Genomic DNA, 68,541 nt, shown 5'->3' with positions numbered 1-68,541 from the left:
GCGCTGAATGTAAACATGACACTGAACCAAACAATTGCATATTTCGCTGATTACTGCTGCTGAAAATGGTCAAATATTGTCATGTTTTGGGCTGTACGAATCTGTCAGACCGGGAAAAACATTTGAAATAGACTCCCAAAAGTTACAACAAATCAAGGAGAAGAGTGCAAAAAACTGTCTAAGTAACAAAAGGCCCAAACTGAACCAGGATTTCCAGGATTTCCAGGATTGAACCAGGATTTCCAGGGCAAGAATTTTGACAACATTCATGTTTGTTCTTATTATTTCCGGGCAAGTAGGTGAAATATTAGGCTAATATGTTAAATATTACTGCTTGTATGTATCTTCACCAACTATTAACTTTAGTTTGTCAAAATATTGCACCCTTTCCTGCTTACTAAGTCCTTCTCTATATGATTTAGCAGCTTTGTCATGTTTCTTCTGTGGTTTAGACAGCATTAATTAGCAGAACAACGTATTCAGTAGTACATTAGCCATGCAATAGATGCTGTTGTTTGCATCCGAGTATCACCAATATGGTCGCACATCTGGGTAACTGACCAAATCGTGACATAAGTGCAAACCCTCGATAGCGGCTACTGAACCGGAAGTCTCACCCATAGGCTTACTTCTGCATTAAAGAATAAGGTGGATAAGTCCCTGTTGAAAAAAACAGCATATGCTGGTTTGGTAGGTTTTGATGCTGGGATGCTGGTTTAACCTGGTCCTTGGCTGGTTTATTAAACCAGTTAAAACCAGCATCAAAACCTTCCTAACCAACATTGGCTGTTTTTTTCAACAGGGCTAGTTTTTTCAGTGGCCACTGTGATTAACAAGAGAAACCAGATCATGAGAGTCAGGGGTGTTTCAAGCCTTTTACTGGAGCACCCCCATTAAAATATGTTCCCATATTTGGTACTATGGAGATTTAGATATAGATTGTCTTTACCTGTAGTATATAATCATTCACAAGCTGTATGCGCAAATAAAGAGCTATTTCGATGTGAGAAACCGCAAACCAGTCAGTGCGTTAAGTGCGTAAATAAATCAAATCGAATGAATCGCTAACAGTTTCATAACTTTTGACAAGACCGTTTGACCGATTAGATCAAAAGAGCGATTCTCATCTTGGTTCTATTCGTATTAGCTACACTTCTACAGCGGACAGAAAACATCTAATGTCGATATATTGTCGACATTAGATCAACTACACTGTTGGCGCGGTGTGTTTTGACTCACTAAAAATAATCTGCTCATAAGTCTTTGGTTCGGGATTCGAACTATAGGCTACTGCTGGCTAAATCAAGAAGCCTTTACTAGTGTATTTCACAGATTTCCGCGAATGTAAATGAAAACATTTCCGAACAAGTACCAGTTCTACTATAAAATGCTGTTTATTTATTACTTTATTTATTCGAATAGCCATGACACTATCATTTGCTCATGAAAACGTACTCGGTTACTAACGTAACCTCTGTTCTCTCTAGAGAGGGAACGAGTACTGCGTAAGTATCTTACGCTAGGGGAAAATCCTTTTCTGCGAGATATTGAAGCCAAAAATTATCCTTAATTTTGAAATAATGTAAAGCGCGTTGCAGCAGCATACAGACATAGGCGAAACAGCTTGCGCGCCTATTGGCTGCTCTGCGGCAACTGCAGCAGCCTATTAGAGCGAGGCCTGACGCGACGCCAGATCCAATGGGGGCATTTCGCACCCTTTGCGTCGCTTCGCGCCCTTTTCGTAGCTTCCCGCCTAAAAGGGCGTGGTCTAGACCTATAAAGATCGCTCGTAGGCAGCTATTATCTGGTTTTTCATCATCGAAGCAACCAGAGCGTGCGCATGCACGGCAAGATACGCAGTACTCGTTCCCTCTCTAGAGAGAACAGAGGTTACGTTAGTAACCAAGTACGTTCTCTTACGAGAAGTCTCTCGTACTGCGTAAGTATCTTACGCTAGGGGACCCAGTGTAAAACGCCGTGCATGCTGAGATCTGACACCAAAGACCCAAGGGCGAAAGCCCGGGGTTCATACAGTTCATAATCACCTATAGAACTCACAGGGAGTCCGGGGAAGAGGGAGGGGCAACGCCGCACTCTTCCACATAGTGCAGCGTCACTCAGACGCTAAGTAAACGTACATACAGGGCGGGGTTACGGCCTGAGCTGGCGTAAGAATAAGGGTCTTCACACAGTTTGCCCAGACACATCTCGTGCTATTACTTTCACTGTCGACCCTAGAGCTGTGCTCAGTAGACGCAGCATTCCGAGCTGATAACATCAGGTCAGACAACACTGAACATCTAGACTGACAGCAATCTGGCCTGTTAAGGCGGGAACCTCCAGGTTGTAAAACCTTATAAATGTAGACGGAGAGGCCCAGCCCGCTGCCGTACAAATATCTTGCAAGGCAATCCCACTCGACCAAGCCACGATGAGGCCACGCCCCTTGTGGAATGTGCTCTGACACCCAGCGGGCACTGCATGCCCTTGGAAGCATATGCCAACGCAATAGCATCAACTATCCATCTGGATAAGCTCTGTTTCGACGCGGCCAGTCCCTTGGGACGCCCGTAAAACGAAACAAAAAGCTGCTCTGTCTGTCTAAAAGCAGACGAGCGAGACACGTAAGCTCGTAATGCCCTGACTGGGCATAGGAGGCTCGCGTCCGTTTCCTCATCATTGACTGGTAGGGCTGACAGCGCGATGACCTGTGCCCTAAACGGTGTGTTGAGTGATTTTGGAACGTAACCATGTTTGGGTTTGAGTATGACTTTAGAGTCATTAGGTCCAAATTCCATGCACGTCGCGCTCACAGAGAGTGCGTGCAAATCCCCTATGCGCTTCACTGAAGCGAGAGCCAGCAGAAACACAGTCTTAAGAGACAGGTATTTCAAATCAATCGTCTGCAGAGGCTCGAATGGTCCACCTTTCATGGCCTCTAGTACCACAGAAAGGTCCCATACGGGGACTGAGGGAGGTCTGGGGGGATTTAGTCTTCTAGCTCCCCTCAGGAAGCGAATAACTAAATCGTTCCTTCCTATTGACTGACCTAGCGTTGTGCTCGAGAACGCTGTTATGGCCGCCACATAGACTTTGAGCGTGGACGGGGTTCTGCCCTTGTCCAGCAGCTCTTGTAGAAAGGAAAGCACCTCCATCACACCACAGTTAGTGGGTGACGAGCCGTGGACTGCGCACCAGCCCGAAAACACTGACCATTTTGAGGAATAGAGCCGTCTCGTAGAAGGGGCTCTAGCCTGCGTGATCGTGTTTAATAGTCCTTTAGGGAGTTCATCATATATTCGCTGGTGGCCCAGACATGAAGGGACCACAGCTCTGGGTGAGGATGCCAAATCGAGCCGCTGGCCTGAGAGAGAAGGTCTCTCCTCACTGGTATCGGCCACGGGGCAGTGCTCGTCAGCTGCATCAGCGCTGGGAACCAGGGCTGGTTTTCCCAAAACGGCGCTATCAGCAGTATTGAACATCCTTTTTCCCTGACCCTCTCTATCACCTGAGGTAGGAGAGAGACGGGGGGAAAAGCATAGAGATGACGGCGGGGCCATTCGTGGGCCAGCGCGTCTCTGGTTTTTGAGTAAAATTCCAGACAGTGAGCGTTGTTCGGAGACGCAAACAGGTCTACTTCCGCTCTGCCGAATTTTTTCCACAGTAGTTGTACTGTCTGTGGGTGTAGAGACCATTCGCCTGCTGGAACATTGTTCCTGGACAGTCTGTCTGGCCCTATGTTTAGAAGCCCCGGCACATGCGCTGCTTTCAGCGAGCGCAGGTTGCGCTGAGCCCATACCAGGAGGCGTTCTGCAAGTCTGTATAGGTTTTTGGATCTGAGACCGCCCTGGCGATTTATATAGGAAACCACTGACATGTTGTCCGAGCGGACTAGTACATGGTTTCCTTTTATTTGGGGACAGAAGCGCATCAGCGCGTTCTGTATACTGCCAGCATTTCGAGGCAGTTGATATGCAGGAGCTTTTCCCGTTCTGACCACTGGCCAAAAGATGGTCTGCCCTCGAGCAGAGCCCCCCATCCCGAGGTGGACGCGTCCGTAGACACCACTTTTATTCTCGAGGAAGTCCCCAGGCTTACACCTAACTGGTACCAGTCGATTGCTCTCCACGGTCTCAGGGCTGTGACACATTTCTGATTGACCGTGATACGAAGCCGACCGGACGCCCACGCTTGACGCGGGACGCACGCTTTCAGCCAGAACTGCAGTGGGCGCATACATAGCAGACCCAGCTGCAGAACTGAGGCCATGAGACCCAGCATTTTCTGAAATTTTTTGAGCGGGACAGACGCGCCGCAGCGGAACGAGCCCGCTGTGCGCTGAATGTCTGCTGTGCGCTGTGGTGACAGCCGCGCTATCATTGACAGCGAGTCCAATTCTGTGCCCAGGAAGGTAGTTTTCTGACTGGGGGACAGGGAGCTCTTCGCCCAATTGACTCTGAGACCCAAATTCTCGAGGTGATCGAGTAACATGGTCGTATGCTGTACAAGCACTGAGCGAGACTGCGCTAGAATCAGCCAATCGTCCAAATAGTTCAGAATGCGCACGCCTTTCAGTCTGAGAGGAACGAGCGCTGCGTCCATGCACTTCGTAAATGTACGGGGTGCCTGGGACAAACCGAACGGCAGGACTGTGTACTGATATGCCTGGCCCTCGAAGGCGAATCTCAAAAATCGCCTGTGACGTGACGCTATCTGTATTTGAAAATACGCGTCTTTCAGATCCACTGACACGAACCAGTCTCCTTGGCGAACTTGCGCGAGGATTTTTCTGGTCGTGAGCATCCTGAACCGACGCTTCACCAGCGCTTTGTTCAGTTGCCTTAGATCTAATATGGGTCTGTGACCACCGTCTTTTTTCGGTACCAGGAAATATCTGCTGTACAGCCCCCCTTCGCTTTGAGCTTGAGAAAGGGGCTCTATGACCCCTTTGCTCAATAGTTTCGCCACTTCGGCTCGAAGCAGGTGTGCTGCTTCTGTCTGCATTGTGGTCTCGACGCGCGCTGTATAGCGGCGCGGGCGTCGGTGAAACTGTAGCGAATAGCCTCCTTTTATAATGTCCAGCACCCATTTCGAGACCCCTGGAAGCTTTTCCATGCGTTTGCATGAATAGCTAGAGGTTGAATACGAAGCGCGCTCCGTTCTATCCGTATAACGGAGTGGTTTCGGTATGCTGTGGCACCAGAGACGTGCTCGTGACATTCGGGGCGTGGGGCACGCTGATAGCGGGAACTATTATGTCTGTGTGTGGATGTGGTTGTGTGGCAACAGGCACATTTAACACACTGCAAACACCGTTCGCCTGCATACACGTTAGTTTCGTTTTTACAGAAACCTTTTGACGTGCATAATGTGATGTCTGTGGGCACTGTGAAGTGGGCACGTTTACCACATGTGAAGCGCAATCGATCTGAGCCGATTTTATGTGCGCAGGGTCTGTATGACAGGTTGTGCTTGTGTGTAGAAATGGGCACTGGGGAGTGGGCATTTTGACTACACGTGAAACACCATCGGCCGTGGCCGGGACTCCAGAAAATACACTCTATTGGGGGTTTATCTGGGTAGCCGTGAAAACAACCTTTGTGTGCAGGCAAGCGGGCGACAGAACCGGCTTGTTGGCTGCAGCAAACACTGGAACAGTCACATTTAACACACTCCAAACATCGTTCGCTTGCATGGAGCAAATGCACGCTGATTTCATGCAAAACGTGCTCGTGACATTTGAGGCATGGGGCACGCTGATAGCGGGAACTATTATGTCTGTGTGTGGATGTGGCTGTGGGGCAGCGGGCACATTTAACACACTCCAAACAACGTTCGCCTGCGTAGAGCGAATGCACTTTTGGTTTCGTTTTCACAGAAACCGTTTGACGTGCATAATGTGGTGTCTGTGGCCACTGTGAAGCGGGCACATTTACCACGTGTGAAGCGCAATCGATCTGAGTCGATTTTATGTGCGCTGTGCTTGTGTGTAGAGATGAGCACTGGTTAGTGGGCATTCTTACGACACGTGAAACACCATCGGCCGTGGCCGGTTGTGAAGCGCAATCGGTCTGTGTCGATTTTATGTGCGCTGTGCTTGTGTGTAGAGATGAGCACTGGTTAGTGGGCATTCTTACGACACGTGAAACACCATCGGCCGTGGCCGGTTGTGAAGCGCAATCGATCTGTGTCGATTTTATGTGCGCTGTGCTTGTTTGTAGAGATGAGCACTGGTTAGTGGGCATTCTTACGACACGTGAAACACCATCGGCCGTGGCCGGTTGTGAAGCGCAATCGATCTGTGTCGATTTTATGTGCGCTGTGCTTGTGTGTAGATATGAGCACTGGTTAGTGGGCATTCTTACGACACGTGAAACACCATCGGCCGTGGCCGGGACACCAGACAATACACTTTATTGGGGGTTTATCTGTGTAGCCGTGGGAACGACTTTTGTGTGCAGGCAATCGGGCGACGGAGCCGGTTTGTTGGCTGCAGAAAACACTGGAACAGTCACATTTCCTGGAACTGGACGAGCGAATAACTTTGGTGGGGGTCCGGCAACAGCGGGACTCGTACACCGTCGTTTTCCTAGTTGTGCTAGGACGATTTCGGAGGCTCAGGTTTCAACTCAATCCTGGGCCGCGGGCCGCGTCTGGCGGGGCGGCGGCCAGACGAGAAAAACGTCAGAAAGCGTTAACCACGGGTGCCTCTCAGCAACGGTGAGAGACCATGTTACGCAGCGCTGACGCGGCTAGGCGGCGGCGAAAGCGCGGCGGAGCAGGTTTGACGTCTGACGGCAAGCTTTAGAGGGGAGGGCCGACTTAGCACGCCGTCCAGCGGAGGGCAGACATAAGTGGGCTGCTATCGCCTCTTCTGAGCAGCATGCGCGTTCCCGCTTTGGCGGGAAACGGAAATCCTCTTCCTCCTTCATGGCCCCCCTCGTCAGCGGCGTCGATGGAAGCGGTGGCATACAGCGGCCGCTTTACGTCCGGAACAGAGGCTGACGAGGTCGATGAAGCAGGCGGGCGAACCGGCGAGCTTTGTCGGCTGGGGGAAGTGTCCGGGGCCCGCTGGGCACGGCGCTTTTTACGGCGCTACACCGCGGCGGGCGGGGGAGCAGTCTCAGTGAAGAAGGCAAGGCAAGTCCTCAGAGTCACCATTGGCATCTGCACGAGCCGTATGAAGGCATCTTTAAAAAGACGCTTTGCTCTTTTTAGAGAAACAGTGTGTATCGCAGCGGCGACACACACTGTAGATTATAAAGGATATAGGTGCCGGAAAGCGCAGCAGGAAGGCACGGAAGGCGGCGTGGCCAGCAGCTTCAGTGGCTCGTCCCGCTGAGATGCTTGCAGTCAAACGGCGGCTTCTTATCCGGCTCCAGCGATGCGTGTGCTTCGCTTGAAGGATGAAAAATCAGATAATAGCTGCCTACGAGCGATCCTTATAGGTCTAGACCACGCCCTTTTAGGCGGGAAGCTACGAAAAGGGCACGAAGCAACGCAAAGGGCGCGAAATGCCCCCATTGGATCTGGCGTCGCGTCAGGCCTCGCTCTAATAGGCTGCTGCAGTTGCCGCAGAGCAGCCAATAGGAGCGCAAGCTGTTTCGCCTATGTCTGTATGCTGCTGCAACGCGCTTTACATTATTTCAAAATTAAGGATAATTTTTGGCTTCAATATCTCGCAGAAAAGGTTTTTTCCCTAGCGTAAGATACTTACGTAGTACGAGAGACCTCTCGTAAGAGAACAAATTCTTCTCATATCTGCTCTGCAACCTCTCCTGACAGGTCCACATGACAGGAACAGACAGTTAAATTGTTCCTGCGCAGTGACTTGTGCCTCTTACATCTGGAGGTCTGATATCAGAGTAAGAAATGTGAACCTACTACAGACAGAAAGAGGGTTCATTCCTGGGGCAAAGAGGCACAGTATGAAGAGCTTCCTGTCTTCGCAGAATGCCTTACATTTTCCCCTGACATTATCCTCAACCCTTGCACTACACCGAACTACAACATGGGTACATTCCAGAGGGACAGCCCCAATGGTCTGGCTTTTTGGGTGGTCACATACAAGCCTAACTTGAGACTAAAAATGCAATAATTCAGGCTGGCTTCATCTAATAGTATCAGTATCATGACAGACCATGGCTGGATGTGGTGCATATTTATGGGTATTTCTGATACTGAAGTGTGAATCTAAAGATCTGGGTGATGCTATGCCCTGTGGTGGACCACCATCTGGCTCTGGTAAACTGCCATAAAGATAAGCATCATGATAGGAGGTGCTGAAAGCCTAGACTAGGTATGACCTTGAGTTTGTTAAACGCCAGTTGTCAGCGCACACTGCAATATAGAGTGTGATTGTTTGTGAATATTAAAAGTTTTACTCTCACAAACTGTAAGACAAATATTAAAAGGTCAATACTGTGCATTTGTTGCAGTCAGTAAGCATTTTATTGTAATTCAGTTACACACATAAAATAAATACAAATTACACAGACATTTTTTATCACAGTACATTTCCATTGTCAACAATCACCACCATTTCTATTCTAAAAACATGCATAAGCAAAATACACATACAAGCATACACACACACACACACACACACACACACACACACACACACACACTCTCCTCATTATTCTTTCCCAAACTCATGCTCAAGAAGCGAAATATGAATCTTGCATTGAATACAATCGATCAATGGGTGTTAAAATGGAGGTTTCACTGGACGTCATACAGTCTCCAAAATGACACAGAGGACCACTGTCTGTATCGTCATAGAGTGTGTCACAACCTATAAAGAGAGATAGTAATTGGGATGGGCAAAGAGTATTTGTCACTGCATTTGTATTTTGTGAGGCTTAGTGTGTGTTTACCATAGGGATGCATGTGGTCTCCAGGCATCTGAGGAGGGGTGAGGCCCTGTCTGAAGGGGTCCAGCTTGAAGCTCTGTGAGTCCAGACTGATATTCTGCTGGGTAAGTGAATATGAACCTGCACACTCCAGCTCAGGAGGCAGACCTCCACAAGAGGGCGCTGTGGTCATAAAAATGACAAGAAACGAACTTCTCAAGACAGTGTAGATGTTTAGAATTGCATCATATCTTGGGCAAAAAAATAAATTGAGGCCACATAAAGTGTTTTCACATAGAAAATTGTTAATCCCAAGTAACTCTAATCCCTGGTTATACCCTGCCCTGCTGAAAAAACCAGCATATGCTGGTTAGGTATGTTTTGGTGCTGGGATGCTGGTTTTAGCTGGTTTATGCTGGTCCCTTGCTGGTTTATGCTGGTCCCTTGCTGGTTAATGCTGGTCCTTTGCTGGTTTATGCTGGTCATGTTGCTGGTCAAGGACCAGCATAAACCAGCAAAGGGCCAGCATTAACCAGCAACATGACCAGCATAAACCAGCAAAAACCAGCAAGGGACCAGCATAAACCAGCAAAGGACCAGCATAAACCAGCTAAAACCAGCATCCCAGCACCAAAACATACCTAACCAGCATATGCTGTTTTTTTCAGCAGGGTGGGTTATATATTTTTCCATATTTCACATTGTACGTTCGTAAACCCAAGTTAACGTACTAATTTTAATATTTGCGCGTCAGCATCAATAGAGTGTTTTCAGGTGCGTCATAATTTGGCTATAATGGCGGCACAGAACGTAAACAATGCCACTGAACCAAAGGATACTGGCATATTTTGCTGATTATAGCTGCTAAAAATGGTCAATTATTGTCATGTTTTTACATAATTTGTCAGACCTGGAAAAAAACATTTGGAGTACAAGAAGAGTGGCAAAAACTGAAGGAACAAAAGGTGTTTGTGGTTGGCCAAACTGAACCAAGATTTGATCATTTCCGGTCAGGTAGATGAAATATCAGGCTTATATCTTAATTAATATTGCTTGTGCATATCTTAACCCCCTATTAAGTTTGTCAAAATATTAGGCTACACCTGCTTACTAAGTCCTACTGATGATTTAGCAGATTCCACATGTTTTTTCCCCTGGTTTAGACAGCATAAATTAGCAGAACAACTTATTCAGTAGTACATTTACCGCGCAGTCGATGCTGTTGTTTACATCTGAGTATCGCCAATATGGCCACGCATTTGGGTAAGTGCAAATCCTCCATAACTCCTGCATTTGCACATCATTTGCTAATCTGTTCCTTAATATACCTACAACTTTGTCCAAAATAAAGTTTTTGGACCTGAGTTTTTTTTTCATCATCCCAATTAACACGTTTCGCCACGGTTTGACTTTTTTTCCCCCGGCGGAATGTGTGCAGAACATTCTGTCAAGGTTCTTTCAAAGTTATGAATGTTCTCCTAGTAACATTGAACATTTGTTTTAGTTGGACATTAGTCTCACATTCTAAATATTATTTACTACTTATTTCAGAATGTTTAGAAAACATTCAAATGTAATGTAATACTGATTTTCCAGCATTTTTTGTGTATTTCAACCCTTTCCAAAAATCACTCTGATTTTGTGATTTTGTGTGCAACTATTACAGAAGGCTCAAACGCTCACTGATGCTCCAGAAGGAAACACGATGCATTAAGAGCTGGGGGTTAAAACTTTTTTAATTTGAAGATTAGGGGGAAAACTTATTTTGTCCTCTAGGAAACATGTAACTATCTTCTGTAGTCTCTGATGAGCAGTGCTAAAAAAAAAATCTATCTATATATATCTATCTATATATATATATGTATATATATATATAGGCAAATTAATAAAAATGCACACATCTCCATTCTGTTGAAAAGTTTTCACCCCCTGGCTCTTAATGCATCGTGTTTTCTTCTGGAGCATCTGTAATAGTTGCTCCCTCAGTCCCTCAGTTGTCCTCAGTGTTAAAAGATGGATCTCAAAATCATACAGTCATTGTTGGAAAGGGTTAAAATACACAAAAATGCTGGACAACCAAAGAATTTGTGGGATCTGAAGGATTTTTCTAAAGCACAACGGGCAGCTAAACTGTTCAGGACAAGCAAGGGACTCATGAACAACTATCACTAAACAATAACAACAACAACAACAACAACAAAACAGCTGTGGATCATTCAGGTAAGAACACAGTATTAAGAATCAAGGGGATGTAAACTTATGAACTGGGTCATTTTTATGAATTCAACTATTATGTGGACTATATGTAAACATCTTTTATGTGAAATATTTTATTCAGGTCAGTACTAAATAAACAATAACAAGCATTTTGTATGAACCCTCTTACTGTGGTAAAATAAATTAACATTTTTAATGATTCTAAAAGGGGTATGTAAACTTTTGACCTCAACTGGAACACAGGGTTAAAAGCAGTGCTAATTAAGAGCATTAAACATTTCTTTATAAGTTGTGTTTATAAAAAAAGATAACCAAAGCAAAGCATGAAGCTTTTGTGAAGTGTGTATACCAGTGTGTTGTGATTGGCTATCCCGTTTCTCCTGAGGAGACACACTTTGCTTCTGCTGCTGTTGTCTTCTTGCCAGTTTTTTCATCTATGGAGAAAATATGCATGAAAGAGATTCTCATAATAAAAACATGTCCATGTTCACATATAGTAATGAGAAAACTAATAAGAGAAAATATCCCTTTATAAAGCGAAGGAAGGCCGAAAACACACACAGCGCTACCCTGAAAGGAAATCCAAGTCTAATCTAAGGGGATCTATACATAATATGTCATCAGTTTCCTACATGAGGCAATAACACAGCTTGTTTCCTTATTGGCAAGCTCATATACTGTAGAAAGAGGTCTGTTATCAATTGCATAAGTTGATGCTCTTTCAATGAGTGTGTTTGTCTGTGTCGGTGGGCATCACATTACCTTGGCTCTTTGGTTCTGGAACCAGACCTGAACGACTCGTACGCTCAATCCTGTCTCTGCTGCCAGCGTCTCCCTTACCTTACAAAAGAGAGACAGACAGAGAGAGAGCCATAGTGTGACCTTCATGGTCTATGGGTCATGTAGGCTAACTGATGTACTGACCCACGCTAGAGTATCAGATCAACAAAGATAGATACAGCAATGCGGTCCAGACCAGCTGCGGCTGCACAAAAACCTCCTTCACAAATGTTACAGTAAAAGATAAAGTACAGAGCGGTATAACAAAGCTTGATGCTTTAATGAGATTCCTAAACTATTAAACAAGACAAAAATTTAAACTGGAGTATGTTTTATATTCAGTTTTTATTGTTGTCAATTTAAATGGCTGACCTTTCGACATGGTTTGGACGAGACCTCAAAAGAAGCTTTGAAAGCACGTCTCTGTTGTGTTGTCAGGATGGTACGAGGCCTTTTAGGTCTCTTGTGTTCCACGTCTCCTATTGTGTTAGAGTCCTCTGTGGTCTTAATGTTGTCTTCATCATCGTCCTCCTCCTCACCATCTTCACTTTTACCTGTAGTAAAGGAAACAGAGGTATGTAATCCTTAACAACAGATAGATAATAACTAGAAATAATAATAACACTATAACAAAGCTAAATAAGTGACCAGCATCTATTGGTTTGAACAGTAAAAATGAGTTTAACCACTCTGAAGTTCCGATCTAAATCAAATGATTCATGAAAACGGCTCTGAAGTCAAGATCTAGATCAAATGATTCGCAAACCCACTCTGATGTTCCGATCTGAATCAAATGATTCGCGAAATGATTCATGAACCCACTCCAAAGTCTCGATCTAAATCAAATGATTTGCAATATGTGAAGTTCTGATCTAACTCAACTGATTCGAAAACCAGCTTTGAAGTCCTGATCTAAATCAAATGATTCATGAACCCACTCTGAAGTCCCGATCTAAATTAAATGATTCGCGAACCTGCTCTGAAGTTCTGATCTGAATCAAATGATTTGCAAACCTGCTCTGAAGTTCTGATCTAGATCAAATGATTCGCGAAATGATTCATGAACCCACTTTGAAGTCCCGATCTAAATTAAATGATTCGCAAACCTGCTCTGAAGTTCATATCTGAATCAAATGATTCAGTCAAATGATTCACGAACCCACTCCGAAGTCCTGATCTAAATCAAATGATTTGTGAACCTGATCTGAATTTCTGATCTGAATCAAATGATTCACGAAATGATTCATGAACCCATTTCAGAGTCCCAATCTATATCAAATGATTTGCAAACCTGATCTGAATCAAATTATTTGCAATATGTTTCATGAACCCACTCTGAAGTCCCAATCTAAATCAAATGATTTGCAATATGTGAAGTTCTGATCTAACTCAACTGAATCGCCAACCTGCTATGAAGTCCTGATCTAAATCAAATGATTTATGAACCCACTCCGAAGTACCGATCTAAATCAAATGATTCGTGAACCTGCTCTGAAGTTCTGATCTGAATTAAATGATTGAGTCAAATAATTCACGAACCTGCTCCGAAGTTCTGATCTAGATCAAATGATTCGCGAAATGATTCATGAACCCACTTTGAAGTCCCGATCTAAATTAAATGATTCGCAAACCTGCTCTAAAGTTCTGATCTGAATCAAATGATTCAGTCAAATGATTCACGAACCTGCTCTGAAGTTTTGATCTGAATCAAATGATTCGCGAAATGATTCATGAACCCACTCCGAAGTCCCGATCTAAATCAAATGATTTGCGAACCTGCTCTGAAGTTCTGATCTGAATCAAATGATTTGCGAAATGATTCATGAGCCCAGTCCAAAGTCACAATCTAAATCAAATGATTTGCAATATGTGAAGTTCTGATCTAACTCAGCTGATTCGCCAACCTGCTTTGAAGTCCCGATCTAAATCCAATGATTCGCAAACCTGCTATGAAGTCCTGATCTAAATCAAATGATTTATGAACCCACTCCGAAGTCCCGATCTAAATCCAATGATTCGCAAACCTGCTCTGAAGTTCTGATCTAGATCAAATGATTTGCGAAATGATTCATGAACCCACTTTGAAGTCCCGATCTAAATTAAATGATTCGCAAACCTGCTCTGAAGTTCATATCTGAATCAAATGATTCAGTCAAATGATTCACGAACCCACTCCGAAGTCCTGATCTAAATAAAATGATTTGATGAACCTGATCTGAATTTCTGATCTGAATCAAATGATTCACGAAATGATTCATGAACCCATTTCAGAGTCCCAATCTATATCAAATGATTTGCAAACCTGATCTGAATCAAATTATTTGCAATATGTTTCATGAACCCACTCTGAAGTCCCAATCTAAATCAAATGATTTGCAATATGTGAAGTTCTGATCTAACTCAACTGAATCGCCAACCTGCTTTGAAGTCCTGATCTAAATCAAATGATTTATGAACCCACTCCGAAGTACCGATCTAAATCAAATGATTTGCGAACCTGCTCTGAAGTTCTGATCTGAATTAAATGATTGAGTCAAATAATTCACGAACCTGCTCCGAAGTTCTGATCTAGATCAAATGATTCGCGAAATGATTCATGAACCCACTTTGAAGTCCCGATCTAAATTAAATGATTCGCTAACCTGCTCTGAAGTTCTGATCTGAATCAAATGATTCAGTCAAATGATTCACGAACCTGCTCTGAAATTTTGATCTGAATCAAATGATTCGCGAAATGATTCATGAACCCACTCCGAAGTCCCGATCTAAATCAAATGATTTGCGAACCTGCTCTGAAGTTCTGATCTGAATCAAATGATTTGCGAAATGATTCATGAGCCCAGTCCAAAGTCCGATCTAAATCAAATGATTTGCAATATGTGAAGTTCTGATCTAACTCAGCTGATTCGCCAACCTGCTTTGAAGTCCCGATCTAAATCCAATGATTCGCAAACCTGCTATGAAGTCCTGATCTAAATCAAATGATTTATGAACCCACTCCGAAGTCCCGATCTAAATCCAATGATTCGCAAACCTGCTCTGAAGTTCTGATCTAGATCAAATGATTCGCGAAATGATTCATGAACCCACTTTGAAGTCCCGATCTAAATTAAATGATTCGCGAACCTGCTCTGAAGTTCTGATCTGAATCAAATGATTCAGTCAAATGATTCACGAACCTGCTCTGAAGTTTTGATCTGAATCAAATGATTTCCGAAATGATTCATGAACCCACTCTGAAGTCGCGATCTAAATCAAATGATTTGCGAACCTGCTCTGAAGTTCTGATCTAGATCAAATGATTCGCGAAATGATTCATGAACCCACTCCGAAGTCCCGATCTAAATCAAATGATTTGCGAACCTGCTCTGAAGTTCTGATCTGAATCAAATGATTCGCGAAATGATTCACTAACCCACTCAGAAGTTCCGATCTAAGTCAAATGATTTGCGAAACCCGTTGCGAAAAGTGATGAATGGGCATCTGTACTATTCAAAACTTTGGGGTCAATCTGATTTTTTAAAAGAAATTAATTAATTAAATTAAAACTGTTATTTTAAATAGTGAAAATATTTATCATATTAATATATAATATTTAGAATATATTGTTTTTGCTGTACTTTGGATCACTTTCTTAAAAAACATTACAAATCTTACTGTTCAAAAACCTTTGACTGGTAGTGTACAGTGCTACTAAAGTACTGAAGGACTCTAGCACTGCACATTTTGGATGTCTCCTTTTTTTAACACATCTGATTTATATCATCAGATCATTAGCAGAGGCACTATGACCTTACTGAGTGTTTTAGATGAGGAAGTCACAGTGCTGTGGTGCTCCAGGACCAGGATTGTTTTAAAACAATACCTGAGTCGGAGGTGGTCGGGCTGGCTAGTTGGTTGTGATAGTCTCTGGCACAGAAAAGCCTTTCCCCTGTGAGCACACAGCAGTCTCCCTTCTGCAGCCTGCAGCCGCACACACAGCAGCAGAAACACCGCAGGTGGAAAACCGCAGTGCCTGCGTGCATCACCAGCTCGGCCGGAGAGATGACCTCTGCGCAGCCCTTGCACCTTACCAAAAACAACCTGACAGGAAAGAGGGAAAGAATAAATTAATATGCATTTCTTACAGCAACTATACATTTCATATACGTGCTTTAAAATCTTTTGATGAAGAGTAGATTTTGTTCTTTCTGAATGTTTTCGTTGATGTTGATCAGAGATCCTAGGAATGTTGCTGAGTCGTCCCGTCCATCAAGGAGTGAGACGTGAGACAAGAACTTGCCATGTCCCCTCCACCCAAAAAATAAAAAAAAGCCGTGCAGACGCATACCCCCAGCATGGTGAGTGTGCATCTTAGCGCCTGGCAACCAGAGCTGGGTTTCAGCGGGTTAGACAGAGGCGGCCGGCTCCACGACTGTGTCCGGGGCAGGACTCCCGGGGAGGGGGGAAAAAGGAGCTCGGCAGGCTGTGGCTCCAGACGGAGGGAAAGAATCATGCCTCCCGGTGGGCGAGGCCGGTCCAGGGAATGATCTTAACTCGACTTAACCAAACCCAGACAAAGGAGGGAGCTGGCCCAGAGCCTCGCTGCCATTGTCCTGCCCTGGCAGACACCACATTTTCTGTTTGTCAAACTGGCCTGAGATTTCCGCGCCCGGAGGGGGGGACGGAGAGCAGAACTGTAGTTTAAGGTTTGGGGTGAGGGTGACAGGGACGCTTAGAGAGAATCATCCATAGAGGTGTGACAGCTTCAGACTTGGGTTGACAGGTTACTCCTTATTACAAGACACTACAGGCAAAATCGTTTTTTCACTAGTCAATTTTGAGATTAAGATTTATTTGGCTTCCGTAACAGTGGAAAGAAAACATCCAAAATGCACATTTAAGTAATTATTTTATTATATTTTCAATTGCAGATTTCAATTACAATCCATACACTACCAGTCAAAAGTTTTTGTGCAGTAAGTCTCTTTTGCTCACCCAAATCAGGCAAATCAGTAATATTGTAAAATATTTTTACTATTTAACTTTTCTATTAGAATATATTTTTAAATGTATTTTTTTTTTCTGTGATCAATATTTAAAACAGTTAAGTACATTTTTTCAGGATTCTTTGATGAATAGAAATGTATCTAAAATAAAAAGCTTTTGTAACATTACACACTATACCATTTAAAAGGATTTTGGGAAAGGAATTATAGAAATTAATACTGTAGCAAGAATGCTTTAAATTGATCAAAAGATGATAAAGACATTTAGAAAGATTTCTATTTCAGATAAATGCTGTTCTTTTGAACATTCTATACAAGAAACCTGAAAAATTCTACCCAGCTGTTTTCAACATAATAATAATAAAAAATGTTTTTTTTTGAGCAGCAAATCAGTTTCGGAAGGATCGTGTGACTGGAGTAATGATGCTAAAAATTCAGCTTTAAAATCACAAAAATAAATCACATTTTAAAATATATTCAAATAGAAAACAGTTATTTTAAATTGTAAAAAATATTTCAAATTTCATTGTTTTTGCTGTACTTTGGATCAAATAAATGCAGGCTTGGTGTCTTTAAAAACATTAAAAATCTTACTGTTCAAAAACTTTTGACTGGTAGTGTATCTTTAAAGGATGATTTTTTAAAAATGAGCCAGAAAGTACATACACTAGAATTTCCAGTATTCTGAAGGTTTTTACAGATTGTATTTCTAAAAATGTTGTGAAAAGTCTTTTTTTCTCAGTAATTTCTAATTTATGGAGTCCTGTGCTCAGATTTCTGTTCTGAAAATGTTTGCAAATTAGTGCATACCTTTAACAATTCAGAAAACTTGCAATCCAAAACTTAACTGGGGAAATTTTTAATTTCTGATTAAAAATGTTACCCTATTTACGTGTTGCCTTGCCTTAAATAGATAGTTCACCCAAAAATTTAAATTAACCCATGATTTTCTCACCCTTAAGCCATCCTACGTGTACATGACTTCTTTCAGACGAATGCAACTGGAGTTATATTTAAAACAGTCTTGGCTCTTCCAAGCTTTATAATTGCAGTGAATGGCTGTTGAGATTTTAAAGTCCAATAAAGTGCATCTATCTATCATAAAAAAAAGTACTCCACACAACTCTGGGGGGTTTATAATGGCCTTTTAAAGTGAATTGATGCATTTGTGTAAGAAAAATATCCATATTTAAAAGTTTAGAAATCATAATCTTTTGCTAAAAGCTAAAAAGTCAAGTCCCCTATATTTATATAGGATAAGATGTTTTAGTTTCAAGCACAGACAGTATTGAAATACTGAATTTGATTCATCAAATACTGCTTTTTAAATTATAGTGCTGTGATTACTGTATGTTGACGCATTAAGATAAGTTTTCCGCTGTTTCTTCTTACAATTTGTAGCAATTATAAGCTTTTGGCTATAGATCAATGGGTGTTATTGTTGGTATGCGTATCTCAGCTAGGTGCATGGGAGCACTGCAGTGTGTTCACGTACAGACAGCAAAAATTCCTCCTCTGATAAGTATGAATTGAAACATCCCAAAGCCTTGCATTGTTGAGAACTATTAGTGTTGCTCTGGGGTTGCTGGGGAAACCGTTGCGAGTTCTTTAGGGTTCAGGAGGAGGGACAGAGAGACGTGACTGCTGCTCATTATACACAGGAGCATCTGTGGTATGTGAACGCAGATAGCAGAATATGCCAATGGCATGTTTGTGCATTTTAGTGGCAGTGGGGGCAATATGACACAAGATGTACGTGTCTTTCTTTCCTCAGTTAAGAAATTAAGGTTATTGAGGAAAACATCCCAGGATTATTCTCCATATAGTGGACTTCCATAGGGATCAATGGGTTGAAGGTCCAAGTTGCAGTTTCAATGCAGCTTCAAAGCGTTCTACATGATCCCAGCTGAGGAATAAAGGTCATATCTAGCAAAACGATCGATTATTTTCTTAAAAAATAAAAATGTATATACTTTTTAACCACAAATGCACACGTGTGACGTAAGCGGATGTACCGACCCAGTGTTTACAAAGTGAATGTGCCAAAAAAAAGTCAAATGCCATTTACAAAAAAAGTTAAAACAACCATGTAGAACGATTTTGATGTTTTTTTTACAATTTGTAAATTGTAATTTGGAACTTCAACCAACCAACTGTCCACTATATGGAGAAAAATCCTGGAATGTTTTCCTCAAAAACCTTAATTTCTTTTTGACTGAAGAAAGAAAGACATGAACATCTTGGATGACAAGGGGGTGAGTAAATCATCAGGTAATTTTCATTCTGGAAGTGAACAAATTCGTAATATATTGTAATTTATATAATATCACATTATTGTTAACAGAATTAAAATGCACACCATTACAAATGATTTATTTTTAAACTAAAAAACAGACGTTTCTCTATAGTGAATTTATAAAATGAAAAACTCAAAGGGTTTAATGTTAGATTTTAATTATCTTAAAAATGTGACATTAACTAATTAAATCACTGGATTATTTAATTATTTTAATACTTCACAATATTACTGATTTACTTTATTTTTGATCAAATAACTGCAGCCCTGTTGACAATAAGAGACTTCTTTCAAAAACATTAAAAAAAAACTTTACCGACCTCAAACTTTTGAACAGTATAAAGGCAAAATTTTCGTATTCGTCAAAATTCATCACACAGGCTCAGAATGGTCAAAACACCACTCAAAATACTTTTTACAGATGTGAAAAAATGCTGAAAATTGAACCTGATCCAAATCCAAACAAAAGTTTTGGAGGAAGTGTGTATGTGATTGACACAATGTGTTTTTTATGTGCAAAATTTTGGACGATAATTTCAAAATCAGTGTGCAAGGACCTTAAACGTTTACCAAAGTAAACTTAGATGGGAATTAGGAAAAAATGGGAACTGTGAATCACTGAAGAAATGCACTCCTATGTCAGAAGTCTGGAGATTACTACTGTCACTTTTGTTTTTTCTATTATTAGTCCTATAAGTCTAAGCATCACTTTAAATATAAAACAATTATAAAACAAAAAAGTGTCAGTGTTAATAGAACTGCCTGCTGACCCATTTATAGTAAAGCCGCTCCCTAACCTGGTCAGCAAGTGCTGGGTCAGCGCGCTCTCCACCCCTGAGCCCACAGTTAAGCACTGGGCTACTGGGTAGGAGTGCCAGCCAAGCACTGCGTATGTGGCTAATTGGTCAGGTCAGATATCTCACGGTCGGACGGGCATCAAGCAGGGGCACCACTGGGCACCAACCTATCCAGATGCCTTGACATACTTCACACGCAGAGATCCCCTCTACATACACCCCCTCCTCAACACAAACACACTCATATTCTACCCAGAACATATGGCCTAATATTCCACTCAGCCTCAGCTTTCTTATTAAGAGCACAGTGGTCACTTCTCCATTATTATTAACTTTGGGCGATGGACTCCTAATGTCAATATGCATTGTGGGATTTGACCAAATGAGAGTTTTTTTGTTAAAAATGTCAACTGGAGTAGATACATCAGCTATTGAGGAAGATTTAATCAGTTTTCGATAGTGTCCATTACTCGTCCATATTTTCCAGGTCATTGCTCACTATCGTTTCGCACACTGTTTTTTATACGGAGGTGAGAATGTGCATATGAGTGTGTGAATGAGAATCAGAGTGAGTTTTGGGGGTAGTAGGGGGTCCGCGCACCGTGTCGATGTGGCCATATGCTGTCCCCAGCTTGCCGTTGCCACGCCGATGGGTCCTGCTAATTTAACACATCTTGACAGCGTGTCAGTAGTGCTGTCCTCCTGATCTAACGGTGTGTGTTTGTGTGTGAAAGCCTCCTCGCATTCCATGGCCCACCGCGACCCTTCCTCCTGCAGTCACCTTGTCTTTCAGGAGTTCTGTGCCAAGTTCCCCAATCCACACAGTCTTTTTCTTTCTCACACACACACAAAACATCAACACTCATCATGAGACAGACTATTAAATTTTGTTTGTGTAAATGTGACCCTGGACCACAAAACATAGTAGCATGGGTATATTTGTAGCAATAGCCAAAAATACATTGATTGGGTCAAAATTATCAGTTTTTCTTTTATGCCAAAAATCATTAGGATATTAAGATGTTCCTTGAAGATATTTGTACATTTCTACCATAAATATATTAAAACTTAATTTTTGATTAGTAATATGCATTGCTAATAACTTAATCTGGACAACTTTAAAAACAGTTTTCTGAATATTTAGATTTTTTGCACCCTCAGATTCTAGATTTTTAAATAGTTGTATCTCAGCCAAATATTGTTCTATCCTAACAAACCATACATCAATGGAAAGCTTTTGGATGAATTTCAATTTCAAAATTGACCCTTATGACTGGTTTTGTGGTCCAGGGTCACAAATTGAAATTATCTTTAGCCACAAAAGTTGCCTTGTTAAAATTAACATCAAGTAAACGGATCAGTCTGATTTATAGTTATTTACTGCATCATTACTAGAGGATGTTTAGATATGTGTACTGAAACCTTATAACATTTTACTGGCTTTATGTTTAAAGTATCTACTGAGATATTTACATATTGATTATTTCTGTGCATTAATCTTTAAAATGTACTTTGCAGAATAATATAAGTGATTGCTGCAGTGCTTAAATGAAGTATAATAAAATTAATTTGTCTGTCACCCTCAATTTCCACCTTATTTTTCCTGTAAGAGCTAGCGTGGCCATTTATAAATTTGATGGGTCTGGCTTCCAGGCTCATCTGCGTCCAGTTATTTTTTAACTGTACAAAACAGCTCTTTTTACTTCTTGATATTGCAATTGGTGTGTTTTAACATATTATTTTAATGTAGGCTATTATATTAATTATGAACACATTGGTTTGTAGTGCAAACAGTTTCACCTTTTACCATTGTTATTCTTCTCGTTATTTCCTTATAGGGTCTAATGAATCGGAAGTCTCACCCATAGGCTTACATCCGCATTATAAAAGGTGGATAGGTTAATTATTTGTAAGGCCTAAATGTTTACATGTTTACTCTCAAATACATTTCTAGAAAACTACGAGCAGTCAATTTGTAGTTTTCTATATACAGAGAAAGGTAAACATTTGAATATTTCGAATATTCATTTGTTTTTTTCCCCCCTAAACATTCGATTTCAAGAATAAGTAAATGGCGAAGACAGGAACAAATATTTGAAATTAGTAAAGACCTTTCTGCTAAAATTAAGTTAATATGAACACCTAGCCATGTTTAGGTTATAAGTGTACTTTATCTGACTGGAAAAAAAACCTCTGAACACCGTCAAACTTTTCCCGCGCTGAACTTAAAATTTGATTCTAATTGAATCATAAAACGAAATCTTTGTTTACGCAAAAAGCAGCAATTAGAGTCTTACTTCTGGTAGTCTCGTTTGCAGTAGAGTGTCTTATTGCGGAGGAAGCAGGTGTCTTTTAGAGGTTCGCGACATGATGCGCAGTGCAGGCAGCGTTCGTGCCACAGTCCGTCCTGCACGCGGAGCAGGTACCTGTCCCGGATGAGCTCATTACACCCTTCACACACGCTCTTTCTCCACATGTCTGGAAAAAAAAAGACACGCTTATAATCCATAGCCTAACATCTTTAGGGTGTAATTTCATGTGCTTGTATTAGACAAAAACAACAAAGAAAGTTAACAATGGTCTGTCTTGTTTGCCTAATTTACAGAATTGTACCTATATTGTTATAGCTAAAATGTCAAATGCCATTCTATTAAAATTGTAGTTATCCCAAGAAGATGTTAAAGTAAGTAGGACTAACATAAAAGTACGTTTAATTTTTAAAAAATGAAAACATACATAAAGAATTTAATGAAAATGTAGCCTAATTTAACCACGAGCATTACAAAAATAACCAAAACGATAAATACCAGCATAAATACATGATGTTTGATTGTGAGTTTCATTAACATATTAAGTTTTAACAAGATTAACAATCTTCCATAAAAACCACTTTTAATAGTGCGACATCAAAATAACAGTGAGTTAATGCGCATAGCATCAATTACTGTCACATGTTTCAGCATGTTTTATCAACACCAGGAACTATAGGTTTCTAATGTATCTACTGTACATGACAAAACTTCACCAAAACTTTAAAAGATGCTATGGAATTAGACATACATCCACCTACCATTTAAGAGAAAATATCCTTTGGCGTCCCGTGAAACTTTCGACAGATGCTCAGATAGTTGTAAACGCGGACAAAAGCTCCGTATGAAAATAAACCTGAGTCAGTTAGGCTACTCTCTCTCTTACTCTCTCTCTCACTCTCTCTCTCTCACACACACACACGCACGCACAAATCTCTCTCCTCCCATCAGGTAGAGAGTAAGAACAGCCATTACTTTACAGTTTGTGAGGAACAAATTATATGAAAAACATGAATGTATGGAGAGGGTAATTTCAAGCATGAATTTTGAACAATAATGCCTTAGTTTGGGTTTGAGAGATGCCAAGGCCATCAATTGCTTTGAAAAATAATCTGGGCCTACATAAAAAAGTGTAATTGAGCATAACTTCATTTTGATACCAGATTAAACATTGATTACAATTATTGTTGTTATTTTTCACTTTATTATTACCTTGACGGTTCAAACATGCCCTGAAAAATGTTACATTAATTCATAGAAATGCGCATTAAAAATCATTAATGCATTTCACACAGATTCACAATGGAGTGTCTATTTATATTTATTGCATTTTTTACGATTTGTTCTGCATACTGGCTAACAGTAACTGTTCAGAAACGTTTTGTTACTACTGTTAACTACAGTTTAGGTCAAATAATCGTATAAAAAAAATCTGAAAAAGAGGTTAATTTTACATGCGCATCATTGTAGTAAATCAAGTAAATCTTAAACATTTGTTTGGAGTTCATGACCGATTATGTAGGCTACCTAAAATTAGTTTATATGTATTTTGAATAAATAGCCTAAATTACATGAAAGAAAAACAAATGTGACTCTGGACCACAAAACCAGTCATTTTTTATATTTTTATATAATTATAAATTGAGATTTATACATAATTTGAAAGCCATTGATGTATGGTTTATTAGGATAGGACAATATTTAGCCGAAATACAACTATTTGAAAGTCAGGAATCTGAGGGTGCAAAAAAAAAAAAATAATCAAAATAATGTGAAAATTGCCTTTAAAGTTGTCCAAAAGAAGTTCTTAGCAATGCATATTACTAATCAAAAATTAAGTTTTGATATATTTACGGTAGAAAATTTACAAAATATCTTAATGGAACATGATATTTACTTAATTTTTGGCATAAAAGAGAAATTGATCATTTTGACCCATACAATGTATTTTTGGCTATTGCTACAAATACCTATGCAGTAAATGGTAAAACTGTTTTCACTACAAATCAGTGTGCTCATAATTAGATAATACATTAAATAATATAGTAAGACACACCAATTTGCAATATCAATCAGCAAAACGAGCTGTTTTATACAGCTAAATGTAGCTGGATGCGGATGAGACCCGAAGCCAAACCCATAAAATGTACAAATGGCCGCGCCCACGTTTACGGGAAGAAAAGGGTGAATAACGAACACAGATTACATAAAAATATTTCATGATTTAAAACGAGCTTTTTATTTTTACATAAATAGGCCTATATTTCAGAAATACTTTTATGAAAAATTATTTTAACACATCAAATGTTTTGGGCAAAAACTTTTCATTCTGACAGTTCAAACTTGTTTACCTTTAGAGGAATCACAGCCTTTCCCGACGGAAAATGAGAAAGCCATTGCGGACACACGTTGGAGTGGAAGTTTAATGATGGCTTGCATCGTTAAATGGTGCCATCTAGCGGGCGGAATACACTGCACCAGATAAAACATAGACTATGATACAAGTGTTTTGCAGAAATGTATGATTAGCTCTTTAAAGGCTTTTGATTCTACAGGGGAAAAGGTTAGATGCTTCAGTAAAATGAAGACAGAAAATAACAACTTGCACATTCATTATTTTTTATTCCAAAAAAAGAAAGAAAGAAAAACAGACATAGTATTTAAATATTTAAATATTTATTTGAACAGAAATCTAAACTTCATTTTAGAAATTTTTGTTTGGGTTTGATAACATTCCTTGAATAAAATATAATTTCTTTATTGCATTGTCTTGCCACAATGAATACCTGATATTAGCTATTTACAAAGACATTTCTTTTCAAAACCATACCAGTAAAATTAATTTCATCTGTATATTTTGAAACTCTTTTCTTTCCCCTGCCAATATCTTTTTTTAAAAATAATAATAATTTGTGCTTGGTATAAAATCTGCAGAGTACTGCAATATCTTCAATCAAGTTCGTTATTATATTAGTTACATAATAATATGTACAAAAAATGGTCCGTTGGAACTCGTGTCACGTGATCTGATGGGGTGCCTCGAGCATCTCCATTAGGAAAGTGTCTATGGGTGTGTCTCCAATCAGCTTGAAGAAAAACAGGTGCTCTAAACACTTGAGTCCGATGGATCGGAGGGCAGGAAGACGCAACAAAAGTTTAGCAAACCTGTAAAGCAGGCAGGGAGGAAGACAGTAGATGAGTATTAGCAACAGATATGATCTGTATTTACTGAAAAAACATATGCATGACTGTACCTGCCAGGCTGGTCAGGGTATTTCTGTTTAGTGTAGGTCTCCAGTGAGGCGTAAACCTTCTCCCTCAGTGCCTCTACCTCGGATGGGTTGGACAAGCCTTTGGCGTCTACGAGAAGAGATGATATGCACGATTAAATATATATACCTCTTACAGGGTTTCACATCTAATCAGTTGGAAAGTTCCAATTTAAGGTAATTACATTTTGCAATACATAAAGGCATTTAAAAAAACATACCAGTATTTTTTGTTTCATGAAAGATGTAAATAAGGACAGAATTTTACAGTATGTATCTCTTTAACTACCACATATTATATATGATATTATATTATATTGTTGTGGAGTAAACTCTCTTTAACTTTGAGTTAATATAATATAATATAATATAATATTAAATGTGCTTTAAAAGCTAAACACAGTCAAGGTCTTCACAATTTATCGGCATAATCCGTGTCAATTGCCAAGGTGTTCCAAAGACGTGCTTTATACGATAAAAACAGTAAAGATTTATCAGCATAATCTGTCAATTCCCAGGTGTTTGGGTGAACTATTCCTTTAATAATATAATTAATATAATATAATATAAGACGAGCTTTATAAGATAAAAATCAATCTAAATCTTCGAAATTTATCAGCATAATCTGTCAATTCCCAGGCATTATAATAAATAAAATAAATAAATAATTCAAATTAATAAATAAAAACAAATTTTAATTAAATTAAATAATGGCAGAATTTGGGTGAACTATTCCTAATAGTTCCTAATAAAATATAATGTATTATAAAATTAAATAATATAATATAATATAATACAATACAATATAATATAATTTAATATAAGACATGCTTTATTAGAAAAAAAAAGTCAAAATCTGCAAAATTGATCAGCATCATCTGTGTCAATTCCCAGATGTTCATAAAAAGAAAAAAAAATTATGGCAAAACTTCTGTGAACTATTGATTTTATAATACAATGTAATACAATACAATATAATATAATATAAAATGTGCTTTATAAAATAAAAACAGTCAAAATCTTCAAAATGTATCAGCATAACCCCCCCACCAAAAAGTACATTATGGCAGAATCTGGGTAATCTATTACTTTAATAATATAATATAACATAACATAGCATAACATAATATAATATAATATTATGTAATATAATATAATATAATACAACATAATATGTGCTTCACAATTTTTCAGCATAATCTGTATCATCCCCCCACCCCGAATTTAGGTAAAATATTTATTTAATAATATAATATAATATAATATAATATAATATAATATAATATAATATAATATAATATAATATAATATAATATAATAATAATATAATATAATATAATATAATATAATATAATAATAGAAAATAATAGAATAGAATAGAATAGAAAAACAGTCCAAATTTTGCACAATTTATCATCATAATCTGTGTCAATTCACAGGTGTTCACAAAACAATAATAAAAAAAAATAATAATAAATTATGGCAAAATTTGGGTGAACTATTTTGTTAATAATATAATATAATACAATATAATATAATATAATATAATATGTGCTTTATAAGGTAAAAACAGCCAAAATCTTCACAATTTATCAGTATAATCTGTGGCAATTCCCAAGGCTTTCCCAAAAAATATATTATTATTATATATTTTTTAAATATTATATTATATTATATATTTAAAATTAAATGAAATAACGTAATCTTTGCTGCAGATAAGTGTATATAAATGGAAATGAGCAACACACCAGGGTTGAAGAGGACGATGGCTCTAAGGCAGCCTAGTTCTGTCTTATCCATCTGCATATCCTTCATTTTCGACACCAGCTCAGTCAATACCCTGCCACACACACACAAAGCTTTCATTTGAATACAATAGTTGTAATATAAAACAAACAAACAAGAGATGTTTATTAATCCAGAGGTGTTAAAGGTGCTTTAACGCTTACCTGTTAAAGATGGACCCTACGCCTGCACTGTGAGCACTGCTCCTGTGGACATGGAGGCCTGTGCCTAGCAAGATGCCATCTTTAACTGTGATTGAACGATGAGAAAATGAAGCAATGAGAAGCTCGTTCCATCCTGAAAGAAAAAAAATTACATGAATAGCAGGAAAAACTCATTTGTATCTCTCCCTCTGTCGTAATTCAACACAGAGTTCTTCATTAGCAAGGCTTTGTGATGTTCTGTAGTGGCTACTTCATGAGTGCATATCAAATGTTTGACCAGCAGAGGTCAGCATTCCCATTTCACAACACAGTTCTACTTGACCTTTTGACCTGGAGTGACTATGGACAAAACTATATTAAAAAAAGTTTTTGAAATTTAATTGAAATAAAGTTAAATCAAATAAAATATCAATATTCAATGAAAAACCTAAACTTAAAAAACTTTAATACCTTTCAGCTAATAAATGTTGCCTTTGGGATCAGTAAGATTCTTAATGTTTTTTAATGTCTCTTATGTTTACCAAGGCTGTATTTATTTGATAAAAAATACAGTAAAAAACAGTAATATTGTGAAATATTATTACAATTTCTAATATTTGTTTCCTATTTTAATATACTTTAAAATATAATTTATTTCTGTGACGCAGCGCTGAATTTTCAGCATCCATTATACAGTCTTCAGTGTCACATTATCCTTCAGAAATCAGTGTTGAAACTGTTATGCTGCTAAAACTTTTTTAGGAAGCTGTGATACTTTTTTCTTTGATGAATAAAAAGTCCAAAAAGACCAGCATTTATTCAAAATAGAAATCTTTTCTATCAATATAAGTCTTTACCATCACTTTTTATCAATTTAACACATCCTTGCTGAATAAAATTATTTATTTATTTTTTAAAAATAGAGAAAAAATTACTGACTCCAAACTTTTGAATAAAAGTGTAACACAACATTTCTGTTTTGAAAAGATAAGCCTTGATGAGCACAAGAAACTTTAAAAAACTTAAAAAATCTTATTGATCCCAAACTTTTGAATGGCAGTGTACATCTACATATTATACATGTGTAAGAGTGTCACATACCTGCTCGAAGCAAAATGACCTGATCGTCCAGAGGCAGATCGGAGAAATGAGGTATTCTCTTTGCCCACTCCACCAGAGTAAATAGTTGCTTGTCAGCTGCATGGCAGATATTAGTGACTGGGTCATTTGTCTGGAGAAGGAGACCAGATGAAAAAAGGGAAGTCAACATGTTTGTGCTGTGTAAATTGTATTTGAATAAATCTAAATGTCTTACTGAGTTGCCTGGACTGTTTTCTGTGTATATCTCAGTCTTAGGTTCGACTGCAAGTTCTGCATCTAGAATCTTATCCACAGGCATGTCTTCATTAAAACTGCTTGTTGATTCCACCTCATTATCGCCTTTCTCCTTCCCACGCTGCCTCTCTTCCTGGACCGCTGTGGGGAGTAAATGAGTACATTATAAATCATTGTAATTAATGATTTATGACACATTTAAAAAATATTTCGAAAATCTCACATTTTTAATATAACCTTTATCTGTTATGATATATTTGAAACATGTTGAGATAAAAAAATCTCTTCTGGCCAAAACAAATAAACAACAACAACAAAAAACATCAGCAATTAAAATAAATAAATAAATACAATCACTGAATTATGAATAGAAAACATAAAATATTTATGTTATTTAGCAAAATATTAAAGCATGAAAAAAAAAAAATCATCAGCAATTCAAAAATCATTGAATTATGAATATAAAATATATAATATAATATAATATAATTTAATTTATAACATTATATTTATGTTATTTAGCAGAATGATAAAGCATAATAAAAAAACCAAAACGAAACACAAAACAAAAACAAAACCCATCAGCAATAAAAAAAAAATCATTGAATTATTAATAGAAAATATATAATTTAATATAATATAATATTTATGTTATTTAGCAGAATATTAAAGCATAATAAAAAAACAAAACAAAAAAACATCAGCGATTCAAAAATCATTGAATTATGGATAGAAAATATATAATTTAATATTTAAATTATAAAGTTTAATAAAAAACAAAACAAACAAAAAACCCATCAGCAATGAAAAAAAAAATTGAATTATGGATAGAAAATATATAATATAATATAATAATAATATGGTATGATATGATATAATATAATGTTATATAATATAATACAATATTTATGTTAATTACCAGAATATTAAAGCATAAAATTAAAACATGTTGAGGTAAAAATATATTTAAACAAAACTAAAAAGTAAAAAAATAATAATCAGCAATTTAAAAAAATCACTTAATTATGGATAGAAAACGTAATATAATAAAAAAAATATATAATAAAATAGCATATTTATGGCATTTAGCAGAATATTAAAACATAAAAAATCTATTAAAAAATCTATTTCTATAAAAATCTATAATAAAAAAAACAAATAAGAAAAAACCTGAAACAAAACAGAACAAAATGAAACAAAACCAAAACCCATATTATTTAGCAGAATATTAAAGCATAATATTAAAATGTGTTGAGATAAAAAATTTAAGCAAAACAAAACAATAAACAAAATGAAATGAAACGAAAAACCAAACCAAAAAACCCCCCCGAACTCATCAGCAATTCAAAAGCGATTCAAAAATCAGTTGATTATGTATAGAAAACACACAAACCTTCCCGCTTCATGCCCATAGCTAGGCACTTCTGGTAGCGGCAGTATTGACAACGGTTGCGCTGGCGTTTGTCAATCAGGCACTCTTTGCTGTCTCGACACGTGTAGGTCAGGTCTTTTCGGATGGTCCTCTTGAAGAAGCCTTTGCAACCTTCACAACTGTAAACACCATAGTGCTTCCCTGCAAACACAACCACATTGAAACTCAGAAGAGTTGCAGATGTGTCTTACATTAACACCTAACATCTCTGTGTGTTGTACCTGAAGATCGGTCCCCACAAATGGCACAGATGTGTTTGGAGAGGTATCCAGGGCTGGTGCACTGATAGCTGCTCATGTTGCTCAGCGGAGCCAATCCTGGTGGAGGCTTGATGTCTTCTGAGCTATTCACATTTAAAGAGTTCATCTGTGAGACAGGAAGAGAGGTGTGAGGAGAGATGGAAACAGCTTATCAGGAGAAGAGTTTATGTCACAGTGCAGCACACTGTCTGTGTCCTTCCAGACACACACAAATCCAAGAAAACACTCACAAACGCACAAAAACAGACTCCACCCTTGCAAGGCCATTACACAAGTAGCTGTGAGAGCGCTGACAAAACATTTCAAAGGGGAGAGGATATTTGTGTCTATCCAGTGGCGGTTCTACACGGAGGCCAAGGGAGGCCCGTGCCCCTGTAGACATGTCCTTGGCCACCCCTGTGGCCCCCCCGTACTGACCAAATAAAAAAATTAATTAATTATGGTTTTACACACGAGCGCCAAAAGCGGAACTAATGCGACGCATCGTTCTACTTAAATGGGTAAATTAGAGCGGCGCACACAAACACTGCAGCAACAATTAGAACTATAGGCTACTCTTGGATAGAGGAGCTACGATTTATTTCTCCTGTTGCAAGAGTCGAAGGTAAGCAAAACAATTTCATTTCGTGAGTGACTTGTTGTTCTTGCACATAACCGTGTTACTTTTGTATTTCACACTGATAATTAAATCAAGTTTGTAAATGGCTTTGTAAAATCTTTGTTAACGTTAGTTAATAAAAATATACAGCTGTTCATTGTTCATGATCAAGTGCCGGTTTAGTTCTGCTGAAATTCTACACCTCTGAGAACTCTCTCATTAAAACAAAGAAAGTGTAGACATGATGTAAATAAGAGATTAATTGTACTGTGTAAATGTGATTTTATTACCTTTTATTAACTTTGAGAGATTGCGATGAACTACAGTAATGTATGAGTGACAGCTTTCCAGTGATTGTAAGGGGAGCGCGCACTTTTAAGACTATAATTAATTCAGAATTTGAATTCATTTATTCATGGATTCACTCTCTGATAACGCAACATCGCCATTGCTATCGTGCAGCACATAGGCTACTACATCAGTTACACAAACTAAGAGAAGGTAAAGCAGGTGCTTACTCATCAAAATATGTCTAAACAGCCGCACTGCACGTGTCGACACGCGCCCGTGAGTAAACATTATTTTTTTCTTTCACCATGCAGCAAACGTAAAAAAAATTAAACCGTTTAACTTATAGTACTTCTTACTGTCGATTAACAGTGAACGGTCAATATGAGCATCCCTAAAATGTTTGTATGATTTTAAAGTAAAATAAAGTTTATAATCTTTAAATATCACTTGTTGTCATTTTTTAATGTGCCCCTCTGGTTAAACACTGGCCCCTTCTTGGCCCCCCTAGTAAAATTTGTCTAGAACCGCCACTGTGTCTATCCCTCTCAAGAGAATTCACCATTTTTTCCGTCAAATGTTGTTTTCGGCACTACTGCATTCAGCCTGCCGATGGCGGTATATGGCCATACCTCAGGCATAATGAAAGCCTGTCAAATCAGAATATGATACAGCGAGCTTTATTTTCAGTGAATTACTTAAATATGTACGGAGCCCTACGGAGCCCCTTACGTCACCTGTAGAAGAAAAATAATTAATCCGTGGGGACGGTTTTGCAATTCGTTCCCTCAGTTTATAAACCGTACCCACGAATTCTTAAACTGTTCCCTCGGTTTAATAAATCGTGCCCACGGATTAACAAACCGTACCCACGAATTTCCAATCCGTGCGCTCAGATTTTGTAAACCGTACCCTCGGATTTTGAATCCGTACCGACAAATTCATAATCCGTGCGCACGCTTTAGCAATCCGTTCCCACGGGTTTTAAACTGTACTCACGGATTTGTGGCCCCGATCAGTAGAAACAGTATAAGCTGTTTACGTCATAATACTTAAAATAGTAATTATTATTTTAATTTATAGGCTAAATAAATGAGTGCACAAATGTGTTTGTTCATTCTTAACATGCAGACTCATTTTGGTGATTTTATGATAATCTTTTCACTCAGAGTTAGATGCATGCTTCACTGTTAATGTAATTATTAAATATGAAATATATTAGGCTACATTACTTTTTACCTTCTCCTCTCCAAAACTCGTTTTTTTTTTAATTCAGGTAATTTTATATTTTGAAAAATATTATATAAAACAAAGCCGTTTGAACAGCGCTCTTCACTTATTATTTTATTTTGGTACCATGACCGCACTTACAAAACAGGCTTCTTTTTATCGTACATTATAACCAATAGGTTAAAACACATGATGTTTTGGCAGCTAATCTATTGGTGATTAATATAAAATAAAGCTAAAAACTCTGTTTTGTCAGTGTTGCATAGTCTCATATAGCCTACTGAGAAATAAAGTTTAATAAATGCAAAACAATGCATCCAGCATATAAACAGGTGTCCTGGTTGAATTTGGGGGGCGGGGCCACAAATCCGTGAGAGCAGTTTACAAACTGTGGGAACGGATTGCGAAAGCGTGCGCACGGATTATGAATTTGTGGGTACGGATTCAAAATCCGAGGGTACGGTTTACAAAATCTGAGCGCAATTCGTGCCCACGGATTAACAAACCGTACCCACGAATTTCCAATCCGTGCGCTCAGATTTTGTAAACCGTACCCTCGGATTTTGAATCCGTGCCCACAAATTCATAATCCGTGCGCACGCTTTCGCAATCCGTTCCCACGGGTTTGTAAACTGTACTCATGGATTTGTGGCCCCGCCCCCAAATTCAACCAGGCCACCTGTTTATAGGTGCTGGATGCATTGTATTGCATTTATTAAACTTTATTTTCTCATAGTAGGCTATATGAGACCATGGAACACTGACAAAACACAGTTTTTAGCGTTTATTTTATATTAATCACTAACAGATTAGCTGCTAAAACACCACACCTGTGTTTTATCCTATTGGTTATTGTTATCCTATTATCTATTGGTTATTAATGTAAAATAAACACTAAAAAGATGAAGTTTTGTAAGTGCGAATCATGGTAAATTAACGAAACAAATAATGTACAGGTTATGTGTCATTACTTTGCTCTCAAACTAAATGCAATGTAATATATTACATATTTAATAATTACATTAACAGTGAATCTAACTCTGGGTGAAAAGATTATCATAAAATCGCCAAAATGAGTCTACATGTTAAGAATAAACAAACACATTTGTGCACTCATTTATTTAGCCTATAAATTTAAATAATAATTACTAATTACTAATAATACTAATTACTAAATAATAAGTACTGTATTATGACGTAAACAGCTTATACTACTGTTTCTACTGATCGGGGCCACAAATCCGTGAGTACAATTTAAAACCCGTGGGAACGGATTGCTAAAGTGTGCGCACGGATTATGAATTTGTGGGCACGGATTCAAAATCCGAGGGTACGGTTTACAAAATCTGAGCGCACGGATTGGAAATCCGTGGGCACGATTTATTAAACAGAGGGAACAGTTTAAGAATTCGTGGGTACGGTTTATAAACTGAGGGAACGAATTGCAAAACCGTCCCCACGGATTAATTATTTTTCTTCTACAGGTGACGTAAGGGGCTCCGTAAATATGTGTTTGTATATGGCTGCTTCTTTTGTGGAGTAAAAATAAATTCTCTTGAAGAACTTTTAACACTAATTTCCATCATATCTCAAATTATTGATACAGTGTTATTCCGTGTAAAGGCAATTGCTAGACACATTGTGAATGTTAGAAATATATTGCTGAAAACAAGTTACAAATACTGTGAACTATGTAATACTGTACTTTAGATCGTTAAACAGTTTTTCACAATTTCTCTGTTCAGTTGTTTTTTTTTTCTTCGTTTTTTGGCGGGCCTGAAATCATGTCATGTCAATCACGATTTACTGTCATTAATCCGTTAGTTTCTACAGCCCACAGTTTGCTAGCTAGCTATTTCTTTGTGCATTTTACATATTACCTGGTTGCGATAATTTATAAAACCGCTCGGTCGGTCTTCTTATTTAAATGTATTTGTATTTGACGGATGAGAGAGGCGGTATCGTTCCGACGAGTGGGCGTGGTTTCATAGCGGACACGCCCCCAGCGTTTGAGAAAAGAGAATATTGCTTATTTGTTTAAGATTTTGATTTCGCTTTACACAGATTTTAATTAAAACTAAAACTATTATAAAATGTTTTCGGTAATTTAAATAATGTTGAAGTATATAAATATTAGATGAAAAACTTAAATGGAGATAAGAACTGTTGCTTTGGCAATTACCTGAAATAAGTACTAAAATGACTAAACTTAATTAAAACTAAAGTTATATAGAAATATATAAATATCAGAAAAATGACAAAAGCACTTAAAATAACTTTAAAATAAATGAAAATATAAATACATACACTACCAGTCAAAAGTTTTTGAACAGTAACATTTTTAAAGTTTTTAAAAGCAGTCTCTTCTGCTCCCCAAGCCTGCATTTATTTGATCCGAAGTACAGCTAAAACACTAAAATTTTGAAATATTTTTACTATTCAAAATAACTTTTTTCTATTTGAATATGTTCAAATATGTTTGAATGTTTTAAAATGTAATGCATTCCTGTGATTTCAAAGCTGAATTTTTAGCATCATTACTCCAGTCACGTGATCCTTCAGAAATCATTCTATTATTCTGATTTGCTGCTCAGAAAACATTTATTATCATTTCTTATTATTGTTGAAAACAGCCTAGACTAGAATTTTTTCAGGTTTCTTTGATGATTAGAAGAACAGCATTTATCTAAAACAGAAATCTTTTGTAACTTTATGTCTGTATATAAACACGCAATTCTAAAAAAAAAAAGTCTTTTTCCCTCAGAATTGGACTTTATAACTCACAATTCTGAGAAAGTAAAAATTGCAGGTTTATATCATGTAATTCTGAGTTAATTTCTAAACTTGCAAATCTGACTTTATAACTTGCAATTGCAAGTTTATATCTTACAATTCTGAGAAAAAAGTTATAGAAATATTTATAGTTATAGAATTGTGAGTTTATATCTTGCAATTCTGAATTCATTTCTATAAACATCCAATTCTGACTTTATAACTGGCAATTACGAGTTTATATCTCACAATTCTGAGAAAAACAGTCAGAATTGTGAGTTTATATCTCGCAGTTGTGACTTCATTTCTATAAACTTGCAATTCTGACTCTATAACTTACAATTACTAATTTATATCTCACAATTCTGAGAAAAACAGTCAGAATTGTGAGTTTATATCTCACAGTTGTGACTTCATTTCCATAAACTCGCAATTTTGACTCTATAACTCACAATTACGAGTTTATATCTCACAATTCTGAGAAAAACAGTCAGAATTGTGAGATTATATCTCGCAATTCTGACTTCATATCTATAAACTTGCAATTCTGACTCTATAACTTACAATTACTAATTTATATCTCACAATTCTGAGAAAAACAGTCAGAATTGTGAGATTATATCTCGCAATTCTGACTTCATTTCCATAAACTCGCAATTTTGACTCTATAACTCACAATTACGAGTTTATATCTCACAATTCTGAGAAAAACAGTCAGAATTGTGAGTTTATATCTCGCAATTCTGACTTCATTTCCATAAACTCGCAATTTTGACTCTATAACTCACAATTACGAGTTTATATCTCACAATTCTGAGAAAAACAGTCAGAATTGTGAGATTATATCTTGCAATTCTGACTTCATTTCTATAAACTTGCAATTCTGACTCTATAACTTACAATTACTAATTTATATCTCACAATTCCGAGAAAAACAGTCAGAATTGTGAGTTTACATCTCGCAATTCTGACTTCATTTCCATAAACTCGCAATTTTGACTCTATAACTCACAATTACGAGTTTATATCTCACAATTCTGAGAAAAACAGTCAGAATTGTGAGTTTATCTTGCAATTCTGACTTCATTTCTATAAACTTGCAATTGTGAGTTTATTGTTAATTGTTATACAGTAGTAAACATTTATGTCTACTAATTTAGCAGATGCTTTTATCCAAAGTGACTAACAAATGAGTAACACAACAGGTATATAAATGATACTAAAATAACACTGGTTTGGTTCTTTGACATTATAGTAATGGAAATTACATTTTAAACACTGAACTCAGTTGTCTCAGTTAACTCTCTACAGTTAAATCTCTTTTCTCACTCTTTTCATAACTTGACAAAATTACAGCTTGTTTGGAAAAACACAACAAAACCGTCTGATATTTACTAACCCATTTTTACACAATAAATATGATAATATCACTCTTTGGAAGTGTTTAAAAAAGTCTAATACATTTTAATATGTGTTTTTTTTAGGTTTTTTTGCCTTTATTTCAGTAAGACTAAAATCCACCCGGGACAAAAAAAGAGGCCATAGTTGAAGAAACACCCATGTAGAGGATTTCAAAAGAAGAAACACCAGGCATGCTACAACTTTTAACACATTTTCTTTTAATTTGAATGTAATTTCAAGTACATTTAGACCCTGTGTATCATTACACACACACTTACTTGCCCCACATACCCATATACAGTAAGTTCACAGTTATTGATGTCCTTTCATTGGACTAAAAGCCTGAAACAATTATCTGAGTCAATGGCTTTCTCTGGCCTCCAGGGAGAGATGAGACACACATAAAGACACACATAAGCTGACCTCTTTAATCACCAGGGCATCCATACACTCTCAGAAGATAAAGGTACAAGGTACATATTAGTACTTAAAGTCTACATATTAGTACCCCTTGAAAGGGTACTGCCAAGAGGCTGATTTTAATTTATGAGAGAGAGTGACATTTGGTTTGCAGGACAAATCTTATTGCTTTAGGTTGGTGTCAGTCCCGGAGAGAGTGCACAGAGTTATGGAAGCTTCTTACCTGCGGGCTGCCGAGAGTGTTAAAGCCCATACTGGGCGTAGAGGACAAGGAAATGGACGGTGAGCCCAGAGATGGGCCGATGACTGAGTAGGGCGAGGCCAGGCCATTCATGGATGAGCCTAGGGTGTTCATGGGCGACTGCAGTGGGCGGGACGAACTGATGACGGACGGATGACCCACCATGGAGCTCAGGGGTGGCGGCTGAGATGGGGGTGAGTTGAGAGCACTAGTGTCTGTGAAGGGACAAAAGGAGAGATTATTATTAGTCATGACAAAAGCAATTTAAAATATAGTACTAAAATGATTGCTGATGACATCAGTGATCAAAGACACACTTCCGGTTAAAAACTGAAATAATTAGCCTCAAAATTGCCATACAAACTCTCAACTCTGACTTTTTTTCCTCAGAATTGCGTTATCTAAACTCACAGTTGCAAGTTATGAAGTCTGTATTGCATGATATAAACTTTTTTCTCAGAATTGCAAGTTTATATCTCGCAATTGACTTTTTTTCTCCGAATTGCCAGTTCTTAAGTTAGAATTGTGAGATATCAACTCGCAATTATGAGAACATATCAGTCTTTTTTCCCTCAGAATTGGACTTTATAACTCACAGTTGTTAGTTTATATCTCTTAATTCTGAGAAAAAAAGCCAGAATTCGATATGTAAACTCACAATAGCAAGAAAAAAGTCAGAATTGCGAGTTTGTGTTGCATTTCTGAAAAACAAAGTCAGAATTGCGACAAACTCACAATTAGAAAAAAAAAATAAAGTCAGAATTGTGAGATATAAACTCATTGTTGCAAGTTATAAAGTTAGTATTGAATGATATAAATTTGCAATTGCGAGATATAAACTTGCAGTTTGTATACAGTTCTTATACAGTCAAGCCCGAAATTATTCATACCCCTAGCAAATTCTGACTTAAAGTTACTTTTATTCAACCAACCAAGTTTTTTTTTTTTGACCGGAAATGACACAGGCTTCTCCCAAAAGATAATAAGACGATGTACAAGAGGCATCATTGTGGAAAAAATATTTCTCAGCTTTTATTTACATTTGAACAAAAAGTGGCATGTCCAAAATTATTTATACCCTTTGCAAACTGTCACAGTCTATGGGAAAATCCAAAGTTCTATACCATTCCAAATAGTCCAAGCTCTTCTAAAGCATCCTAATTACCCTGATTCATTGGGAACAGCTGTTTTAATCAACTCAACAGGTGAAAACAGAAGCTCTCTGCTGTTGGTTTGTGGACAGTCATGGCTAAGACAAAGGAGCTCACTGAGCTGTGAAAAATCTCAGAGGACGTGGTCGGAAGCCAAAAGTGACAGTAAAAAGAGGTAAAAAAAGAATCCAAGGATCACCACCAAGGCCATCCTGATAAATCTGGGCTCTGCTCTAAGAAATAAAGTTACAATTCTCAGAAATGAAGTCAGAATTGAAAAACTCACATTTCTAAAAAAAAAAAAAAAAAAAAAAAAGACAGACTTGCAAGATAAAATTGACTTTTTCTTAGAATTGCAAGTTTATATTTCGCAATTGACTTTTTTCTTAATTGTGAGTTATCAAGTCAGAATTATGAGGTATAAACTCGCAATTCTGAGAACATATCAGCCTTTTTTCCCTGAGAATTGATCTTTATAACTTAAGAAAAATATAATATAATAATTGAGAAAAAAGTCAGAATTGTGAGTTTATATGTTATTCTGAAAAAAAAATCAGAATTCTAAAATAAATTAAACAAAATTTATTCAGTGGTGGAAACGGACTTCCACCTTGGTGAGACTTGGTTTAAAGAGACTTTTAAAAAAAATCATGGCTGAAAATCATAATTATTCCAAACCTGAGACATGTAATGTACAAATCAAACAATCAAATGGGTCAATGTGACAGGTATATTTATCATAACACGTCCTATGTTTTTATTTAGCATGTACTGATGTCAGAGAACAGGGTAAGTATGTTCCCCCAGGGACATTGAGTACCCGTGGAAACGTGTGCCTTTGCAGAACATCAATTACCTCCGTTATTAGGTCCAAAATGTGTAATGAAATAATACGCTGTTTAAGTAAATGTAAGAGGACACTTCACTGAGAGAATCCATTAAGCCCTGCAGCTTTTACATTCAGTCAGCAGCTGATGGAGTGCTACATATGAGTGCCTGGTAATGGTAGTTTGTACCGGCACAAACACATATAATCTATCTAACGCAGTACAAGGACACATACAGGGCAAAGGTTGCACCTTTTTGCCAATACTGATAGTGTTGCAATCCGTTACCTCATTTCATCATTCATCAAGATCAAATCAAATTCATCTAAGATTAAATTAACATGAATACAGCTTCAAGGGGTTGCTTTAGCAATACAAATAGCCTTATCAATGATTTGGTCATATATTATGACAAAATGACTGTAACTGTTTATTTCTGGCAGGATATTTCAAATTTACTGCCTATGTGTTATTGCAGACGGTGTGAAGCAGAGAGGATTTATGTCACCCTGAAGTGGTTAATTTTTAGATAATGAGTCCAACGTATCCTGCTTATCATATAGCTGCTTATCAAATAAATAAATCGATGTATAATGTTGATTCGAGCTGGAATTATTTTAGTAAATGAGAAATAAGAGACATCAGAGTGCTACAAGACACATAAACTACTATGTTGTCAACGGAGAATAATCAGTTATAAGAGTTTATCAGTCAAAATAGTGCATTAATATAGTTGTTGTTTTTTTTTTAGCTAAAGTAATATATCATAATGTCCAACAATAAGGACAAAACATTTTTGATTTTTAAATCATTATCTTTAATTTAAGTCATCTATATGACATGTTTTAAATCTTGCATAAACTTCTTAAGTGAAAAGTTTACACACTCCGAGAAAAAAAGATACAAAGTTGTCACTGGGGCAGTATCATAAGATACAAAAGCTAAAAGGTACCCCATCTTTGTACCCTTTTTACTTCTAAATGTGACCCTGGACCACAAAACCAACATTGTATGGGTCAAAATTCTCAATTTTTCTTTTACGCCAAAAATCATTAGGAAGGAAAGATCATCTTTATAGAAATAAAGATATTTTGTAAATTTGCTACTGTAAATATATCAAAACTTAATTTCTGATTAGTAATATGCATTGATAAGACCTTCAACTGAACAACTTTAAAGGCAATTTCAGATTTTTTTACCCTCAGATTTTAGATTTTCAAATAGTTGTATCTCGGCCAAATACTGTCCTAACACATCAATGGAAAACTTATTTATTCAGCTTTTAGATGACGTATAAATCTCAATTTGAAAAAAATGACCCTTATGACCGGTTTTGTGGTCCAGGGTCACAACAAGTATACATCATTACCTTAAAAGTGCATATTAGTACCTAAAATGTACATATTAGTACCTTTTAATGGGTACTGGGCTGGTCCAGTTACAGTTTGTACTTTGTTTCTTAGAATGTAGGGTGAGACACACCCTTGATGTGTCTGAAATGAACTTCTTTTGTAATATAATCAATTCCCTTGCTGTTTCTTTTACTCAAAATTTAACAGATCCAGGATTTCTGGTTTATTAACCAGTCATAATCATGAATTTCAGCACTTAAAAACTGCATGTTGTAAACAAACAGTCTGCAAAAGCTGTATTCTTCCAAGCTGGTTGCATGTGTGTGTGTCCCAGACTCGGGACAGAAGGGGGAATTTCTGTGGCAGATGGCCAAGATGCCTTCGGTAGGGCGGAAACATGGTCATACAGTGGTCTGCACGTCGGCCTATCCTCAGATGACCCACCTGATCCATTACATTTAAAACGGACTCCACAAGTTCAACACTTAAGGCTAAAAACAGGGCTGTCACACATCATTTTTATGGCTTTTGAAAAAAAAAAAACACAATATAGCAAATTAATGTTCACGGCCAAATCAATACCAACATTTTTGTAAGGTAGAGAAGGATGTAAAGGCTCCCCCACAATATATGCTTCTCACCTTGTACTCCAAAGTTTTACTTTTATGTTGACTTTAAAATATACAAGTACCACAGGTATAATTGACACCCTATAGACGGCAAGGTTACTATCTCTGCAGACACATTTTATTAGGTCTAAAGAAAAACCTTCTTTTAGATGCATCAACCTTTAGCTGATGATTCAGATCATATTCTTCTGAGATGGTCCATGTGCCAGACATTCATCAGGATTTCACAATGACTCTCTGCAATGCCCATGACCTTTGTCCAGCTGTCTGGGAGCAAAGTGCAGCCTTTGGTAGACTGCTATCAAGTTCAGTGGAGGCCACATGAAATCACACAGGTCAATGCGGGCGCAATCACACACATAAACTCTCATGTTTGATGCAATAAGGTGTAAACAACATCCTCACAGATACCTGGTACAATAAAAACAGAGAAAGTTGTGTGTAGTTTCAATGAACAGCAGAGCAGTAGCCTGACATTAGTCTGCCATTAGTCACAGATTCATGAGCTGGAAAACAATAGGATTTGGAGAGGGATAGTTAAAATCTTTTAATTGTTAATTACTGGTCAGCCGAGGTGCGGAGTCTCCAGCAGGGCTCTAATTCATTAAGCCTATCACACACTAACTTGTAATACATGCTGACTGAAAGTACATGATATAGACAGATTATTTATTATATTATTTTTGTATTGCATACAGTAATTTACAATATTTAAACTTTCCTGACCGTTTTTTAATTGATCGTTTTCAAAAGGTTAGTTCACCCTCATGTCATTCCAAACCTGCAAGACCTTTGTTCGTCTTCAGAACATGTCAGTTGTGTTGGTGTCTATGCAGGGTCAGAAAGCTCTCAGATTTCATCAAAAATATCGTAACTTGTGTTCCGAAGATGAACAAAGATCTTACAGGTTTGGAACGACATGAGGGTGATTAATTAATGACAGAATTTTCATTTTTGGGTGAACTATCCCTTTAAGGGGAGACACTGCAGGCAAAAACACTGTTTTTTTCATGTACCTGTCAAGTTTGAGATTTTAGGCTAAGTGTTTTTTCAGACTAGTGGAAAGAACGCCCAAATGACACTGTTAAGTGTTTCTTTTATGACACTTTATCTATTTGTGTCAATAGATTTCAATTACAATTCATATTTTTAAAGGCCAATTTCTCTAAATGAGTTTTTTTTCCTACAACAGTTTGGAACGACATTTTCGTTTTTGGGCAAACTAACCCTTCAATATTGTTCCACTGAGCCAATAAATGCAAAACATGAAATAGAGAAACTAAACATCAATTAATTATTTATTCATTTTAACTACAAACAATGCAAGTCCTATTGCAAAAAGAAACATTTAGCATTTTAAAGGAGTTCTATTGTGCTTTTTCACTTTTTGAATTTTAGCCAGTGTGTGATGTGTATGTTTGGGCATAAAACGCTCTACAAAGTTACAAATCTCAAAGTCCACTCCAAAGGGAGATATTACGTTTTTAAAAAAAATCCCTTTTCAAGAAACTACAACAAACGGCTCCTTTGGACTACAGCGTTTGTTTTCCGGATGCTACGATGTCACAACGCAGTCCATTAGAATATTATTCAAATAAATCCCGCCCCCAAGATGGGGGATTTGCCTAACTTTCACAAGCATTGAGTAAAAAAACAGCGAACTGCTCCGGTAGCCGTGGCTGATGTAAACACAAGCATTGACTAGAGTGACGATCATCGGTTGCCACGTTGGAGCCGCGCCGTAGATGTGTGCAGTGTGTGGTAAGAGATTTATTCATCATACAGTGTAGATAGCTTCACAAGCCTTATAGTGGAGCTGATTTCGGGCATGTAAATAATTAAATAAATTAGCACAATAATGATAATATCATGTATTATCATGATAGGACCAACATTACTGTAGCGTATTATTTACTAACCCTCCATGCATCCTAGGTGTATATGACTTCCTTCTTTCAGACGATTGCAATCGGAGTTATTAAAAATTATCCTGCCACTCCCAAGCTTTAGAATGGCACAGACAAGTGTTTCTCTCCATCAGTCCAAAACAAGTTGATCCATAATAAAAAAGTGCCTCACATGGCTCCAGAGGGGGTCAGTAAAAGCCTCCTTTAGCGATCTGATGTGTTTTTGTGAGAAAAATATCCATATTCAAAACGTAAAAATCACTTTAATCTAGCTTGCGCAGTTGTACACGGAACGTGCTGCTTTGGGAAGGGGCATGGCAGTACTTAAACGCCGTCTAAGCTGTGCGCCAATCAAAAAGTAGTGGGACTGCTAACCAATCACAACACATTTCGCTATTCGGAAGGCGGACCTTCATCAAACCAGGAACTAATTGAGCCATTTGTGCCAGCCAATGTGAATTAAGTAAAAAACAATGCGTTTTTCGAACCACCAAGCAAGAGAGCATGTTCTTGTGTACCCCCAAAACAAAATAAAGAGCATATTAGGACCCCTTTAAGAATAAAACACTATTGATTTAAAAAAAGCAATAAACTAGACTTTGCTGGTTATTAAATAACAGGACATCCCCAAAAGTAAGTTTTAAGATTCAGCTTTTTTAGATCTAGCAGCATGGTATTGGCTGGAACCACACAGTCAAACACACACCCACTGCGTGAAAAATCCCGACGGTGGTTATGACAACAGGTTCCACCCCCCTCCCCCCCCCCCCCCCCCTTTTTAAACAAAATCACTTAAATCACTTATTTCGGTCCTAAATGAAGTTGACATCTGATCAATACTGACACTAAACCCTCTTCTCATCACTGACAAATATTTTCAACCACCTGTCAAGAAGACGGGGGTTGTAGGGAGGGCAACAGACACAAAAAAGGTTGAAGGGGGGTAGAAGTGATTGAGAAATGGGACACTGTCCCACTCCATCCCAGCCTGCCGTGGAGAGCCGCAGGACATTAAATCAACCCTGATTACCGCCATGTGTCCATAATCCTCCAAAGCCCAGGACTACGCACAAACCTCACACTTCAGTTACCAACATTGCTTCGTCATCCATATCATAAACTAGTTTATCAGCACACAGTGATAAACCTTTATATGTAAATAATTAACCTAAATGCTTAAAATAAATTATATAGCTGGCCACATTATCTTTACTACCTTTACATCTTGTTCAATATTCTTTGAATGAATAAGCATTAATTATGCTACACAAACACACAGACAGACACAAGCTCATGTTTTTCTTATCAGAACTGCTGTAATAAAGCATTATGTTCACCCTCATGTCCCTTGAATCGCTCACAGAGGTGAAAATGAGCTGGACTCACTCAGGCCTCAGGAGGTCTGGGATGTGTTGGGATTTTTTCATGGCAGCATTGAGTGCTGTCTTAAACTGGATGACTTGTGTGCTTGAGTGTGTGTTTTCTGTTGCAGACATAGGCCTATAGCTGCTGCTGTATGTGAATGACAAGAGTGACAAGAGTGAAGTGAATACTAAAGAATAATAGAGTATCAAGTGAAGAGACATCATTCAGTGATCTAGGGATAAAGTCAATGAACTCCTCTGTGTCCTGTAGTAACCTCTGTTCAAAACAAACACATTTTTGTCACATGCATCACTCACATTTAAAAAAAACTTGCGCTGACGACTACTTTATAGTCACACAAAAAAGTGAAGTAAAGTAAGGACAGACAGAGAGATAATACTGTACACGAAACATTACAGTCTGAAACTGGACAGCAGAAAAAATGCTGACTGGGTCGATACATTGACATTTGGAAACAACTCCACAGGAAATGAAGGAACATTAATCAGTTTCAAAACATCCTATCATATCGCGATCATATGACAGCTAATATTCCGTAGCACTCAGGACGAACTTGTTTTAAAAGCCTGAGTAATGTTTGTGTCATCTTACATTTGATGACCCCTGGTAATGTCACAATGTAACAATCAGCAGAGATCAGCAGGGACTGTTCCACTGAACATTGCACAAGAGTTTGTGAAGTAACTTTTCAGCCAGACCTCTTGTTTATCAAAATGAACTTAAAAGTAACAGAGAACACTTTAAATCCTGAGTGAGTGTTAAAACTGTTCAAAAACAGTAGCTGAATGCTGTCAAGAAAACATGTCTTTCTATTCATCATCTTCACTTGCTGCAAAAATACACATACAGTATGGCAAATGTAGTCTGATTTATGAAAAGAATGGTCAAAAAGACTAATAAAGTCAGTTTATTAGTATGAACAGTCCTTTACTGAATGAACGCACTGGTATAAGATTTTGTACACGATTTTGTTAGTGTTTTTGAAAGAAGTCTCTTATGCTTACCAAGGCTACATTTCTTTACAGGAAAAACAGTAATATAAATATTATTCCAATGTAAAACTTTAATTTGAATGTATTTTAAAATGTAATTTATTCCTGGATTTTCAGCAGCCATTACTAAAGGAACATTATTATCATCAATGTTGAAAAGACACTGCAGGTGAATAGGGTAAAAAATTAATTAATTACATTGATAATTGCAAACATTTTTTGTATTACAAGCTTTCTAAAATGTTAGGTTTAATATGCAATTGAGGCATTATTTAATGAAATATGCGCTCATTTGCATACATTTCTAGTACAAAAATCTAAACACAGGATGAAGTCAGTTTCAAAATTATTTTTTGACATATTACAGTCAACTGAGGGGATTTTGGATATCTCATATTGTCACTCAGAAAAAACGTAGACAGAAAACAATGTGTTTTTTACCCTTGGGTAATATATATATATGTGACCCTGGACCACAAAACCAGTCTTAAGTCGCTGGGGTATATTTGTAGCAATAGCCAAAAATACATTGCATGGGTCAAAATTTTAGATTTTTCTTTTATGCCAAAAATCATTAAGAAATTAAGTAAAGTTCATGTTCCATGAAGATTTTTTGTAAAATTCCTACTGTAAACATATCAAAATGTAATTTTTGATTAGTAATATGCATTGTTAAGCACCTAATTTGGACAACTTTAAATGTGATTTTCTCAGTCTTTTTGATTTTTTTTTGCATCCTCAGATTTCTGATTTCAAATATATGTATCTCAGCCAAATATTGTCCTATCCTAACAAACCATACATCAATAGAAAGCTTATTTATTGAGCTTATTATTTGTATTGTCAAATTTAACCTTATGACTGGTTTTGTGGTCCAGGGTCACACACACACACACACACACACACACACACATATATATATATATATATATATATATATATAGGAATATAATGTTTTACATTTTACTGTTGTTCTGTAAAATAAAATAAAAAAGTAACACAAAAATAATGATAACAATCATTACAACAGCTCTATTAATACATTTAATATAACATTCTTCTTTGCTCAGCAAGGCTGCATTAATTTGTACATTAAAAAACACATGACTGATTTAAGAAGGGGGTCTTAAAAATGGGCAAAGAATAATATTTTACTAACTTATTAATTTATAATTTTAATTGTGCTTTGTTGGTATGCTATAATGTCTACTAGAATGTTCAGTGGTAAATAAATATTTTTAAATTGTTGTTTTGTAATATTTTATTTTTCTTCGAAAAGCAAGACAAAACTGTAAAAAGCAAATATTGGTTATTTATGCAATGGTGAAAAAATTGGCAAAATACATGGGGGACAAAACACGAAAAACAGTGTTTGGTAATCGGCCTTCAGCTCATTGTGTAATTTTCTTTGGCTTCGGCCAAGAATTTTCATTACGGTGCATCCCTAAGTTATATATGAACAAATCTGTCTGTAAAAACCTTCAGAATATAGACAGGAATAAAAATGTAAAGTTTGGTGTGTAAGTGTTACTGAAGTAGAGATTTATGGCTCAGTGTAGGAGAAAAAACTTGTTTTGAGAAAAAGGTTTTTTACCTAAAAATGAAAATTCTGTCATTAATTAATCACATATGTCGTTCCAAACCTGTAAGACCTTCATTCATCTTTGTAACACAAATTAAGATCTTTTTGATTAAATCCGAGAGCTTTCTGTTCCTGCATAGACAGCAATGTAATTACCACGTTCAAGGCTCAGAAAGGTAGTAAAGACATTGTTAAAATAGTCCATGTGACATCAGTGGTTCAACCATAATTTTATGACGCGACAAGAATACTTTTTGTGTGCAAAGAAATCAAAATAACAACTTTATTTACCAATTTCTTCTGTTCAATTTCTACCATATCAATCAACGTGCATTCACAAGAGTTCCAAGACATGGAAGTTAAGAAATGGTTAAATAATTTATTTCATAAAATTAGAGGCAGAATCACTGATGTCACATAGGCTATTTTAATGATGTCTTTACTATCTTTCTGGGCCTTGAATGTGTCAGTTGCATTGGTGTCTATGGAGGGTCAGAAAACTTTCGGATTTAATAAAAAAAATCTTAATTTGTGTTCCAAAGATTTGATGGGTTTGGAACAACGTGAGGATGAGTGATTAATGACAGAATTTTCATTTTTGGGTGAACTATTCCTTTCATGCATCCTTGCTAAATAAAATGACTAACTTTATTTAAAAAAAAACATTATCTAAATAATATAATATAACATTATATTTTTGTATAGAATGGTGTATAGGACCCTCTCCCATTGCACCAAAAATATATGTATATATTTTGTATATGTATGAAAAAAACTGATTAAGTGTCACACTAGCCAGCTTAATAGTCAGGCAAATTACCAGAGACGACAACAATTTCTGTGCCAAAATTCTTGAAACTGAGCTTGTTCGTAGCTTGAGGGTTTAACAGAGGATCAATGTGAAGAGAGAGACAACAGAGAAGTACAAACAGATAAAGTCACAAACATCCACCCCAATACATCTTAACGCCTCTCACGACTGTCGGTATGAACTTCTTAGAAAACAAGCTGTCTTGGGATATTTGAAACCAGCTGTCTCAATCAAAACATAAAAAAGCTCATGATCCTTTTAGTTTTACTCAGAGAGGCCTCTTAATAGGAAAGCTTTGTCATGCAAACTTAAAATGAAAAAGAAAAATCATAAAAGAAAAATTATCGATTTTGACCCATACAATTTATTGTTGACTATTGCTACAAATATACCTGTGTGAGTTACAACTGGTTTTGTGGTCCATGAGTTCCAAGAAACACTTCTAAAGTTCCTTAAGGCAACAACAGCACACAAAAATGTGTTACCAAATTAGACTAGATGTTAGGTTACAAATGGGATCTAACAGCATAAGACAGCAGCATGTGAGAAACCACATTGTTGTCAGCCCTACACATAACCTTTAGTAACTTCAGCAAAAGAGGGAGGTGAAAATAAACAATCAAAGAGAGCTGGTAAAAGAAAGGATCAGAATGAAAAAAAGGAAGACTAGGGAGGCTCTGTCTATAGTGTTTATATGAAGAGTCAAACGTACTGTACAATGTTGAAAGACAGTTCAGAGAATCTCAGCAAAGAACAAAGACCCAAAGATGTTTTTCTAAATACTGATGAATATTATATAAGCACAAGCATACACAAAAATGCAATTTGCTTCAAAAAATACCATTGCCACTGTTGCCTGACAACATGCTCTTAAAGAGATACTTCACCCAAAAATGAAAATGTGATGTTTATCTGCTTACCCCCAGGGCATCCAAGATGTAAGTGACTTTGTTTCTTCAGTAGAACACAAACAAAGATTTTTAACTCAAACCATTGCAGTCTGTCAGCCATATAACGGCCAGTCATATAACGGGACCCACGGCTTTGAGAGTCAAAAAAACATACACACACAAAACCAAATTAAACCCAGCGGCTCGTGACGATACACTGAGGTCCTAAGACACAAATAAATCGGTCTGTGCAAGAAACTGAGCAGTATTTATATAATTTTTTACCTCTGATCCACCGCAATGTCCTGAGCGCGTTCACAACAGCCTGTGCCTGACGAAGAGCAATCAATCATAATTTCAGTCGATCAGGCTCAAAAGTTTGGAGTCGGTGAAAGGTCAACACTCCCGGATGAGTTTGCATTAGTTTTTAATTGGTTGCAACAATCAGGATAAGCAGAAATAATTACCATATTTTGTAGCCGTCGTACCCACAATCTCTTTGTGTAAACAATGAGTTACATATACGTCTACTATGCCAGAGTATGTTAATACATTCGCGCCGGCTGTTGTGAACACGCTCTGGACAGTTGGACATTGCAGTGGATCAGAGCTAAAAAATGATATAAATACTGTTCAGTTTCTTGCACAGATAGTGCAAATAGTTGTATCTCGGCCAAACATAGGATTGGAGCCTGATTCTAACAAACCATATGAAAACCATCAATGAAAAGCTTATTTTTTAGCTTTTTAGATGCTGTATGAATCTTATGACTGGTTTTGTGGTCCAGTGTCACAAATTAATTTAATGCGTCACGCGCCGGATGTTGTGAACACGCTCAGGACAGTTGGACATTGCGGTGGATCAGAGGTAAAAAATGATATAAATACTGTTCAGTTTCTTGCACAGACCGATTGTTTTGTGTGTTAAGACATCAATGTATTGTCACGAGCCGCAGGGTTTAATTTGGTTTTGTCTGTGTATGTTTTTTAGTCTCTTAAAGCCAAGGGTCCTATTGACTGCCATTATTTGATTGACACACTGCAACGGTTTGAGTTAAAAATCTTCGTTTGTGTTCCACTGAAGAAACAAAGTCACCTACATCTTGGATGCCCTGGGGGTAAGCAGATAAACATCACATTTTAATTTTTCGGTTGAACTATACCTTCATGTAACACAAAAATTATTCAAAGAAAAAGCAAGCATGCTATGGATTAAATGCGGCATATGGATAAAGCATGTAGACGCCACACCCGTATGCGCTTCTTAATCACAAAAGCAGGCATTAATGCTGGTCCTCCCTAACGGCTTCCACTTTTTTGGAAGGTGTTAACATATTTTGGACCGAAACTTCAAGGGAATCTCGAGCATCAATGAGGTCAGGTACTGGTGATAAGGTCAAGTTTAGAAAAAAGAAAGTTATACAACTTTAGAAAGACATTAGGGTGAGTAGACGATGACAGAAATTACATTTTTGGGTGAACTATTCCTTTAAGATTTGTCATCACTGGAATTAAGAGGCCTAGACGAACCCGCTAAGGCATGTCCACATTCTTGTAATGTATGTTTCAGTTCTAATCTCCAAAACAACATATATATACGCTATATTAAAGACACCTAGATGTAAATAAATGTAATCTTCAGTAATGTTAATTTGAAACTTCCATGCAGGGTCACTTTCTAAGTCAGTGCTGTGCAAGTTTTGTTTGTTGCGTCAACACTGAGACCTCTTAAAGAAAGATAGAAACAGAAAGAGAAAGAACAACAGAGAGCCACCATCAATCGGCGACGACAACTTCCATCACCGCTTTCTATTGTGTGATCAAATGGGAGTTTGTCCTTGTCAGTCCAAGTATTTACACACACCCACGCACACAAACGACCCTCAACAGATCTATTGTCAGAGAGAAACAGAAGAGAAGCGAAGAAGCGAGCAGGCGAAGTACCCCGAGTGTGTGAGATATAAAGGGATATACTGAAATAGATTGATCCAAGCAGACTTTCCTAAAATATCTGCAATACTCCAGTGCCTCCTTACCCTGATCTATAACAGCTGAATAGCATTAGAGAACAGAGCCTTGCCAAGTACTCTCACTGCCAACGGATGAGAGCAGGGGTTATGGATTAATTACACACAAACTACGACTGACATGCAAGCAAGTGTCTAATCAATATAGATATATAATAGGGATGCACGATATTTATCGGACAGATAAATTATCGACCGATATGGGTAAAAAATACGTCATTTTTATTGCTCCGATAAATAAATGAAATCCGATCCGATAAAGTACTCTTGCTGGTAAATCAATCAATCAGTCTGGTTTATCTGAGATTCATCTGCTTTCCGAGTGCAAGTGACTGCAGCTATAAACAGCAGTAGTCTCAGCCTCAGACGTCACGCCCACGGAACGTTGGCTAAACGTCTGATGCATATGGTACACTTAACTGGAAACACTTCAGGAATGTCGAAGTCGTCATCTGATTAGTTGAATTTGACCGGATTTCTGGGAGACGCGAGTGTCGCGTTTATTTTCGGTCCGCCGGGAAACAAAGCGCAGACTGATTTACTCGGCGTTTTGCTTAAAGATGCTTATGCAGACGCGATTGTTGTTATACACTTTTGCGATGTTCGCGAACAAATTACGGACTTACTGCTTGTTCTCCCTCTTATTATTTAACTTTCAATGCTGGTTATTTCAATGACTGACTTGTTGCACGCCAGTCTGTTGTTGAGGCATTTCCATGCATCGAAACGTGACGCTGAACGAAACGAACTGTGATTGGTTGTTTGACATGTCGGTCAAACAGCCTTATGGGCGGGCCTTGGCCAATTAAAGCTGCCATGAATTCCAGACCTTCAGCCGTCAGTCTGAAGGTCTGGCTACGCGAGACTAAAACTGCAGTGACTCTCGGACTTTGTCGCGTGTAATATGTCATCATCTGTGTCGTCATCATCGTCTTCGCAGGTCTGGAAGTTTTTTCACGGAGGCAGAGGAGGACAATGCTATTGCTATTTGCAACACATGTTTAGCAAGGATTCTGAGAGGAGATAAAAAGCCATCAAGTTTTAACACAACAAATCTCACTTCAGAGGTCATCATCGCGGTGAATCTGTTTTAGGGGCCGTTTATATGTCGCGCCTAAAAACGCGTGGAAAACGCTAGACGGGCCGCTTTCTCTTTCTTTCCAAACCACTCTGTAGCCTGCTCTGCTGTGGCGTCTGCCGTTGCAAAGCAACATGACCTGCGCTCTCCATAAAGACGCGGAAGTTTCAGCGAAGGATAAATGGATTTTCAGCATTAAAAATTGTTTGCTGTAGCTCTGTTATTAAATTTATTTAAAAATGGTTATTCCTGTACAGCTTTGATAAGCTGTTTCTCCACTTTGGCAGTGCTTTCAATGTTATTAAGGGAACGGGTGAAGCTGATTGGTTGGTTCATGTCATATGACCTGCGTTGGGCTTGCGGCATTCTGAAAAGTAGAGATGTTTTTATCTCGATTCTGATGTTTTATTCCCCGCCTTGTACGATTTGGTTGCTGCACACATTCATAATATGATCAATAAGAAGCTTTAACGGACATTTGGACATCTGAAGTTACTCCATGATGCACTTTTCATTTTTTCCAGGTTGACAAATGTCAAAGCATTTTATTTATTTAGAATTGTGGTGCCTTACACAAAAAATAAAAACATTTTTGAAGAGTCAGGACTGATGTTTGCTATGATTGTTAGACCCAGATATATACAGTAATATACATTTCATTAATTTATCTCAGATTTTGTATTCTCCTGGGTGCACAAAATTATCATATAAAAATATGAACGTATCGGTATCGGCCACAAGAAGGACTTAATTATCGGCTATCTGTATCGGTAAAAAATTTTCATATCGTGCATCCCTAATATATAATATATAAATACACTACCAGTCAAAAGTTTTTGAACAGTAATTTTTTTTAATGTTTTTCCTGCTCACCAAGCCTGCATTTATTTCAGCAAAAACAGTAAAATTTTGAAATGTTTTTACTATTTAAAATAACTGTTTGTTCTTTTTATTTGAATATATTTTAAAATGTAATTTATTCCTGTGATTAAAGCTAAATTTTCAGTTTTCAGGGTCACATGATCCTTCAGAAATCATTCTAATATGCTGATTTGCTGTTCAAAAAACATTTTATTATTATTATTATACATTTTTAAAACAGTTGAGTTTTTTTCTGGATTCTTTGATGAATAGAAAGATCCAAAGATCTGCATTTATCTGAAATAAAAAGCTTCGGTAACATTATACACTGTACCATTCAAAAACTTGGAGTCAATTTAATTTTCCTTTTGACAAAGAAATTATAGAAATTGATACTTCTTTTTAGCAAGGATGCTTTAAATGGATCAGATTTCTATTTCAGATAAATGCTGTTATTCTAAACTTTCTATTCATCAAAGAAACCTGAAAAAATTCTATTAAGCTGTTTTCAACATAATAATAATAATAAATGTTTTTTGAGCAGCAAATGAGAATATTAGAATGATTTCTGAAGGATCATGTGACTGGAGTAATAATGCTAAAATGTCAGCTTTAAAATCACAGGAGTAAATTTTATTTTTTTAATATATTCAAATAGAAAACAGTTATTTTAAATAGTAAAAATATTTCAAAATGTTACTGTTTTTGCTGTACGTTGGATCAAATAAATACAGGCTTGGTGCATTTTATTAAGCAGCACAATTGTTTTTAATACTAAATAAAAAAAAATCAATTTAAAAAAATCTAATTTAGGATATTAACATTATTTCTGAAGGATCATGTGACACTAAAGACAGGAATAAATTAGATTTAAAAATATAAACAATGGCCATTTTAAATTATAATAATATTTTACCCTTTTTTCACTGTATTTTTAATCAAATAAATGATAATGCACTCATAAGACTTGATCATAAGACTTTGAAAAAACACTGCAGTTGCTACTAAAAATTCACCTTTTGAAGTGCATTTTAAAATATATTGAAATAAAAAACTTTATTTTTAGTAAAAAAAAAAAAAGTCTAAATTTGACATATTTTACTGTACTTTGGATCAAATAAATGCAGGATTGGTGAGCAGAAGAGACTTTTTAAAAACATTAAAAATCTTACTGTTCTCAAACTTTTGACTAATAGTATACAATTAAAAAAACCAATCAATCAACCAATCAAAACCAAGCATACTTTCACTATGTGCACTGCAAAAAAAAAAAAAAGTCAAATATATTATTGAACATGATTGAATCAACCTATTAGTTACACCAATGAAAGCATTTTTAATGGTTTAGATTAGATTTTTTGGATTGGATTTTTCAATGTTAAAATACTGTCTCCAACATAAATTTGAGATGGGACTATCTGTTTGTCCAACCAAGGGCTGTTTGAAAATATAATTATTAATTAATGTAAAAACATAAATGTATTCACTTGCTTATAAATAACAAACAATATAACAGGTTCTTTACTCACACATCATACCAACACATCTCTAAAATGCAAATATCCATGTACAATCTAATCAGATTTTGAAATCAGTCAAATAAATGTTTTTACAATTGCTTCACACAGCAGTTTTCTCATCCTCCCTTAGGATGCACCAGCCATGCTATTCCTGGGAAGCTAAGTACTACAGTAGTATCTTATTATCAGATACTCACGGTGGTTGTAGTGACCGCTCTCTCTGCCGTGACTCTGCCCGTGAAGAGGCAACGCCGCCGGATGCCACATGACTGCGAGCACCACTCGACCAAACCTCACCAGGCACGCAGAGCACCTGTCCGAACACAGACTCACTCTGCTGATGGAACAGATGGGATATGAGCGAAACAGGACGGCTGTAGAAGGAGGATCCGCAGGGAGGAGTCTGCTCGTTTATGGGATTACTCGGATTATCAACGATTGAATCCAGCAGGAACCGTTTACTGCCACAAAGATCAGCCTCTCTCCAAGCTTTGACAAAACTCCTTCTGCACAGACCGCGGTCTGCCCGGACAGGGGCTCAGAGTGTCATTAAATCTATCAGCGCAGATGGGCCACCTGTTGCACGGCCAGTGTGATTGAAGGAAGGAAAAGGAAGGAAAGGAAAGGGGGTGAGTGAGGCCAAGTATGGTGACCCATACAAGGAATTTGTGCTCTGCATTTAACCCATCCAAGTGCACACACACAGTAGTGAACACACACACACCGTGAACACACACCCGGAGCAGTGGGCAGCCATTGCTGCGGCGCCCGGGGAGCAGTTGGGGGATCGGTGCCTTGCTCAAGGGACTCACCTCAGTCGTGGTATTGAGGGTGGAGAGAGTGCTGTACATTCACTCCCCCCACCTACAATCCCTGCCGGACCTGAGACTCGAACCTGCAACCTTTGGGTTACAAGTCCGAATCTCTAACCATTAGGCCACGGCTGCCCCATGTGTGTGCGGTTCAAATAAAAGAGCTATTTGTTTGGATTTAGATTTGATTAACACTGTATTTACAGTACATCTGATTATCAATAACATTCAGCAATTTACTATAATGTCTCAGTAAGATGGGCAACAATGCTTCTATTAGAGCAGTGAAGTGGCAATGACTGCTCTCTCTCACACATGCACACACGCTATAAAGCTAAGCCTGGCATCCTCCTCTCACACACCTGCTTGTGTGTTCATTATCTAATGCACTTCTAACTTCAGACACTGCTTGTTGTTGTGCCATGCTGCATAATGTACTAACAGCTTAAAGACAAATTATTAATCAAAAACTAATCAACCTCAAACTTTTGAAAAGTAAATAACTATACCAGTTAAAAGTTTTTGAACAATAAGATCTTTAAAGAAGTCTCTTTTGCTCACCAAGCCTGCATTTATTTGATCCAAAGTACAGCAAAAACAGTAAAAGTCTGAAATATTTTCACTATTTAAAATAATTGTTTTCTATTTGAATATATTTAAAAATGTAATTTATTCCTGTGATCAAAGCTAAAATTTCAGTATCATTACTCCAGTTTTCAGTGTTCAGAAATCATTGTAATATGCTGATTTGGTGTTCAAGAAACATGTATTATTATCATTATTTTTATAAGGTTTTTAGATCAACAAAAAGATCCAAAATTCAGCATTTATCAGAAATAAAAAGTTTTCATATAACTATAAACTATACTATTTTTTAATAAATGCTGTTCTTCTGAACTTTCTATTCATCTAAGAAACCTGAGAAAATTCTACTCAGCTGTTTTCAACATAATAATAATAATAATAAATGTTTTTTTTTTTTAGCAGCAAAATCATGTGACTGGAGTAATGATGCTAAATACTCAGCTTTGAAATCACAGGAATAAATTACATTTTAAAATATATTCAAATACAAAACAAAATTTAAATAGTAAAAATATTTTACAATTTTACTGTTTTTGCAGTACAAATAAATGCAGGCTTGGTGAGCAAATGAGACTTCTTTAAAAAACATTAAAAACCTTACTGTTCAAAGACTTTTGACTGGTAGTGTAAATAAATACAAATTAAATAACTACACCTTTATATTTACTGACTGAGATATCAGCGTGGGTAATGTCAGTGTCAAGGAATTTTAAGCCAAATTAACTGTGCATAAAAAGATGAAAAAGAACCTTTGAGAGATTTCAATACAGCGATGCCTTAAAAGCCTACAATATATCAATGCTGATTCCTTTACAGTTTCATTGAAAGACAGAAAAGCCAAGAGAGCTGACTTCATGACAGAATGCCTTCAGGGTGAATCTAAAAAAGACTCTTTAATATGTCATCCTATAAAAGCAATGCCCCACATGGATCAGTCTGAATGAAATGAGAGTTGCGATCACACAGAAGATTGACACAATTGGAGCTGCCTGAAGAGATATTAGAAACCACATTACTAAATCAACTCTAATAGGTTTTTAATCTCCTTGCATTTCTTTTGCAAACAAAAACATCAGGTTTTCATCTACAATAAGCCTTAAGCCGCAGTATGAATGTGTACAGTTACATTATTACAAAAGATTTCTATTTCAAATATATGTTGTTCTTGAAGACTGGAGCAATGGTTTCGCCTCCATAGGAATGAATTACATTTTTAAATATTAAAAAAGAGAAAAGTTTCTTGCTCGTTTACTGCATTTTTAAACACATACTGTAAATGCAGTACAAAAATTTCTACCTACCCCAAACATCTGAACGGTAGTGTATATAGGCCTACCAACTGACATTGAGGGTCAAAGACGTTACTCTCAGTCTGTGCTGACAAGCACGTGAACACAGTTCAACCCCGCTACTGTGATGTAAGGGTCCACATCTAACATTTCAAAGCAGAATGTCCTCTGAGAAGCAGTCAGGGCATGCACATGTTCGCAGATTAAAATAGATTTCCACCCTTGCCCCAGTCTACTTTACCCCAGACTTAAATTACCCCAGATTGTCTATAAATCCAGAACAAGGAGCTAACAGGAGCTAAGGGACAAAACAGCATCTCTGTTTGTTTATCTACAGCAGCTACAGTAGCGGCACCACTAGTATAAGGGTGTGTAAGAATTGTTAAACTGCTGCTAATCATTTCATGAGGGTGATGAGGACCCTGATATAAAGTTGAAGGCTTTTCTATCTAATCCAGGGGTCCTCAAACTAAGGCCCGGGGGCCGAATGCGGCCCGTCCCCACATTTGGACCGGCCCTCTGAACAATGCCAGTAAAAATGTAATTTTTAATACATGTTTTACTTATATCATGTCGGTATTTGATAATAGAGGTTGGCTTTCAAACTAAAATTTCCCTTAGTTATTAACATTATTTGTTAAATTCACCAAAAGAATGGTACATTCAACATAATGCGTCATCGTGATTGAACAGGTGCAAAATCAAGACTTCACTCATCTCCCAGTTACCCAAAATTTTTCAGCTGAGAAACCAGTGGCCCCATTCCCAGTTGAAAAGCCTGTGGAAGTGCTGAAAATGCTGAAGGCCGAGTTTGACGTTTGTTAAAAAACACAGTGGACCAACACCAGCAGATGACATTGCACCCCAAATCATCAAGGAACTTGAGCTACGAGCTTCTCCACCCTTCCACCAGACTCCAGGACCTTGGTTTCCAAATGAAATACAAAACTTGCTCTCATCTGAAAAGAGGACCACTGGGCAATAGTCCATTTCTTCTTCTCCTTAGCCCAGGTATGATGCCTCTGATGTTGTCTGTGGTTCAGGAGTGGCTTAACAAGAGGAATATGACAACTGTAGCCAAATTCCTTGACACGTCTATGTGTGGTAGCTCTTGATGCCTTGACCCCAGCTTTAGTCCATTCCTTGTGAAGTTCACCCAAATTCTTGAATCGATTTTGCTTGACAAGCCTCTCAAGGCTGCGGTTCTCTCAGTTAGTTGTGCATCTTTTTCTTCTACACTTTTTCCTTCCATTTAGCTTTTTGTTAACATGCTTGGATACAGCACTTTGTGAACAGCCAGCTTCTTTGGCAATGAATGTTTGTGGCTTTGTGAAGGGTGTCAATGCTTGTTTTCCAGACAACTGTCAGATCAGCAGTCTTCCCCATGATTGTGTAGCCTAGTGAACCAAACTGAGAGACCATTTTGAAGGCTCAGGAAACCTTTGCAGGTGTTTTGAGTTGATTAGCTGATTGGCATGCCACCATATTCTAATTTGTTGAGATAGTGAATTGGTGGGATTCTGTTAAATGTGAGCAAAATCATCACAATTAAAGAAACCAAAGTCTTAAACTACTTCAGTCTGTGTGCATTAAATTTATTCAATACACAAGTTTCACAATTTGCGTTGAATTACTGAAATAAATGAACTTTTCCTTGACATTCTAATTTATTGAGATGCACCTGTATATCTTTTAAAAAGAAATCATAATTTTTCTGTGTGGTGCCTAACAAAATAATAAACTATTCTAGCATTAAAAGGTATAATAAATACAGGCAAAATCATAATAAAATAATAATAATAATATTAGTCAGTCCGGCCCATGGAATTTTCTTTTATAAACCGACCCGGCCCCCCATTAAAGAAAAGAAAATTATGTGGCCCTCTCAGAAAAAAGTTTGGGGACCCCTGATCTAATCTAATGACTAACAGGCTTTTTTGATGACTTTATTTCATGGACTACATATCCTCTGTTTCTCCTGGCTGGGCTTCTCTGACTCTCCTAGTCATGAAAGTGATGATAAGGGCAAGGCTGCTCAGTGAGTCACATGTTCAAAGCCTACAGCACATATAGGAAATCTACAGAAACCGCTGTGAGTGGTTTGAAAGCATGTGTACGGCAGACAATAACAAAGTCCGCCGAGCCACTCCTGCCTGACGACTGTAATACACGTGTTCCTTCTGTTTTCTCGTCTATGTGTCTTTGGACTTGCAGAGTGGGTTTGCATTGTTAAAGGCGGAGGAATGTTGTCGCTTCTCAGAAAGCCTATAGTAACAAGAAAAAGCTGAGAGCGAAGCTCAATGATCCCTTCATTGACATAAGAAAAATCTGTAGTTTAACGCATGGCGCTAGCAACACCAATGTCATGGGTTTGATTTTCAGGAAATGCATGAACCAATAAAATGTACACAGTGAATGCAATGTAAACCGCAAAAGCTGTAATTGTAATTAATAAGGAACTGATTGTGAATAGCTGTTTACTACAAAGGCAAAAAATGTGATTAACTGTGATTAATCTAACATTGTTAACCTGGTTAATGTCCAAAGTTCAACCGGAACCCAATCATGGTTTATAGTATAGTAAGTCTATATTTATTCACTGTTCGTTCCTACTTTTTAATACAATGCATTTTTTGTGTTTGCACTGCAAAACTCTTGAGCAGGAGTGGAAATACATTGTATTGGATGCATATTGTTCATTGACAATATGCAATACATCTGATATTACCTCTAAAGCATACTGTATGTACAGTAGGCTGAATTCTTGCTCTGCAGGAAAATCCAGCTTAAGCCAGTAGCTGTGGAACACGATAGATAGTTTCAAAGCTGGTCATTAGCTGGTGTAAACTGGAAAACCATCTACCAGTTGATCATAACAGCTTTAGATGATCAAACTGTTTTAGGAATGTGATAGCTGGTCAACCAACTTGTAAGCAAATATTTTCAATTGAACTTCCCAATAGGGTATAATGCAATAACATATGCTAATCTATTGTATTCCAGTTAGGTTTTTAACCTTAATAATTAATTCATTACAACTTGACTTTAAAATGCCATGTTGGTTGGATTAACAGCATCAAGCGCTTTAATCAGGTGTGACAGATTGGCAACTCTTTATATGAGTCTTATGACTTGAACTCAACACTGTAACTCTACAACTTGCTGGAGTTGTCTTTGACTTTGCCTAAAATAACATGTCATTCCCGTTCACTCCTGAATCAAGTCGTGAGCGTTGAAAAAGTTTGCGTTGAAACACAAGCGGCAAGCCTATACACATACTCATTCCTATGTTGTGTGTATATGCTATACCCGGCTGGAAACCTTCTCAAGAGGTGATAAATAACGATTCCGACACGACAGGCGTGCTTTGAGGGCGATCGATTACATAAACGCAATTAAAGTGCCAATTCTGCCAAACATGCCTGTAAACCACAGCACGATCACCTAACCGATGTCAACGCGGACTGATAGGACTGTAATCTGTCTGAAGTTCATCAGCGAAGTTGTTTCATCGCTTTTGCTACTCACACACTTAAGTCAAACACACGGACAATTGCGCAAATATTACCAAGAAGAGCAGCAACAGGAAATGCAGAAAGACGGCAACTTACGGAGGTGTAAATATGTGTCGTGAGTATCCATTCCGAGTCAGTTTACTGTCGGGTCTTGTCCTGGAGGCGCTCGGCACCCCTCTCGATTCCTCTCCCCAGCCCGAGTGAACTACACTCTGCAGCGCTGCCGCCTGGCTCGGGGCCCCGCTCAGGGGGAGGCGGGAGGAGGGGTTTCACCAACGACAACAATCAGATAAGACACAGGCAGATGACTTAAGCACATGTGTAAAATACTTTTTATAGAATAACATACAATCTGTTTGACAATCACTAAGTACCATTCAGAAAACACCATGTTATAACACATATTGCAGTGTCCTTTATAACTTGACCTGCAACAAAAATTAACAATTTGGATTACTTTTACAATTATGCTTCTTACACTGATTTTTTTTTTTTTTTTTTTTTTTGGCTATATGCATTTTCTTGAAACTGAATCAAATACCTTAGTTTTAGTGGCTACTGAACCATTAAATCATCACAATGATCAAGATGGACACAAAAAAATATTTAACATGACTGAATTAACTTGATTAAATAATTACATCAACAAAAGTTCTAAAAATCAGGAGTGTGTTTTTCAAAAACATTGTAAACCTTGGTTTCAAATAACTATACTTAACCATTCAGCCATCGGTAGCAACACTACCAAGCTAGACGCTGTAAAATGTCTTGGCTGGAAACCTAAAAATGTGTGGGAAAAAATATTATTTAATATGCATTGCATTGACATGACTAAATTAAGTTACACCAACAAAAGTAATTTCAAAGAATCAGAGCTGCGTTTCCCAAAGCTATTGTAATCTAATCCATAGAGACCATTGGTGCTATTAGTTTTTACTATCCTAGTAAAAAAGTAATATATTTAAAATACATTTATTTCATACTAAGTACAGTTTAGATCTATTAACATTATTTACTGACATATCACTCTAGACTAAAAAATGTATTTGGAGTACTACTTGCGCACAATGCACATTTCTTAATACTAAGCCTAAAATGCGTTTTAATTTCACGAATGATGAGGATTGTGTGACCTTTGAATAATATTGGTCTTTAAATGCCAGATACTTAAACTGTACCTAAAGTATACTTGCACTTTAGCACAATCAAATATACTTCAGTATCAGAATTTGTGCAATGTGATACGTTGTGAAAAAAAGTGTGATTTAAAGTATGCATGACAGTCCACATCTAAACCTAAGCGTCAATAGGGTGTTCACAGACAGTATAAATGAGTTTCAATGTGACTGTACAAATTAGTCACCAATTTGCAAAAAAAGGGAAAAGTTGCAAATTGTCATGAAAGAGGTTTTTCAGCATTTTTGTGTATTTGAACCCTTACCAACAATGACTGTATGATTTTCACTTTTTCAGGTTCACCCTGAGGACAACTGAGGGACTCATATACAGCTATTACATAAAGTTCAAACGCTCACTGATACTCCAGAAGGAAACACGATGCATTAAGAACCTGGGGGTGAAAACTTTTGAATTTGAAGATCAGGGGTAACTTATTTTTGTCTTCTGGAAACATATATGTAACGCGGGACTCAACGACAGCGTGTAAGATCCAAACGCTAGCTTTATTTAACAGATCGTAGTCAAGACAGACAGGGTCGATATCCAAACAAACAGTAACACAAAGGCAAAACAATAGCGTAATCCACAAAAACAGGCAGAAAACCAAAACCAAAAACCAGAGAGGGCAGTCCAAAAGTAGCAAATAAACAATGAAACAAGGAAAAACTATGGCAATGGAAACAGAACAAAACAATGGCAAAACTATGACAAGAACAATGAAACAAAACCATGGCAATGGCAATGGCAATGGGAAACTGCTTAATAGAGTCTGCACAGCAAAAAAATACTTCACGATGTCTGTTTGGTAATGGCTGCCTTTTATGCCCACCAAACAGGAAGTAACCAACGAGGCAGCAGAGGGAGCAGCAACAGTCAGAGTAAGTAAGGACTTCCTCTGCTGGCCTGCCGTTACAATATACAGTATATTCTGTAGCTTCTGAAAGGCAGTACTAAATGAAAAAGAAAAAAAATAGGCAAAATAAGAAAAATGTACACATCTTCATTCTGTTCAAAAGTTTACACCCCTGGCTTTTAATGCATCATGTTTCCTTCTGAAGCATCAGTGAGCATTTGAACCTTCTGTAATAGTTGCATATGAGTCCCTCAGTTGTCCTCAGTGTGAAAACATGGATCTTAAAATCATGCAGTCATTGTTGGAAAGGGTTCAAATACACAAAAATGCTGGAAAACCAAAGAACTGGACTATATTATGTAAAAAAAAAATTTGGGTGGAATGTTTTATTCAGGTCAGTACTAAAAAAAACATTTTATGTATTATTTTTCTTAATTTGGTAAAATAATTACCATTTTGCAGATTCTGCAAGGTGTATGTAAACTTTTGACTAAGGGTATTTGATTTCATTCACCATATTAACTGTTAATGCAAACCTGTATTATGTCAAGAACTTAAGTAGAAAACAGAAATAAAATGCTAAAGTAAAATTATTTGTGATTGAGACCTGTCTGTCCACCTGTTTTCATGCGTTAGGATTCAGTGTGGTGGCTCAAAGACTCCTTGCGATTCCCCCCAGACTGTTTCTCAGAGTGTGGGGTCATACAAGGGTGAGCTCTCACTACCTCCGAAGGTTATTCAGAAGTCACCGGCATTCACCAGTCTTGAACTAGTGTGGGGTTAGTGCTCAAGATGACCAGTGACTTCACAAGCCCCCTCCCTCTAGGCTTGAGGATAAGCCCACCCCATCCCACAACCCCCACATACTCTGTCCCCTCATTGTAAATGACCTATTAAAGAACACAACACCATGGTAAACAAGATGAATGGCTTTTCTTCCAACCCATCTCACACCAATCAAGGCTTTCTGTTTGAACCCCCTTTCTTAAGTCTATTAGATCATGTTAATTTATTAAAGTCAAACCGAAGAATTAAAATGGTCATTTGTCACTGCTCTCTTTGTGTGGGCTTAATGGTGGCACATGGTGTAAGGCCTGCAATTTGTTATCCTCTGCTTTTCGCTTATATTGTTCTTTTCCTTTCAAGCCATTTTTGGGTTAAACATGAAAAGAAATCAAGTTACACTCAGCTTCTTGTGGCATAACTGTCTGCTAATAATACATTTGAAAAATGCAATATGTGATGTTAAGCATTTGCCAATTAACTTATAACCAAAGAGTTTCAGTTTCCATTATACTATTGTATTTTTATCCATATAATGGGTTCTTCTTTTATACAGGTTTAAAACAACATGAAAGTGAGTAAATGACAGATTTTTCATTTTTAGGTGGACTATCCTTTTCATTGAATTTGTTGTTTTTATTTTTTCTAGCTCTTTTAACCTCCATCATGTTTTTTTTGCCACCTTATCTCAGAGATAATCAACTACACACTCTCTTTCTAACACACTAACAAACACACTCACAGTCAGAGCTGTCAGTGAGCCAAACCGTATGCAGTAATCCCTTTGTATTCACAAACCCATCCAGACAAACAATGTGTCCCAGCCACGTCCCACCCCCAGCACACCAGACCTAGGCCACCTGCTAACTCTACATCACACAGTCACAAACATAAACCAAAGGATGAAGACCAACAAGTTTGTGTCAGTGTGTGATTTACTGCAACATATCTCTCGTAAACACGTGTTCATGTTATGAATTGTCTTTCTATTAGGAAACTGGTGCAAATACTCTCCCTCCTGTCTGTTCTTCTTTTCTACACTCCACTCATATGTTCTGCAAATCCTCCACAAATCCCCCTCACACAAGCTGAGATGATAAGTGATCCTCTTCTGTTGTCGCTTGGAGGAGACAGTGCTCAACAATTGCGTTCAACATCATCAATCTCAGAAGACATTCATCAAACAAACAAAAGATGAAGTGAGCAGAGGGCTATGTTTGTGAAATGTCTGTTTGCTTACTCTCTTCTGCTCTTTTCTATCTCTAACCTCCATTTTTTTTATTCAAACCCTGCTTTCTCTTGAGCGAAAACACCCACAGAAATGCAAGTGCAATTGGAGCACAGAAACTGAGGAGTGATTTTATGGAATTGTGATGACAGGAGAATCTGTCAGTTTTAGATATACAGTTGAAGTCAAAAGTTTATATTCATTATTTGACCAAAACAAGAGGGGTCATACAAAATGCATGTTATTTTTTATTTAGTACTGACCAGAATAAGATATTTCACATGAAAGATGTTTACATATAGTCCACAAGAGAAAATAATAGTTGAATTTATAAAAATTACACCGCTCAAAAGTTTACATACACTTGATTCTTAATACTGTGTTGTTACCTGAATGATCCACAGCTGTGTTTTTTTTTTTTTTTTTTTTTGTTTAGTGATAGTATTTCATGAGTTCCTTGTTGGTCCTAAACAGTTAAATTGCCCACTGTTCTTCAGAAAAATCCTTCAGGTCCCACAAATTCTTTGTTTGAACCCTTTCCAACAATGACTGTATGATTTTGAGATCCATATTTTCACACTGAGGACACCGACGGACTCATATGCAACTATTACAGATGGTTCAAGCACTCACTAATGCTTGAGAAGGGAAAACGATGCATTAAGTGCTGGGGGTGAAAACGGAACGGAATGAGGATGTGTACATTTTTTTTTATTTTGCCTAAACATCGTATTTTTTCAGAAGCTACAGAAGATACTTACATGTTCTCCAAAAGACAAAATAAGTTAAATTTACCCTGATCTTCAAATTTAAAAAGTTTTCACCTCCTGTCTCTTAATGCATAATTTTTCCTTCTGAAGCATCAGTGAGCATTTGAACCTTCTGTAATAGTTGCATATGAGTCCCTCAGTTGTCCTCAATGTGAAAAGGTGGATCTCAAAATCATAGTCATTGTTGGAAAGGGTTCAAATACACAAAAATGCTGAAAAACTAAACAATTTGTGGGACCTGAAGGATTTTTCTGAAGAGCAGCTGGTAGTTTAACTGTTCAGGACAAACAAAGGACTCATGAACTATCACTAAACAAAAAAATAAATAAATAAAAATACAGCTGTGGATCATTCAGGTAACAACACAGTATTAAGAATTAAGTGTATGTAAACTTTTGAACAGGGTAATTTTTATAAATTCAACTATTATTTTCTCTTGTGGTCTATATGTAAGTCTTTTATGTGAAATATCTTATTCAGGTCAGTGCTGAATAAAAAATGATTCTGCAAGGTGTATGTAAACTTTTGACTTCAACTGTACATCACTCTTCATCTGTTTTCAAGCAGGAGGCTCTAAAATTGTACTATATGCTTTGTCTTTACTACATTACTCATTGCTTTTCTTCGAATATAAGATCTCTCAAACTATGTTTCAATTGCGAAATGCTTTTTTTTGCCTGCTTGTTGATTTAAGATTGGTGCAGTTGTTTCACAATTGAACCAACAAGGTCCTGTGGCAACATAAAGATGGTGGTCAGAGCTGTAATCCATTCCAAATGGATGTTCTTGATGTGTGTTACATTAACCTGTTAATCCTCAGACTGTTTGTGGGAGGGGGCTGGTGGGTTTATACACAATTAACCTGAATAGACCATTTCTGAAACAGAAAAAAGCCTCAAAACCCTCTCACTCAAATAAGTTTATGTCATTTGATGCTTTTCTCTTAAAACACATTTAAATGCTTAACATGGGTGTTTTAGCTATAAAAACCTAACCTATGTTCACATTAACTGGTGAGTACACACAAACAGATAATTTAGTTTTAATCTGCTTTATAAACGTTATGTTTCATTTTCTGTAAGCAATGACTATATTTCACAAGAACACAAGAATGGTCCATGGGTAAACCATGTGAGAGGGTCAGATCCAGCTGAGATTGTTGTAGACCACCTCAGGTTAAGCTGACAATGTCCTGGGAAGACCAACAAGATTATAGCTATGAACACCTGTTCCGGATCTTCAAACCAGCCAGTGTGACCTGCTGCTCTGACATTTAGTAACTTAACAAAGAACATGAAGAGCCTATGAATAAGCAACCTGTTCTACCAGACGGTTGTTTTTTACAAAACAGTTTTAATATTCCTAGAATCTGTTATTTCATGTTTTGTTCAGTTCCTATTGTCAGTTTGACAGTTTGACACAATTAGCAGCTCCTGTCCCTGTTAAATTTTTTATTGTGTTCTACTGTCACTCAAATAAAGAATTACAATTATTCTTACTGTGTGAATACATAATCAGCAACAGATCTATTATCTTTCAATCCAACATTGATGCTTTAAATAGGATATCCAGTGGCCAAGTTTGGCTTAGTAGCATAACACATGTTAAAGTGTCAGCTTTCAAGCAGTAACTACATGTCTATATGTGACCCGGGACCACAAAACCAGTCTTAAGTCGCTGGGGTATATTTGTAGCAATAGCCAAAAATACATTGCATGGGTCAAAATTTTAGATTTTTCTTTTATGCCAAAAATCATTAAGAAATTAAGTAAAGTAAAATGTTCCATGAAGATTTTTTGTAAAATTCCTACTGTAAACCTATCAAAATGTAATTTTTGATTTGTAATATGCATTGTTAAGAACCTAATTTGGACAACTTTAAAGGTGATTTTCTCAGTCTTTTTGATTTTTTTGCATCCTCAGATTTCTGATTTCAAATAGATGTATCTCAGTCAAATATTGTCCTATCCTAACAAACCATACATCAATAGAAAGCTTATTTATTGAGCTTTCATATGTATAAATCTCAGTTAGGGCTGGGCGATATGGCTGAAAACTATATCACGATATCAGTGTTTCATATCGGTCGATATCGATAATTATTGATATTTTTATGACCCATTTAAAATAAGGACCAGGAGAAAAATATATTACACTCAAGCATTTTTATTTTAAACTTAACCTGCCTCTGATCATAATCCCCTCAGTTATTAAGACAGAAATGTCACAATCATGGAAAACTCAAATAATTAAAATGTAAACATAAGTCTAAAGTCACAATATACACTTAATTATCTCTTAATCCTCAATTCAAACCCCATTCATTGTCGATGAAGTGAATGGTCAAGCTAATGTATGGCCCAGAAGTACGGCTTGACCACAGGTCAGAGGTTGTTGCAAAGTACTTGGCTGATTATATTTTTTTCTGAACAGATTGCTGGTTGCCAGTAGCCAACATTACTTCTTTCCCGGTACTTTAGCCTATACTTTGTGTAATAACAGAAACATTTATTTAAGTGAAAAAATAAGTCCAAAACTTTCAACATTTTGAACAACAGGGCCTTACAATCTTTTTTTTTTTTTTCAGAAATTCTTGTTTTAATTTTTCTGATAATCAAATGAAAGCAAAATCACAGATTTATTTTTAAAAATAAAAATAAACGGAGCTTTACTGTTAAAATTAATACATAGAAGAAAAATTATATTCAGTTAAAAAAAGGTTTAATAATAATAGTATTTTTTCAACAATTAAGTGGTGACTCTTTATTTTATTTTTTATCATATATATTGTTTTATGTAAATTATTTAAATGTGAACATATAAACACCTACATTATACTGTACAAAGTAATACAAGACTAATATTGTTCTGTTACATGTTAAACCGTACTTTTATTTAAGTTTCAGTGTGTAATACAGTATGAATGATGCTAGTTTCACTAATGAAACGGTAAAATTGGCAAAAAGTGACACTCACAGCAGCTTTGGAGATGTATTTATTGGAGTTTGTCTGTTCATGTGAGATGCAAAGGCCAAAAATTAGCGGGAGCGTCACGTGTGCTTCAGTATGCCTGTAGTGAAAATAAAACGCGTCTCCTC

General features: G+C 37.1%; 2 protein-coding genes across 3 annotated transcripts; both read right to left on the bottom strand.

The window, feature by feature from the left end:
- Window positions 1-8,660: 8,660 nt before the first annotated feature.
- On the bottom strand, window positions 8,661-22,409 carry lmx1a (LIM homeobox transcription factor 1, alpha). The gene is made up of 7 exons (XM_073852718.1): window positions 22,231-22,409; window positions 15,718-15,935; window positions 12,225-12,406; window positions 11,835-11,912; window positions 11,422-11,506; window positions 8,880-9,038; window positions 8,661-8,797 (listed from the first exon to the last, which is right to left on the bottom strand). The coding sequence occupies exons 1-7, from the start codon at window positions 22,407-22,409 to the stop codon at window positions 8,661-8,663; spliced, it is 1,038 nt and encodes a 345-aa protein (XP_073708819.1).
- A 2,492-nt stretch (window positions 22,410-24,901) lies between these two features.
- rxrgb (retinoid X receptor, gamma b) lies at window positions 24,902-60,855 on the bottom strand. Of its 2 annotated transcripts, none has more exons than XM_073852722.1 (10): window positions 60,727-60,855; window positions 37,399-37,631; window positions 30,428-30,572; window positions 30,168-30,347; window positions 28,755-28,915; window positions 28,541-28,670; window positions 27,461-27,593; window positions 27,260-27,351; window positions 25,497-25,602; window positions 24,902-25,407 (listed from the first exon to the last, which is right to left on the bottom strand). In XM_073852722.1, exons 1-10 carry the CDS (start codon window positions 60,755-60,757, stop codon window positions 25,260-25,262), a joined length of 1,359 nt encoding a protein of 452 aa, XP_073708823.1. In that variant the 5' UTR covers window positions 60,758-60,855; the 3' UTR covers window positions 24,902-25,259. The 2 variants fall into 2 exon arrangements, with proteins under 2 accessions (XP_073708823.1, XP_073708822.1); XM_073852721.1 differs by lacking the exon at window positions 60,727-60,855 and adding an exon at window positions 54,627-54,784.
- Window positions 60,856-68,541: the final 7,686 nt, after the last annotated feature.

The sequence above is a fragment of the Garra rufa genome, chromosome 13 (genome assembly GCF_049309525.1).
Source record: "Garra rufa chromosome 13, GarRuf1.0, whole genome shotgun sequence".
NCBI classification, from domain to species: domain Eukaryota; kingdom Metazoa; phylum Chordata; class Actinopteri; order Cypriniformes; family Cyprinidae; genus Garra; species Garra rufa.
The sequence above is the reverse complement of the archived record's forward strand: the minus strand, read 5'-3'. Positions and strand labels throughout refer to the sequence as shown.

What these genes read in the sequence shown, in the direction of transcription:
- rxrgb (XM_073852721.1), bottom strand. Translation starts at nt 54,696, where the DNA reads ATGTGGCATCCGGCGGCGTTGCCTCTTCACGGGCAGAGTCACGGCAGA. An exon ending in ACACTCTCGGCAGCCCGCAG is followed by an intron (nt 30,573 to 37,398) that starts GTAAGAAGCTTC and finishes CCTGTCTCACAG; the next exon opens with ATGAACTCTTTAAATGTGAA. An exon ending in TTGTGGGGACCGATCTTCAG is followed by an intron (nt 30,348 to 30,427) that starts GTACAACACACA and finishes TTGTGTTTGCAG; the next exon opens with GGAAGCACTATGGTGTTTAC.
- lmx1a (XM_073852718.1), bottom strand. Translation starts at nt 22,409, where the DNA reads ATGTGGAGAAAGAGCGTGTGTGAAGGGTGTAATGAGCTCATCCGGGAC. An exon ending in TCCAGAACCAAAGAGCCAAG is followed by an intron (nt 11,507 to 11,834) that starts GTAATGTGATGC and finishes TTTTCTCCATAG; the next exon opens with ATGAAAAAACTGGCAAGAAG. An exon ending in AGACCACATGCATCCCTATG is followed by an intron (nt 8,798 to 8,879) that starts GTAAACACACAC and finishes CTCTCTTTATAG; the next exon opens with GTTGTGACACACTCTATGAC.